The sequence below is a fragment of the Glycine soja genome, chromosome 18 (assembly GCF_004193775.1).
Source record: "Glycine soja cultivar W05 chromosome 18, ASM419377v2, whole genome shotgun sequence".
NCBI lineage: Eukaryota > Viridiplantae > Streptophyta > Magnoliopsida > Fabales > Fabaceae > Glycine > Glycine soja.
The window spans coordinates 35,483,986-35,556,074 of record NC_041019.1 but is presented as its reverse complement, the minus strand read 5'-3'; the positions used below and the strand labels follow the sequence as shown (position 1 = coordinate 35,556,074).

The window sequence follows — 72,089 nt, the reverse complement described above, 5'->3', positions numbered from 1 at the left end:
AGGGTAGGAATTGAGATTGATTGTGATTGCTTGTAAGAATTCTATATGCATAGTGAAAATCTAATTCAGTTTGGATTATATAACTGGATTAACTTCTCTATAGATAGAAAGTGAACTAGGATAAAAATTGGTATATATCTTATCTTGATCTTATCTTTCTTTCTCATTCTAGTCTTGATCAATTTACTAAGGGTTAAAGAAAATATCTTTTTGAGAAAAAAAATTTAACAAAGGATTTAGTGTTAAGGGTGATTGATTAAATGTTGATTTATCAAAATTTTGTGATACGATCCTCGGAAGAGAAGTTTTTTTTTAACTCTGGTTTTGTTTTTTAATTTAATTTAGAAACCAATTCACCCCCTTCTTGGTTTGTGAGTTCCATCATCTTTTTCAGGAAAGTCCTTCTTCACTGCCATATGACATAACAATTTGTATGAGATTTATTTAATAGGTTTAAGTAAACCAAATGTAGCGTGACTGCTTTCTAGAGAGGATGAAAGATGGATTTGGCACAAAAAACATGGGCATGTCAATCTAAAACACATTTCAAAACTATTTACAAAGGATTTAGTGAAAGAACTGCCTACGATTTGTCGGAAAATCCATCTTCTCTGTGAAGCATGTCAACAAGGGAAACCTATCAAAACTTCTTTTATGTTTAAAGATGATGTTTCCACCACTAGACCCTTACAACTGTTGCACATGGATCTATTTGGACCAACTCGAATGTTGGGTTTGGGAGGAAAGAAATATGGCTATGTCATAGTTGATGACTATTCAACATAAACATGAGTCCTTCAAGGTCTTTGAGATATTCTGTAAGTGAGTTCAAAATAAAAATGGTTTTTGTATTTCTTCTATCAAAAGTGATCATGCAACTCAGTTTATGAATGGTGAGTCTTTTATGTGAAAAGAATGGCATTTTCCAACACTTTTCTTCACCGATAACACCTCAATAAATGGGATAGTTGAAAGGAAAAATAGAACTTTGTAAACATGGATAAGACCATGCTTTGCGAAAACTCACTTCCTAAACACTTCTGACAAGAAGCAGTAAACACAACTTACTATGTTTAAAAAAAATATTGATAAGACCATTGATTAAAAAACACCCCTGTCATACCCTAATTTCGTCCGGGGATCATTGTTTGGTGGCATGCAACCTTCACTTGACCGCCTCGAGGTACTTAACACCCATCGTTAGGTAATCCGTGAAGTTCCGCAACATTCTGGAAGTCGAAAGGAAGCATTGTTGGCAATCCGTAAAGTTCTGCAACATTCCAGAAGTCAAAAAGGGCATTGTTGCATAATCCGTAAAGTTTCGCAACATTCCGGAAAGAAAATGGGTGTCGTTACGTAATTCGTAAAGGTTCATAACGTTTCGGAAAGAAATCAGCAAAAAAATACAAAAGAGGGGTGCATTTAGTAAAAAAAGGGTGCAAATAGCAACCAAGCCGGGGTTCTAACAAAAAGTGGTGCCTTCTGGTGGAAGCAACCCAGCTCGCCTAGGCGAGATGGGTGGCAACCACCTCCTTCTTTTCTCCTATAAATAGGGGAAAGAGGGCAGAGCAAAAATGTTCAGCCCTTCTGGTATTTAGGATTCTCTCGAAATTAGTGAAGAAAATTGTTTCCGTGGAAAAAATCTAAGCCGAGGTGCTTTCGTAACGCTTCCGTGAGCGATGTCGTGAAGATTCTTCACCGTTCTTCGTCGTTCTTCGGTCTTCAACTGGTAAGTTCTCGAAATCAAATCTTTCAATTCATTATATGCACCCTTAGTGTTCCCCACTTGTTTCGCGTACTTTTATTTTCATTTTGTTTGTTTTCTTTTCTTCCCTTTTTGACGTGCTTTAACCATTTATTTAAGTCGTTTTCTCACCTAATAAATAATAAAATGAATTTCAACCGATCATTTGAGTTGTAATATTGTTTAATCACTGTTAAAATAAAATCCAACTGATCGTTCACGCAGTAGCCACGTTTAAACCGAAAGAAGGAAAAATAATAATAAAATAATCAAAATATCTTCGAATAAAATAATAAAAAATCAATCGGACGTTTTTTCTTTGAAAGTTTCCTTGAATGAATTGACTAATAACCAAAGTGAAACTAAAGCTAAAATCAACTCACAAATCATGCCTTTTTGTCCGCCAAAATCACTAAAAACCGTTTTAAGGTCCAACGCCTTAAATGATCCTTTTTGCTTTTATCGGTTAACATGGACCGTTCAAAAAGCATAAAATCAATATGTAACTTTACCGCTTTTTGTCAAAAAAATCAAAGAGATTGCTAATGGTCCAACGCCTTAAAATTTCTCTCCTTTCAAAATCAAAAGATCGTTTAATGGTCCAACGCCTTAAATGACCTTTTGTTCGGTTAAAATATATCTCGCGAAAAAGATAAAAACAACTTAACCAAACGTTTTGTTCTCAAAGAACTACGTAGGTCTGATTTTCTCATCGCAATTGAGAAATATGTAGGAGTAAGGGAAACACCCTTGTCGACCACAAAAAAGATAAAAACACAAAAAGCCATAAAAAAAGGGGAAATTAAACATTTTGAAAGTCATATTTGCACACTTGATTGGAGGCTGCCGTCCCTTGTGATGGACGCGTGGGGTGCTAATACCTTCCCCATGCGTAAAACAACTCTCGAACCTTTCACGCTTAAAGTTCGTAGACCACACCTTTTCGGTTTTTCCGACATTTTCCTCGAATAAACGTTGGTGGCGACTCCGCGCATTTTCCTTTCTTGGAAGATGCACCCGTGAGCCCTGCGTCACCCTCTCGCCGAAGGGTAGGTTGCGACAATTAACGACTCCAATGGGGACTGTTTTTAGAGAGTTAGGCCAATCGATCAGTGTGCATCCCTTACCATGACTTCTCCTTTGTTAGTTTCCCTTTATTTTTCTTATGTCCATGTATATAACTCTTTTATGCTTTTAGTATGCTTTTTTTAAAAATGTATATATAAGATAGATGTTCATTCATTTGATGCACACAAACACCAACACCTTTTTGTACACACGGTGAGTTGAAAAAGGGCCCTATACCTGGGTCCGTGGGAACATAAGGAGTATAGGTGAATCTGTGGTCATGCTGGGTCTCTGACTTGCTTGATAACAGTGAACCCTCATCTAGAGTTTTTCTCTTTGATAACATATTGTTGCTGGTAGTCCCTACTGCCACAATATGTTTTTTCGAAGTGGATGATACCTCTAGAAACCATCAAGAGAGATATGGCCACCTTGGGAATTATCACTAAAAGCCTTTTTAGTTCCTCCCGTTTAGGTCCCTAAAATAGGGGCACAAAGCAAACACGCTACGTGCCTTTTAAACACTGCTATGCATATAACCTAAAATGTCATGTATGCCTTTGTTGTGTGATTATTTGAGGATATTGCCATGTTGTGTACATCTCCTTCTTCCTTTCCCTTTTTTTTTTTCACATCTGCATCATGTCATCATGCTTGGGTTGCGTCTTAATCCCCTCACTTTGTCATGAGAAGACGGAAGGTCTGTGTCGCCTTCTTAAATGCATGCATCGGGCACTATGCTGCCCAAATGTTGTATTTACGAAAGAGATGATCTCCCAGGCTCTCGTATCTGTAAAATACATCTGTGCCATACGCATTGCTTCATGCATTCATCCATTTCACCTATGATAGATGTCGGAGTCTTGATTCACACTAGTTTTTATTCCACTTTAGTAAGAACATGGGATTGAGCCAGGCGCCTTTGCTTAAAAAGAGGTTCTATTAAGTCAAGGTCAAGAGCCTAGGAATCGCCAGTCTGAAAGAGTTAGGACAGTTGATGGGTCAGCTCCAGCGACAAGCCTTTCGCAAAGCTTATGGTAAGATCTGCGACCTAACCATGGCCGAGGTCTCCACAGAGGCCATCGCCTCCCTCACCCAATATTATGACCAGCCTTTGAGGTGCTTCACCTTTGGGGACTTCCAGTTAACACCCACGGTGGAAGAGTTTGAAGAGATCCTGGGATGCCCTTTGGAAGGAAGGAAACCATATCTCTTCTCGAGATTCTATCCCTCCTTAGCTAGAATTTCTAAAATAGTCAAAATCTCGGCACAGGAATTGGACCGCAGGAAGCGAGTCGAAAATGGGGTGGTTAGGGTACCAAGGAAATGTTTGGAAGCAAAGGCGAGAGTCTTGGCAAGTCAAGGCGAATGGGCCCCGTTCATTGACATCTTGGCACTTTTGATCTTTGGGGTGGTCCCCTTTCCAAATGTGGATGGGTTGGTGGACCGGGCAGTGATTGATGCTTTTCTCGCCTTTTACGACCGCAAGGAAAGCCCGGTTGTCGCTATCTTAGCCGATCTATATGACACATTCGACCGAAGATGTGAGAAGAACAATGCAAGGATCGTTTGCTGTATGCCGGCTCTCTACGTATGGTTGGTTTCACACTTCTTTCGCCAAGAGATGAGACACATTTGCCTGCTAGAAGGCCACCGCTCATGCACCAAGAAAAAAGAGGCAAACTAGGACCGACTCTTAGCAAGCAAAGAATGAGCGTCGGTCAATTGGTTCCCCCGATGGAAGGAAGGAAGAACCAGGATTCTTATTTCGTGTGGGAAATTTCCAAATGTTCCTTTGGTAGGGACAAGGGGTTGCATCAATTACAATCCCGTCCTCGCTATAAGACAACTTGGTTATCCTATGAGAGGGGCGCCATCAGAGGAAGGCCTCATACCTTTTATTGTACGAGGTTTCAATAGCACCAACACGGGGGTGCTTCAGAGGGTCCACAAGGCATGGTAAATGTCGCAAAGAAAGGACAAGGAACTTAGGGGAAGTAGCAACGGGCCCATCGGCGGTTACAATAGGTGGTTGAAAGCCTACGCATAAGATCTGAATTGGCTCCCGAGTTTGAGGACCCCTAAGGGGATGGAGATTGAAACTCCGGAAGAAGACGAAGAGGTACAGGCCCTCAAGATGGAACTTGAGAAAACCCAAGCAGTCTAAGACGTCAATATAGCCACCACCAAGGCCTTGGAGCAAGAGACCAAGAGGGCCCGTAGGGAAGAACATGGCCGGAACAAATTCCGAGGGGCTCTGTGGGGCAGTAACAGCGAGCTTAAGCTCCGAAGAGAAGAAAGGGACCAATCGCGAGTAGACAGTTTGATCTTGAAGGATGAATTGAAGGTTTGCCTAAGGTCCAAGAGGAGCTTGTCTCAGCGGTTAAGCGAGACCGAAACCAACATGTTAGCCATCATTAGCAAGTACCAAGAAGAATTAAATCTAGCCACGGCCAACGAGCACAAAGTAGCAGACGAATATGCCCGAGTGTACGCGGAAAAGGAGGCTAGAAGAAGGGTGATGGACTCGTTACATCAAGAAGCAACGATGTGGATGGACCGGTTTGCTCTTACTTTGAACGGGAGTTAGGAACTCCCCCGATTGCTGGCAAAGGCCAAAGCTATGGCAGACACCTACTCTGCCCCCGAGGAGATCCATGGGCTCCTCCGCTATTGTCAGCACATGATAGACTTGATGGCCCATATAATTAGGAGCCGTTAAGGAGTTTATATTGTCACTCAGATCTTGACTAAGTTATAACTTTCTGAATAAAATGAGTTTATCCCGTGATTTACTCCAAAAAAACAATGCGAATCAGATCACTCCCACATTCCATCTCTAGCATACATTCATTTTTTCATTACGTACTACTCACATTTGGTCTTTTTAGGTAAGACGCCGTAACTAAGCGCGCCCCAAGGCATCCCTATCGCACCAGACGATGGGTGACCTAGAGGAAGTACAGGAACAGATGAAAGCCGACATGTTGGCTTTGGAAGAACAAATGGCTTTCATGATGGATGCCATGATGGGAATGAAACAACTAATGGAGAGTAACACGGCCACCGCCGCCGTTGTTAGTTCGGCTGCCGAAGCAGACCCGACTCTCCCAACTGCCGCACACCACCCTATTCCAAACATGGTGGGACGAGAGAGAAGTACACCGGGGCACATCAGCAACCCCCATCCGGGGTACAACCGAGGAGCTTACCCCTATGGTTTATCACCTAATTACACACCACCAGTCATACGTGATGACGCGGTCACGTTCCTCCCCTCATCGTTGAAGGGGAGCCTCCTCGACATCCTGACGAGATCCACGAGGATCATCGAGAACTTGCTCAGGGAGACATCAACTCCTACTCCCCGTTTCCTGCCAAGGGACCGGCGCCCAACACACTACCTCAACCCAACATCACGGGAGAACCTCAAAACCACCCAACACAGCCAATGTTTCTGTCCGCGGGAGGGCCACCCCGGGCAGCGGAAGGAAAGGGGAAACTCGATCTCATTGAAGAAAGATTGAGGGCCGTTGAAGGGTTCGGCGATTATCCGTTCGCAGACATGACCGACCTATGCCTGGTACCGGACGCCGTCATCCCTCCGAAGTTCAAAGTACCTGACTTCGATAGGTACAAAGGGACGACTTGTCCTAAGAATCACCTAAAAATGTATTGTCACAAGATGGGTGCGTATTCTAGGGACGAGAAGTTATTGATGCATTTCTTTCAAGATAGCTTGGCCGGGGCAGCGGTCATCTGGTACACTAATCTAGAAGCTTCCCGCATCCGCACCTGGAAGGATCTGATTACCGCCTTCCTTAGGCAGCATCAGTACAACTCTGACATGGCTCCCGACCGGACTCAACTGCGAAACATGATCAAATGGGAAAGCGAGTCCTTTAAAGAATACGCTCAGCGTTGGAGGGACCTAGCAGCACAAGTAGCCCCTCCCATGGTCAAGAGGGAAATGGTTACTATGATGGTGGATACCTTGCCTGTATTTTACTATGAGAAATTAGTGGGCTACATGCCTTCCAGCTTTGCGGACTTGGTCTTTGCCGGAGAAAGGATCGAGGTGGGTTTGAAGAGGGGAAAGTTTGATTATGTCTCCCCGATAGGTGCCAACAGTAGGAGGACCAGAATAGCTGGGGCAAAGAAGAAAGAGGGAGATGCCCATACCGTCACTTCAACACCAATATGTGCAACATCACCCAAGTTTTTTGGCTCGCGCCGAGGTCTCTTCCGATACAGCACTCACCCAACCAAGGGCGCCCACACCCCCACAGGGGGGAGCTCTTTGGGCCTCGGCTCCGACTTGGCCTCACCCGACCAACAATGCTCACTTTGGCGCAAACACGACAAGGAACTTTTCGCCAAGGCAGGCATAGATCTTCGCCCCGATCCCAATGACATATGGGGAACTCTTGCCATCTCTCATCGCCAACCAATTGGCCGTGGTGGTCCCGGGAAAGATCTTCCAGTGCCCATTCCCAAAGTGGTATAACCCTAGCGCGACTTGCGCATACCATGGGGGGACCCTGGGCCACTCGATTGAACAGTGCTTGGCCTTGAAAAGCAAGGTCCAAAGCTTGATAGAGGCCGGGTGGTTGACTTTTCAAGAGGACAGGCCCAACATAAAAACAAACCCGCTTGCCAATTATGGAGGGGGGCGGTTAATGCCATCGAGGTGAGTAGGTCACATGGGCCCAAGCTTTTGGAGGACGTAAAGACCCCCAGAAGGTTTATCTACAAGGCCTTGCAAAAGGTGGGCATGATTCCCTGCGGCGGGCGCAGAGAAGACTCTTGCCTAATGCATCCGGGTGTACTCCATGACATGGAAACATGTTCGGCAGTAAGAGATCTATTACAACGGATGATAGACCAAGGCCGGCTTGAGGTCAGCAGTGAGAGGGAGGAGGAACAACATGTATACATGCAGTCGACAGATGAAGAAGGACCTAAAAAGCCTAAACCCTTGGTAATACACTTCACCAGGAACACGGCTCCCCTAATACCTCAACACCCCTCGGCAGTGTCGGGCGGTAGATCTATTCCATTTCCTTACGAGAACAGCCACGCAGTTCCGTGGAGGTATGCCCCTCTGGGCGGTAGGAAGGAAGAAGCTACCGATATCAGCTCACTATCGACCAAAGTGACCAATATCACCGAGCTGAGCGGCATAACCCGCAGCGGTCACGTGTTCGCACCCCCTAGCCTGCCGATACAGTTCGTAAACATTAAAGGGAAAGAAAGGATGACGGAAGGACAAAATGTCAAAGTGATCCCCGCACCGGACAAGGATGTTCCGACGAAGGATCTTTCTGAGGGAAGAGAGGGTTGTGGCAAGAAAAAGGTATCACTTGAGGAGGCCGGCAAGTTCCTCCGCATTATCCAACAAAGCGAGTTCAAAGTCATTGAACAACTCAACAAAACCCCAGCTAGAGTCTCTCTTCTGGAACTGCTCATGAGCTCTGAGCCTCATCGAGCTTTGCTGGTAAAAGTCTTGAATGAAGCTCACGTAGCCCAAGACATCTCCGTAGAAGGCTTTGGGGGAATCGTCAATAACATCACAGCCAACAACTACATCACCTTCATTGAAGAGGAAATCCCCGTCGAGGGGAGAGGATATAACAGGGCTTTGCATGTGTCAGTCAAATGCATGGAACACATTACGGCCAAAGTACTCATCGACAATGGCTCAAGCCTGAACGTGATTCCCAAAAGCACGTTGGAGAAATTGCCATTTAACGCTTACCATATAAGGCCAAGTTCCATGGTGGTCCGTGCCTTCGACGACAACCGTCGAGAGGTAAGGGGAGAGATCAACCTCCCAGTACAGATAGGGCCTCATACTTGCCACGTTACATTCCAAGTGATGGATATCAACCCGACCTACAGCTGTTTATTGGGGCATCCATGGATCCACTCAGTGGGAGTCGTCCCCTCCACACTCCACCAAAAGTTGAAGTTTGTAGTGGAAGGACATTTGGTCATAGTATCCGGTGAGGAAGACGTCCTGGTAAGTTGCCCTTCCTCTATGCCTTACATGGAAGCCGCAGAGGAGTCATTGGAAACGAACTTCCAAGAGTCATTGGAAACGAACTTCCAATCTTTTGAGGTAGTAAGCATCGCCTCTGTAGATTCCCTCTCTAGGCAGCCTCGCCTATCTGATGCGGCAATGATGGTGGCTCGGGTGATGCTGGGGCACGACCATGAGCCCAAAATGGGTTTGGGCAAGAACAACGGCGACAAGACCAGTCTGGTAAGCACTAGAGGAAACCACGGGAAGTTTGGGTTAGGCTATAAACCTACATAGATTGACATAAGGAAAAATATCTCGGAATGAAAGAACAAAGGCCAGGGCCCGCGGTTGGGACAGCGAGCCAAAGAGGCCTCGCCGTGCCACATCAGTAGGAGCTTCATAAGTGCGGGTTTAAGACGCAAAGGTCGAGTCACCGCGATATGCGATGATGACTCCCCGATGAGATCGGATTTGGTGCGGCCATGCCCTCTCGGTTTCCAACTAGGAAATTGGCGGGTGGAGGAACGCCCAGACGTTTACGCGACAAGCATAATGTAACCTTTTGTAGCTTTAAAACTCTACGGTTGGGACTAGGCTTTAGAGTTTCCTTTTGTTAAGGCATTATGTCTTTTGTTCTTGAAGTTATAATATAAAGATCTTCTTTCATCTGTTCCTGCGCCTCTACCCATTCTCATTCATTTGCATGTTTATTTCCTTGTTACGCTTAAAAGGATACAGATCCGACGATGAGTCACGTGAAGGTACTAATACCGGGGACCCGGCCATTGATTTCGAGCAAGAAGCAAGTCGGACGGAGAATGAAGAGGAAAAGGATGTGGGGCTTCCCCTAGAGCTGGAGAGGATAATTGCTCAGGAGGACCGAGAGATGAGGCCGCATCAAGAAGAGACAAAACTCATAGACTTAGGAACCAGCAGTGGAAAAAAGGAAGTAAAAATAGGCACGGGTATGACCGCACCCGTTCGTAAAGAGTTAATGGCCCTGCTGAAAGACTACCAAGACATCTTTTCCTGATCGTAGCAAGATATGCCCGGTTTGAGTTCTGACATCGTACAATACAGACTACCTCTGAATCCTGAGTGTTCCTCGGTAAAGCAAAAACTGAGGAGGATGAGGCCCGAGACATCCTTGCAAATAAAAGAAGAAATAAAGAAACAATTTGACGCTGGCTTTCTAGCTGTCGCTCGGTACCCGGAATGGGTTGCCAACATTGTACCAGTCCCTAAGAAGGATGGGAAGGTACGAATGCGTGTGGATTATCGGGACCTAAATCGAGCCAGCCCCAAAGACAATTTCCCTCTGCTGCACATCGATGTCCTTGTGGATAATACGACCAATTTTGCTTTGTTTTCCTTCATGGACGATTTCTCCGGTTACAATCAGATAAAGATGGCGCCAGAGGATATGGAAAAGACCACTTTCATCACCCTGTGGGGAACGTTATGCTATAAAGTGATGTCCTTTAGGCTCAAGAACGCTGGGGCAACCTATCAACGGGCTATGGTGGCTTTGTTCCACGACATGATGCACCGAGAAATCGAAGTCTATGTAGACGACATGATCGCCAAGTCTAAAACTGAGGAGGAACACCTTGTCAATCTGCGAAAGTTGTTCGAAAGGCTTAGGAAGTATCGATTGAGGTTGAACCCCGCTAAGTGCACCTTCGGGGTCAAGTCAGGAAAATTACTGGGTTTCATCGTAAGTCAGAAAGGAATAGAGGTGGACCTCGAAAAGGTAAAAGCCATCCTTGAGATGCTAGAACCACGTACTGAGAAGCAAGTTTGAGGTTTCCTAGGGCGTTTCAACTACATTGCCAGATTCATATCATAGCTCACCGCTATCTGTGAGCCGCTGTTCAAGCTCTTATGCAAGAACCAATCCATCCACTGGAACGAGGACTGTCAAGAGGTGTTTGGAAAGATCAAACAGTGCCTCATGAACCCTCCCGTGCTTATGCCGCCGGTGCCCGGGAGACCTCTCATCTTGTACATGACAATTTTGGAAGAGTCAATGGGGTGCATGCTGGGGCAACATGACGAGTCCGGGAAAAGAGAGCGAGTCGTCTACTACTTGAGTAAGAAGTTCACGACCTGTGAGATGAACTACTCCCTACTGGAAAGGATATGTTGTGCTTTAGTCTGGGCGTCCCACCATTTAAGACAATACATGCTGAGCCATACCACCTGGCTGATATCCAAGATAGGCCCGGTCAAGTACATCTTTGAGAAGCCCGCTCTCACGGGGCGGATCGCCCGGTTGCAGGTTTTGCTATCCGAGTTTGATATAGTCTATGTCACCCAAAAGGCGATAAAGGGAAGTGTCTTGGCAGACTATTTGGCTCAGTAGCCTCTCAATGATTATCAACCCATGCATCCCGAGTTCCCAGATGAGGACATCATGGCCTCATTTGAAGAAAAGCTAGACAAGGACAGGGACAAGTGGATCGTGTGGTTCGATGGAGCGTCAAACGTTCTAGGCCATGGCGTTGGGGCAGCATTGGTCTCTCCGGACAATCAATGTATACCTTTCACGGCCAGGCTGGGGTTCGACTGCACCAATAACATGGCTGAATACAAAGCATGCACTCTGGGCATCCAGGCAGCAATTGACTTTAACGTCAAGCTACTCAAGGTGTACGGAGACTCGGCGCTGGTGATTCACCAGCTGGGAGGAGAATGGGAGACTAGGGGCCACAAACTGATACCCTACTAGGCCTATATCAAGGAATTGGCTGAGTTCTTTGATGAGATCTCCTTCCATCACGTACCTCGAGAGGAAAATCAGATGGCGGATGCGCTTGCCACTTTAGCGTCCATGTTCCAGCTGACACCGCACGGAGACCTACTGTACATTGAGTTCAAGTGTCGTGGCAGACCCGCACATTATTGTTTGGTGGAAGAAGAGCGGGATGGTAAGCCTTGATATTTTGATATCAAGTGATACGTTGAAAGCAAAAAGTACCCACCGAAGGCTTCCAACAACGACAAGAGGACATTAAGGAGATTGGCGGCTAGTTTCTTCTTGAGCGGAAGCATACTATACAAGAGAAACCATGACATGGTTTTGCTCCGATGCGTGAACGCTAAAGAAGCTGAGAGCATGCTGGGGGAGGTCCATGAGGGCTCTTTCGGTATGCATGCTAACGGGCATGCCATGGCTAGGAAGATCTTAAGGGCGGGCTACTTTTGGCTCACCATGGAGAGCGATTGTTGTCTTCATGTGAGGAAGTGTCACAAATGCTAGACGTTTGCAGACAATGTCAATGCTCCGCCCTTGCCTCTGAATGTTTTGGCCGCACCATGGCCATTTTCCATGTGGGGAATAGATGTGATCGGGGCCATAGAGCCCAAAGCTGTGAATGGACATCGCTTCATCCTAGTGGCGATTGATTACTTCACCAAGTGGGTCAAAGCCGCTTCATACGCTAGCGTCACGAGGAGTGTGGTAGTCAAGTTCATCAAGAGAGAGATTATCTGCCGGTATGGTTTGTTGAGGAAGATTATCACGGACAACGACACCAACTTGAATAACAAGATGATGGGGGAAATGTGCGAGGAGTTTAAGATCCAACACCATAATTCCACACCCTACAGGCCCAAGATGAACGGAGCAGTGGAGGCAGCCAACAAGAATATCAAAAAGATTATCCAGAAGATGACCGTGTCATACAAGGATTGGCACGAGATGCTCCCGTTCGCGCTACATGGTTACCGAACCTTAGTGTGCACATCAACCGGGGCAACGCCGTTCTCGTTGGTATACGAGATGGAGGCTGTGCTACCGTTTGAGGTGGAAGTCCCGTCATTAAGAATCTTGGCGGAGTCCGGATTAAAGGAGTTGGAATGGGCCCAAGCACGTTTCGATCAGCTTAATCTCATAGAAGGAAAGCGTTTGGCTGCCATGAGCCACAGGAATTTATATTAGAAATGAGTAAAGAGTGCTTTTGACAAGAAGGTATGCTCGCGCAGGTTCATCAAAGGAGACCTAGTACTGAAGAAAGTCTCCTAAGCCCTGAAAGACAATAGGGGAAAGTGGGCCCCGAACTACGAAGGGCCTTTCATCGTAAAAAGGGCTTTCTCCGGAGGGGCCCTTGTGCTTGCCAACATGGATGACGAGGAACTACCTTCACCCGTGAACTCCGACGTTGTCAAGCAATACTACGCTTAAGATCTGGGGCAATTAAGGAAGTCGCTGCATGTTTTTATTTTCTGTGGTTTCCCCTAGGGATTCCTATCCTCTGTAATTTTCTCATCACAGTCTTTTAAAGAACGTAGGATTGGGGTTTCATTGTTCTGATCCTCTCTTTGTGCCTTAAAAGATGCATAGTCTTTAATGACCCGAGCCTTTTCGCTCAATCCATGGGGATGCCCCAAGCGCTTAATTGAAACTGAACCCGACAAGCTTTTGCTAAAGAATTATTGCATTTGAAAACGCTCATGCATACGCATGTACATGCATATTTGTTATCTTGTGACAGGGACATAATCATTTTAAGCAATGGTCAAGTACCGCGCCAAATCCAAGACAGAGATGAATCGAGGTAAGTGGTAACGGGACCACGATTTGCTGCGCAATGTCATTTCCTGCTTTTAGGTACTTGGGGACGGGTACGAATGGACGCTAGGCCCATGATCAATAGATCGCTGTCCCGTGTCCAACTCCGGACAATCCAGAAGCGCTACTGGGAGGCAGCCTAGTATCCTTTAAATTCCTACCTATTATTATTGTTGTTTCTTTAAGATAATGATCGAATGCCTAACTTACCCTAGGGGTTTCGAGTAAGCGAATGCCGACCCATAGAGAGCGCGTACTTTCTTCGCAAAAAAAAAGGGGGGGGGGGGTTAGCTCACCTGGGCTAGCTGAGCTCGCCTAGGCGAGCACCCCTGCACCAGAAAACATAAAAACGAGGGGAGGGTGAGTTTCTCTCCACCCAAAACTCCCTTCCCTCATTCAAAAATGCAGCACCCACGGGATTTGCAATTTTTTTGACCCTAGGCCACCATTTTTGTGCTTTTGCTTCCATTTTTAGTGTCTTTGATCACTCCATACAAGTAAGTACATTATCCTTTGGCCTCTAGTTTTCCATTGATGCCTTTTTTATGCTCTAAATTGTACATGATTTGACCAATTTCGTGAGACAATTTGGGGCAAATTCATGCTTTGATTCATTGAATTGGGGGGGTTGTAGGGGATCACTCCATGCAAGTAAGTACATTATTCTGAAATGATTGGGCAAGCCACATTGCCCCCATTCCTTTCTTATTTTTACCCGAAAGTGCGCCCACCGAGTGTTCGGTGAAATGCCTCAATGGGTTTGTGCATGCATGGTTGCCATTTTTGGATGCGTGGACAGCTTGCGGAGTTTAGGGTAAAAGCCGAAATGTGACTTAGGCCTAGGATCCCAAGCCTTTGGTTTTGAGTGCAAGAAAGCATGAAAATCAGAGCATGTTGGTGAGGATTCCCTTTTTTGGCCAACACTTTGGTTTGGGCTATACCATGATGTTTTCTTTGTACCTAGATGGTGTGAAAGTATTTTGCACCATGTACATGGGTATATAGAATAGGTAGCCAAGTGCTTTGCGAATGTGCATGTATGTTGAATATGGCACGAAAATGCTTCTCAAAATAGGAATATATAACATGAAATTGCCTTTCAAAAAATATGAATTAGTAATACAAAAAGTGCCTTTCCAATGAATGTGTAACATGAATTTGTTTTTTTCCAAATGAATGTAAATATGTGTGAACGTACATAGCATGAAGCTGCTTCTCAGGTGTATGACCATATGTGAGAATAAAATGTGAACATATAGCAAAAATGCCATTCAAATGAAGTAGATAGGTGGAAAAAATGCTTTGCAAGTATGTGTGTATGTTTAGATAAGTAGGCAAGGTGCCTTGCAAAATGTGTATGTTGGATAGTTTTGCATGTAGCATAAGAAAATTCTTTGCAAACGAAAGTAGGTACATCTCATAAAATGTCGTTCACCAAAGGAAAGATGTGTGTAAATGCATGTATGTCCTAGGAAAACCCGCGCGTTAATGCGTAAGTTTTTCTTTTAAAAATTCACGTTGATATTCACATTTTGTTAGAAAGAAGTGTACGCTGATTTTTGCTTGATTTGGCTTTCGTTTTAATTGGTTTTCTTGAACTAACTTCCCAAATGTTTTTTTTTGCAGGAAATGGCTCTGAAGAAACTCTCCATGAAGAGGTCTAGAAAGGAAGCCACTGGAGAAGGCTCTAGTGCCACCTCAGAGTTTGATAGTCACCGTTTCCAGAGTGCCGAGCACCAGCAGCGCTTCGAGGCCATCAGGGGATGGTCATTTCACATGGAGAGGCGTGTCCAACACAGGGAAGATGAGTACTCGGACTTCCAGGAGGAGATAGCTCGTAGGCATTGGACACCTCTAGTGACTCCCATGGCCAAGTTTGACCCTGAGATAGTCCTAGAGTTCAACGCTAATGCCTGGCCCACGGATGAGGGAGTTCGAGACATGCGCTCGTGGGTAAGGGGTCAGTGGATTCCCTTCGATGCAGATGCCCTCAGCGAGTTCTTGGGCGACCCGCTGATTTTGGAGGAAGACCAGCAGTGTGAATTCAGCCAGAGGAGGAGCCAGGCAGACGATTTCGATGAGGAAGCCATCGCCCAGCTGCTGTGCATACCGGGGCACGATTTCACCCGGACCACTGTAGGGAGGCGGGTGCGGATCATGCGCACCAGCATGACTACTTTGACCCAGATATGGATGACACTGCTGCTCAGCAATGTCTTGCCTAGTGACCACAACTCCGACCTCCCTCTGCCTAAGTGCCAATTGGTGTATGCCATCCTGACACGGATGAGCGTTCATATGGCCCAGGTGATTGCTGATGCCATTTATTTGTTTGCAGGAATGACGCCTACTAGGCACCCTCTGGACCCAGAGAAGTTCAACAGGGCCCTGGGGTTTCTAGCTCTGGTTATGGGCCTCTGTCAGTCCTACAGGGTGCCCGTCCCCCCCAGCAAGGTCATGCCATCGTGACATAGGTAAGTATGCACATGGCTTAACTGATTTCTGATGTCATCTACTGTTTGCAGGGATTGCGCCCACAAGACACCCAGTGGACCCGGAGGAGTCCAACAAGGTCCTGGGGTTTTCAGCTCTGATTACGGGCCTCTGTCAGTTCTACGGAGTGCCTTTCGCCCCCAGCAAGGTCATCAGGCCCCCTACTTACCGAGCTTTCATCAAGAAGTACAGCGCCCCCAGGCAGGCACAGGGCGAGACACCACAATAGCCTGGGGATGGCTGGCAGCGGGCAATAGATGCACCGCCGCCACCTCCAGAGCCCCTCAGCTCATCTACAAAGGCTGGAGCGTGGCCTACGACCTGTGGTCGACCAGCAGGCGACCAAGTCCAAAGCCAAAGGTGAGTAAAAGTACTAGGTTTGTGACCACCAAGTCATCATGCGTCCGACTCAAGACGTTAAAGAAGCGCTACTAGGAGGTGACCTAGTACCTTTTAAATCTCTGCTTGTTATTTGATCACCTTTGTTTCTCAAGTCATAGTAGGACACACCTAGTTGCTCATGATCCTAGGAATTTAAATAAAACAAGCACAAGCTCGGAAGGTAGTCATACCCCACAAAATATATGTATGTGTGTTTAGGTAGTGAAGATACCTTAGATATGCATTTATGTAGCAAAAAATACCTCACTATATATATATATATATATATATATATATATGTATATGTATGTATGTATGTATGTATGTTTAGGTAGCAAGATAACTTGGATGCGCATGTATATAGCAAAAATACCTCACAAAAATATACATATGTTTAGGTAGCAAAATACCTCATGAAAAAGAAAACAAAAAAAAACAAAAACAAACAAGAACAAAATATATCTTTTGGCTGAAAAGCCAAAACGCTTTTGAAAAGAAATAACTTCCAGCTTTTCTTTGAAAAAGATTCATTGATCCTAACACCAATTTTTGAAAAAAAATGTGTATGCACCTAAAGGGTGAATGCTGTGAAAATTTTCCCGAACGCCCAAAATGGACTCGGATGAATGCGTGAATTGATAAAGGAGCATATTTTGGAAACACTAGGTTGACTTAAATAGAAAAAATGAATCCTGAACCCTAGTGTCACATCACCATAAAAACTTGATGCTTGAGTGTCCACATGGGTGCATGCATGACCAGTTTTGCATAAAATTTCCTAATCATCATTTTTGCATGTGTATCATGGAAATAATGTGGGACATCCCCTTTATCCCTGAACCGCTGGCCAAATCGACACCCTGACATATATCATGTCCAGCCGTTCTACAAGCCTTGAGCCAAAATCCCAACTCACCATAAACCTTGACCCAGGGTGAAAAATGCCCATCCTTGCCTTTGAAAGCAAAAAGGAAAGAAAAGAAAATTCCCGATCAAAGATTGGAAGAAAGCAAAAAGAAAAAGAAAGAAAATTCCCGATCAAAGATCGGAAGAAAACAAAAGAAATATGTAGAAAGGTCTTTGGACCAGACAATATCTGAACAATACAGAGTTGTCACCACCAAATAAGGAAAGAAAGGAAACCACGACCCGAAGTGGTCCTCTCCCTTTGATTGCCAACCAAAATCCTGTGCACTAGCAACTTTCTCGCCCCGCACTAAACAAAAACAGAAAAGGAAAAGGCCCAAACACTCAGAGCCAAATTCCTCACCAAAACACCATTCCCGAAAAAGTCCTATTGATCTGTGATCATGCACGTAATCTTTGATTTGATAGGAAATAATTTGCAAAATTAAGTCATGACATATCTATGGTTCGAAATTAGGATAAAACACTTACTTGTGTGAGATTGATACACTTTGAGTGATTTTCTTCTATTTTGTTGGACCCAGTGTTTCCTCTAAATGGTCGTTTAGAAATGAAACTCTAACATCCGAAATCTCATTTATGGTTATGAGAAAATTTCATCAGCATACTCTCCTTCCCCAATAGACACATTGTTCTTCATCAAAAATCATATGTTGCTCTGATCGTTTGGAGGTTTTGTTTCTTTACTAAAGCATGTTCGCATTTTAGTGAAAGAACACCGAGACTATTTAGTCTCACAAAAGAAATAACTACGTAGGTCTGAGTTCCTCATCACAAATAGAGGATACGTAGGAGCAAAAGCCCCACTTTTGTCAACCAGCCCACCTTTTGCTATCATGACCCAAGAGTCCGGTAGCATGTGGAGATACACAAGTGATTATCCGCACAAACGATTTCTGTTGATCCTAACCCGAGAAGTTAGGTGGCAGGCGGAGATACCCAAGTGGTTATCCGTATAAAGACACTTTCGCTATCCGTCTGACTAAGAGTTCGGTAGCATGCAGAGACTAATATCGTCTTCTGCACCCTTTGTCAATCGAGGCCAACGAACCTGTTGACACGCAGAGATTTATGTCGTGTTCCGCGCTTTCTATCATCCTGACCCGTGAAGTCAGGTGACGTACGGAGATACCCAAACGGTTTCTATCATCCTAACCCGTGAAGTCAGGTGACGTACGGAGATACCCAAACGGTTTCTATCATCCTAACCCGTGAAGTCAGGTGACGTGCGGAGATGCCCAGGCGATTATTCGTACAAACGGTTTCTGTCATCCTGACCCATGGAGTCAGGTGACATGCAGGGGTACCATATGGTTATCTGCACCATTCATCAACCAGGGGCAAACGAGCCCGTTGACGTGCAGAGACTAACATGTAGATGCAATTGCCTTTGGTGTTTTGATGATGATCATGATGATATGATGCAATTGATGCAAATGGGCTTTTCAAGATTAAATTCAAGACAATACTTCAAGATTACAAGTCACAACATCAAGATGATCACTAGTATATTAGGAAGGGAATTCCTAATTGAATTAGCAAAAGGTTTGGCCAAGTAATTTAAATTAAAAAGTGTTTTTCAAAGGATTTACTCTCTGGTAATCGATTACCAGAGGATGTAATCGATTACCAGTGGCCAAATATGTTTTACAACAGCTACTAAAATTTGAATTTAAATTTTAGACTGTGTAATCGATTACACAATTTTGGTAATCGATTACCAGCAGTTAATAAACGTTTTAATTCAAATTTTAAAAGCTGTAATCGATTACACAATTCCTGTAATCGATTACCAGACAAGATTTTCAGAAAAATCTTTCTAAGAGAGTTTTTCATGACCACCAAAGGTCTATATATATGTGACTTATAACACAAAATTGCTCAGAGAGTTTTTCAGAACAAAAGTGTTTATCCTCTCAAAGAGCAAAATCATTTTATCCTCTTAAGAATTCCTTGGCCAATTCAATTGCAATTCATTAAGGAATTATTTGAGTGCTCAATCTGTAAAATCTATCTCTTTCTAGAGAGATTCATTCTTCTTCTCCTTCTAATTCTCTAAGGGATTAAGATACCGAGGGTCTCTTGTTGTAAAAGAATTCTAAACACAAAGGAAGGATTGTCCTTGTGTGTCTAGAACTTGTAAAAGGAATTTACAAGATAGTGGAACTCTCAAGCGGGTTGCTTGGGGACTGGACATAGGCACAAGGGTGTGGCCGAACCAGTATAAATTTGAGTTTGCACTTTCTCTTCCCTTAAACTCCTTTGTTTATTATTGCTTTATATTCATATTCAAATTGTTTTTATTTGAATTAATATTTAAGAAGTTCATTGTTAAGGGAATTTATAACTTGAATAGAAAGTGAAATAGATTTTTAATTGGGGAAGTAGTTTGGAATATCTTAATTCAACCCCCCCTTCTTAAGATATCTGAGGCCACTTGTCTAACATAACATCATCTTCTGCACCTTTTGTCATCCTGACCTATGGAGTCATGTGACATGCGGGGGTACCGTATGGTTATTCGCACCTTTCGTCAACTAGGGGCAAACGAGCTCATTGACGCGCAGAGACTAACATCGTCTGCTACACCTTTTGTCATCCTGATCCATGGAGTCATGTGACATGCGGGGGTACCGTATGGTTACCCGCACCTTTCGTCAACTAGGGGCAAACGAGCCCATTGACGCGCAGAGACTAACATCGTCTTCTACACCTTTTTGTCATCCTGACCCATGGAATCAGGTGACATGCGGGGGTACCGTATGGTTACCCGCACCTTTCGTCAACCAGGGGCAGACGAGCCCGTTGACGCGCGGAGACTAACATCGTCTTATGCACCTTTTTCCATCCAGGGACAACGAGTCAGGTGGCAGGCGGAGATACCTTATGGTCATCTGCACCTTTCGCCAACTGAGGCGAACGAATTCGACGGTATTAGGATGATGTTGGTCATTCGATTCTGATTATTTTCAAAATTTTTGCAGGTTTCACTCTAGTCGTCCGGAGACATGCAAGCCCAACGACGCACAAGATTCTTCTCTGCTAGGCGGGGACGATCAAGTTCGATGGCGTGGGGAAGTGTCGTGGTTGTCCCACTTTATCGATTTCAAGACACTGAAGTTTTGTTGATGCTTCTAATGCCTTTTCTTTCTTTCTGAATGACAGGTTCCGCTGGTCGGGATATTAACCGGCCGAATGATGTTCCGCTCGAACAAAATTAGTGTCTTATCTTTACTTCGCTTTTATCTCCAATAAAAGATAAGTAAAGAGGGGCAACTGTCATACTCTAATTTCGTTCGGGGACCATTGTTTGGTGGCATGCAACCTTTGCTTGACCGCCTCGAGGTACTTAACTCCCATCATTAGGTAATCTGTGAAGCTCCGCAACATTCCGGAAGTCGAAAGGAAGCATTGTTGCGCAATCCGTAAAGTTTTGCAACATTCCGAAAGTCAAAAAGGGCATTGTTGCGTAATCCGTAAAGTTTCGCAACATTTAGGAAAGAAAATGGGTGTCGTTACGTAATTCATAAAGTTCCGTAACGTTTCAGAAAGAAATCAGCAAAAAAACACAAAAGGGGGGCGTATTTAGTAAAAAGAGGGGTGAAATAGCAACCAGGCCCACTTAGGCCTTCCAGGAGATTCCAATAGAAGGCGGTGCCTTCTGGTGGAAGCAACCCAACTCGCCTGGGCGAGTTGGGCGGCAACCATCTCCCTCTTTTCTCCTATAAATAGGGGAAAGAGGACAGAGCAAAAATGTTCAGCCTTTTTGGTATTTAGGATTCTCTCGAAGCCGAAGCGCTTCCGTAACACTTCTGAGACGTTTCAGTGAGCGATTTCGTGAAGATTCTTCACCGTTCTTCATCGTTCTTCGTTCGTTCTTCATCGTTCTTCGGCCTTCAACCAATAAGTTCTCGAAATCGAATCTTTCAATTCATTCTATGCACCTTTAGTGGTCCCCACTTGTTTCGCATACTTTTATTTTCATTTCGTTTGTTTTCTTTTCTTCCCTTTTTGACGTGCTTTAACCATTTATTTAAGCCGTTTTCTCACCTAATAAATAATAAAATGAATTTCAACCGATCGTTTGAGTTGTAATATTGTTTAATCACTGTTAAAATAAAATCCAACCGATCATTCACGCAGTAGCCACGTTTAAACCGAAAGAAGGCAAAATAATAATAAATTATCAAAATATCTTCGAATAAAATAATAAAAAATAAATCGGACATTTTTTCTTTGAAAGTTTCCTTAAATGAATTGACTAATAACCAAAGTGAAAATAAAGCTAAAATCAACTCACAAATCAAGCCTTTTTGTCCGCAAAAATCACTAAAAACCGTTTTAAGGTCCAACGCCTTAAACGATCCTCTTTGCTTTTATCGGTTAACATGGACCGTTCAAAAAGCATAAAATCAATATGTAACTTTACCGCTTTTTGTCAAAAAAATCAAAGAGATCGCTAATGGTCCAACACCTTAACGTTTCTCTCCTTTCAAAATCAAAAGATCATTTAATGGTCCAACGCCTTAAATGACCTTTTGTTCGGTTAAAATATATCTCACGAAAAAGATAAAAACAACTTAACCAAACGTTTAGTTCTCAAAGAACTACATAGGTCTGATTTCCTCATCGCAATTGAGGAATACGTAGGAGCAAGGGAAACACCCTTGTCGACCACAAAAAAGATAAAAACACAAAAAGACATAAAAAAGGGGAAAATAAAACATTTTGAAAGTCATATTTGCACACTTGATTGAAGGCTACCGTCCCTTGTGACGGATGCCTGGAGTGCTAATACCTTCCCCGTGCGTAAAAACAACTCCCGAACCTTTCACGCTTAAAGTTCGTAGACCACACCTTTCCGGTTGTTCCGACGTTTTCCTCGAATAAACGTTGGTGGCAACTCCGCGCATTTTCCTTTCTTGGAAGACGCACCCATGAGCCTCGCGTCACCCTCTCGCCAAAGGGTAGGTTGCGACAACCCCTTATGAAATATGGAGAGGAAGAAGACTCTACATTTCATACTTCCATCTATTTAGATGTGAGTGTTTTATCCTTAACACCAGAGATCAACTCACTAAGTTTGATTTAAAGGTGGATAAAGGTATCTTTCTAGGATATTTTGACACATCTAAAACTTTCAAAGTGTTTAACTCAATAACTTTAGTCAGGGAAGAATATATCCATGTTAAGTTCAATGAAGGTCTAATAAATAATAGGAAACTATTAGACCTTGAGGATGATTTTGTAGATATGAAGATTGGTCCATCTGTTGCACCCAAGATAGACAAAGTAAAACACTTTGACAAAATTCCTCCTCAATTTGGAGAATCATCAAGTCAACAACCTCGGACTAAGGACTGGAAATTTGTTAACTATCACCCTCAAGATCAGAACATTGGAGACAAGATTGAAGGAGTCAAAACCAGATCATCATTCAAAGATCTTGAATGTTGTGCAATTGTGTCTGAAATCAAACCTAAGACGATAGATGAAAGCTCTAGTAGATGATGGCTAGATCATTGCAATGGAAGAAGAACTCCACCAGTTCACCAAAAATGATATCTAGACACTTCTTCACAAACCCGAAAACAAAATCATTATTGGAGCAAGGTAGGTTTTCATAAATAAACCGGATGAACAAGGTAAGGTGGTAAGAAACAAAGCTTAGTTAGTAACTTAAGGCTATAACCAACAAGAAGGTATAGATTTCACATAAATCTTTGCTCCTGTTGCTAGACTTGAAGCTATAAGAATCATGCTTGCCTTTACTTCTTATCTATAATACTAACATTTGAGGATCTAAAAATTGCTCCAATTGGAAATAAAATACACGTGTCAACCAATGATGCATTTGGAGAAAGAAAGGTAGCCAACTATTTTTCTTCTTTCATTAGTAACTACACATTTACAAAAAAACCACAACCAACTACACCTTGAGAAACAATTGTGGGTTTCAGGAACAGGGTTTCACGCTACAAACAATATGCTAAGGCTTCCGATTGCATGCATATGATAGGTTGGTTGCACTCAAAAAATGATATAAGGAAATGACTACCCTTGGTCAATAAACAGCACACGACAACGAAAAGAGCATATAAAATGTAGCATGCAGATGACACTTTTTGTGTGGCAGAGTAACAACACAAATGATAATTTTTGGGAGTGTAGCTGAATCTTTTTTTGCAACTGGAAGAAGTTTCATTGCAGAAGGAAATGTTGAATACTTCAAACCTTCTCATCTTTGAATTTGAATTTGAAATTAAAATTTGTTTGTGTTCCTACCGAATTCTAAGCATGTCCTTCTATTATATGTTCATGTATAAATAATGCAAAATTGATGTGTGAGTTTTGTTGCATTTGCTGAAATTTTCTGAAAATCGATTTGCATTCTAAATATACTATGTTTTAGTTTGTTACTCTACTTTTTTTTATTTTAGATAATAGCTAACAAATACAACTCAGTAGCTGAGATCAATGTTGAGAAAGAGAGTTGGAGAATCATGGTTAGGGTTGTTCATTTGTGGATGGTATCAGATGTTTCAAATAACAAACAAACATCTAGCAGTAAAATACCATTATCCATGGAGATGGTGCTGGTGGACTCAAAGGTTTGTTCATTTAAAAAATTTACAATTTATTTTGTTTGTGATATTTTATAATATTGTAAAATTTTTACTCGCTATTTTGAATGTAGGGTGATAGAGTCCATGGTTCTGTGAAGCAGACTTTCATTTATAAGTTTGACAAAGCCTTACAAGAAGGAAAATGGTACTCTATTCAATTTTTTGGTGTGGCTGAGAATGGAGGTATATATAGAACCACCCACCACAAGTACAAAATTGTGTTTCAGTACTCCACTAAGGTTGCATTGGTGGACAATGCAAGTATTCCAAACTCTATGTATGATTTTGTACCTATAAGAGACATTGTTTGTGGTGGGTATGACACTGATTATTTAGTTGGTAAGGTTTTCATTGAATGCAAACATTCTGATTGTTATTTTCAGTTGATGTCAATTTAAAAGAATTAAATTAAATTTTTCATTTGCATAGATGTCATTGGTATTTTGACGGGTGTTGGGACTGAAAGAGAAAATGAAAGAAACGAAAGGAGAACAAAGATGAATGTCATCCAAATAGAGAATGATGGATAAATGGTATTTTACTGTTTGTATTTACAATTATATTCTATTTTATTCTATGGTATTTTACTCTTTCTATTAATTAATTAGCATTTTTTGTTTATCATATTTTTTTGAAAACAGGTTTAGCATAGAGTGTTCTTTGTTTGGTGCATTTGTGGAAGAACTTAATGCATTTCTTGCATCTTGATTAGTTTAAAATGTTGTTGTAATAGTTCATCTAGCCAAAGTGAAGTGTTTCCAATGTATTTGAATATTGTCCTCTAATTGTTAAAGAGTTATTGTGACATAAAATATGTAAGCTACTATCATCAATTAAAGATAATATATAATATTTTTGTACTATAGACAAAATACATCTTCAAAATTGTATTTGTGGTACAAAAGTTATGTTCAATGTTGAATGTGAAGAGGTAAAGGAGTTGGCAACAAGGTAATTTTTTCTAAAATACTTTAGTGCAGAGTAATGACAACGTTTTTTATTGCCTGATTTAATTTGTGCATGTTTGTTGTTCATATTTTTTTCAAGAATGCTTGAGTCACCCTCTCAAGGTCTAAGTCAGTTAATTGATTCTACTGAATTAAGAATGTCAGAAGATTTTTTGCATAATACACCTAGGCAAACTATTGGTGCTCTTAAAGATTGTTTTGAGGTATAAATTATTGCAATAAAACTATAAATTGATTTTATTTATGAACAATTTTTTTATACTTATTTATTTATTTTCAAATTACAGGATACTTGTTTTGCAGTTTTTGGTACTGTGAAACATGTTGTAGATGATGAGGAATGGTGGTATACTGCTTGCACATACAACAAGTCAGTGTACCCTGATTCAAATATGTTTTTTTTGTTGTTGTGAAAAATACAACAAACATGTCACAAATGTTGTTTTAAGGTAATATTTGTGCGACTTATTTATAAATTTTACTTTCTCTTCTTATTTGACCCCTTATGTTTTTTTACTATATTTTTAGGTATTGTATCAAGGTTCGTGTTATTGATGAATAAGATTCAGCAACTTTTGTGATTTTTGATCGAGATGCTACCATCCTTTTCAGCAAGTCGTGTGCTAATATGTTTGAAACATATAAGAAGGTTTGTTAAATTTATAGCGACTTTAGTGATTTAGTTAAGAGGTAATGAATATATGTTACATTGTTGTTTCATTTGAAATGTTCATCATTGCAATGCAATTTTCTGTTGTAGAGAGGTCTTGCTGAAACTTTTCCAAGGGAAATCATTAATTTGGTAGATAGGTCTTTCCTTTTTAAAGTTGAGGTTAAAAGTGGATGCAACTCACATTTTGAGAAAACTTTTAGAGTAATTTTTTTTTATTGATTTATCCGTTATCAAGTTGTTAAAAGAAGGTTTGGTTGATGACACATCTTTGATCCAAGATCAGGTGCTTTATGACTAATTTAAATTCTATTAAATACTTATATTCATAGCATGTGTTTTCAAGGAAGCATGTGTTACCTTAACTTGAATTATATACTGACTTGATTTGTTATGTCATGTTGGTTTATAGGATTTGATGCTCAAGTTTTCTGATGTTGTTAAATGATTTGCAATGTGGTGAAAAAGAAACAACTAATTTATCAAAGAATTCTAAAGAGTTAACCCCTACCAAACACAATTACTATTGCAAATCATCTATGGGAGAATTGACTCTGAATGAAAGTGAGTCTACAATGCAAAATAAGGAAAATGATGTTTTGTTCAATAATTATGGAGATTTGATTCTTATTGGAACTATATTTGGAACTCAAATATTGTCGCAGCCTGAAAACATGGAAGTTGCAGATAAACAACTGGAAGGTGGTGAATTTGAAAATGTTAAAACTAATGAAAATTCTAGACTGAAAGGGAAGACAGATGCTGTTGGTATGGATGTTGAACCGGTGTAGAGTCAATCTTCAGAAATGCATTTGCTACTAAAATCTTTGAAGAAAAGGATCAAGGTTGAGAACATTTGAATTCAAATTAGTGGATTATACCTATTGCAAAAATGGAATTATGTAGGGATGACTGTTTTGTTTTGTTTGCGTTTGTCTTTTTTATTTTGATATGAAATATCAAATTGCAGACAATATTTGATGATGGTTAAGACTAATGTACTCTGTTAATGTCAAGTTAGATTTTGATTTATGCTACTTTAAGTAATGTGATTCAAGAGTTAATGTTGTTTGTTTAACAATGTATTTGTTTTTGAACCACCATTTCATAATGGGTGTTTACTTTAGTAAAGAATTTCGAATCCAGTTCTTTATTGTCTAATGTGTATGATTTTTTAAAATTCATTTGAGCAACTGAGTTATTAAATTTGCAATGTTAAACTTATTTTTACCAGTCTTAATAGCAACAACAATGTTAATAACACAGTATTGAAATGGATTATGGTTGTTTGAAAAGTATGAATATAAATTTCAAAAAGTAAATTAAAAAAACAACAATCTAGTTAAAGAGCATGTTGGTGGATTTTCAAATTCATCAGTTGGTAAAAAAATTTGTAATGTCGACGTAAATTTTTTTTGTGGATGCAGCTCATCCAGGATAATGTCATAGGACCGAGTTTAGTGAATATTAGTATTCTGTGAAGATTTGGACAGAGGTTGTAGCATAAGAATATATAATAAAATGACTTACAATGACTCCTACATTACTTGAATTACAGATGAAATACAGATGGAAAGAGTGTAGTATAATTGGAGTTAATTTTAAAAATAGATGTATACAGACAAAGTTTAAAACAAAACACAACAGTTTATATGGAAATGGTATTTGACTCTGCATACAAACATTATATATTTGACTTATCATACTAATTAGGTAGGAACATTAGCAAAGTCACATAACAGTTGTTATTTTAAGCTTTCCAAAAACTAGGTCCATTGTCAACAGACACAAACAATGACACATAAACACACCAAGGAAAACATTCTGCTAATTGATAAAACATTAGGTTTTACAAAACACACGAATACTGTAGCAACTAAAAAATACACACTCATACCCTCTTACCAAATGAACCAGATCAGTAATCCCACTCCATGGAGATGGAGTTAAGCTCAGCTCAAAAAACAAGAATGAGAAGGAAAATACTATGAGTAAAACAGTAATCATATCAACAATTTAAATAGATTCATTAATATTAGTGAATTTTGCAATTGTTTTGCTGATATCAGTTTTCTAGTCTGGTTTTGCAATCAATTTTTTTAAACAATCCATCAAGAGTTGAACATGTACGTGAAGTACACAACAGAAGTTGCAGTAGACCACCATTGTCTACATTGTCTAATGGTAACCTTTTTATTTGTTTTTGTAGTGTCAAAGTAAAAAATTCTTGAGGATACAACTCATAGATAATACTGTCAAAGAATTTTTGTCAATAACAATATTTAACAACGTTTATTGTAATAGGTTTTGAAAACATCCAAAATATTGTGGTTAACACTAACCTCAGACTTATGAAAAAATCGATGTTGTATGAAAACTAGGATAGTGGTTGTAGCACCATAAGTTCAACACAAGATTCCAGTTAGTAAACTAGCCTACTATTGAACAATTGTACTCCTATGCCTTATTTAAAATATATATCCTGTTTAATTATGTCACTCTATGTTACATTAGTGAAGATTATTCTCATCAATCTTCAAACTTGAACACTTCTTTGCATAGAATTAAGCATTGCAAATATATATAACAATTTGCTTATGTACTACAATCTATTGGAAGGACCAGATTGAATTTTGATAGTGCAGAATATGAAAAACAACCTCAACATTTAGGTTAAATTCAGTACTCAATTTTTAAATTATTTTTCTAATGTGTTAGTAGCTGACTTATTATGTTTAACCACAAATTTTTTTAGTGAAGTTAATACAGAAGCAGAATTTGTATCTAATCTATATAATGAGGCTGAAATTCAAGGTATATATAAAATTTATAATGAAAAAATATCATTAATGCATATGTTTGAACCATACCTAGCATATAAAGTTATTTCTTATTTTCAGAATATGTGAAATATGGAACACCATCAACACAATGTGAATTTTGTAAAGCTAAATTGTGATTTCAAGAGAGAGCTGACAAATCAACCACAAACAATGTGTGTTTCTCATTATGTTGTCAAAAGGGAAAAATTCAACTACCATATTTACGGAAGCCTCCAGAGTTATTATAGTCATTGGTACATGGTTCGGAGGCAAGAAGTATTCATTTCAAGGAAAATATAAAAGCATACAATAGTATATTCTCTTTTACTTCAATTGGAGTAAATGTTCACTCTTTAGTCAATGATGGAGTTGGTCCCCTGCAATTTATACTTAGTGGTCAAAATTACTACCGTATTGGGAGTTAATTGCCTGTAGAGGGTTGTAAACCCAAATTTGCAAAACTATATATATATATATATATATATATGATACTCAAAATGAGTTACAAAACAGAGTATCTCACTTTGGGTATGTTTGTTGTAACTAAGTTGTTTTCAGTTTTAAATTTTTCTTGCTCATTGTGTTGGACCTTGTGGCCTCAATAATCTTAAGAGGGATAGGCTTAGAATGCAGAAGAAGCAACAACAATCAATTTAATAATGTTCTATAAACATGCAAGGCAAAATTGATTGCAATAACATAAACAAGATAAGGGAAGAGAGAATGCAAACACAGTTTTATACTGGTTCGGCCACAACCTGTGCCTACGTCCAGTACTTAAGCAACCCACTTGAGATTTCCACTATCTTTGTAAAATCCATTACAAAGTCTGAACCACACAGGGACAAACCATCCCTTGTGTTCAGGAATCCTTTACAACAAGAGACTCACAGTCTCTTAACCAATCTCATTGAATAAGAAGAATGGAAGAAGAATTCTCTCTTCAAGAGATGAATATTACAATGAAGATCATGTAAGAATCCTTATAGATTTTGCAAGTGTTTGATCAAGGATTTCTTGAGAGAGCATTTGACAATGAAGTTCTTTTGGAATCTCTCTCATTGTCTTTTGAGAGGATAAGACATTTTTGCCAAGCAAAACTCTCTGTCTAAAATTCGTGCCCAAGTCACCTATTTATAGGCCTTTGATGACCATTCACAAATCTAATGAAAAGATGTGACTGTTGGCAGATTTTCTGAAAACTTTCCACTGGTAATCGATTACAATGTTTGTGTAATCGATTACACAGTTATAATTTGAAGGGTTATGACTTTTGAATTTGAATTTCCAAAGTTTCGTTGCTGGTAATCGATTACAGACATATGGTAATCGATTACATGTTGAAAATCCAAATTCAAAACCTTTTTCAACAGCTATTTCTCAACCCTGTCTTCTGGTAATCGATTACACTTCCTGGTAATCGATTACCAGAGCCTTGCATGTCTTGAAAGCACTTTGTTTTAAGGCAAGGCTTGGTCTTTAGTGAATCTTGAAACAAGGCTTTGTTTGTTGAAGCAATCTTGAATTATTCTTGAAGCAAATGCTTATCATTTGAAGCAGCCTTGTTAGATTCTTCTTTGACATCATCAAAATCATGTATACATACATTCACACATTGCATATTTTAATTGTTCTTATTACAAATTGGGATATGCCGATTGCAAATCTAAATTGCCCTTATTTGTTTGCAGGGGTGAAAAAGGTTATGAAGTTTTTGATAAAACATTAGTTGAGGATCTTACTAAAATGGTTAATATATCTAACTATCTTGCTAAACATTTTAGGAAGGTTAGAGAATTTTAAAGGTAATGCAAGAAAAAAAATTTGTTTGAGGTTGTACCAAGATCAAAGAAAGGATTCACGTGTTTACAATGTCCTTGATATTGATGAGGTTGTTGCTTTGATAGTAGGGGGGACTTAGACAGTATGGAATTTAGGAGAGACATTGTTGTCAAGAGCATTTATGGTCAACTACAACGACTTCATGAGACACATACTTTTTTCATTCATTACAATATCCATTATTGTTTCCTTATGGCGAAGATGGTTTTCAAGAGGATATTCCAATAAGCCAGTTCATAAATGATAGGGAAAATCGCAAGAGAGTGCATTGTAGAGTTTGGTACCATATTGAATACATGAAGACTATTTTAGCAGTTCTTGGTTGATTCTTATTCTTTGGTTGAGTCCCAATGTTTAACATGGATAAGGTTCAATCAAAAGACGATCAGATCTAATGTTCTAAATGGTTTGCAAGAAGCAATCTCAAGAGGAGAAACAAATCCTTTTTTTATTGGCAAACATGTTATCTTACAATCATCCTTTACCGGTGGAATGAGATGCATGTTTCATAATTGTCAAGATGCAATGGCAATTTGTAAGAAGTTTGGGTATCCAGATTTGTTCATAACAATTACATACAACACAAGTTGTTGAGATACGTGATTTTATGCATAAAAAAGGTCTCATGCCATCTGATAGACCTGATATTGTTTGTAGGGTGTTTAAGATGAAGCTAGATATTTGGAATTGTTAATGCAGGTAATTATTCACCAGCAATTTAACTTCATTTTATTCAGGCATGTACACTGTTGAGTTTTAGAAAAAAGGACTTCCACATGAAAATATATTGCTATGGTTGGATGGTGAAAATTGGCTTCATAATGCAAGCGATATTGATAAAATCATCTCAGCCGAACTACCTAATCCTAATTTATATCCCAAATTGTCCAAAGCAGTTGCAACTTACATGATGCATAGACCATGTGGATTAGCTAACTTGAAGTCTCCTTGCATGAAAGAGAGGAAATGTTCTAAATACTTTCCTAAGAAATTTGAAAACTCCACCATAATTGATGATGATGGATATCCATGCTACCAACGTCGAGACATGGGAATGTCTGTGCAAAAAAATGTTGTAACTTTGGATAATAGGAATGTTGTTCCTTATTGTCCAATGCTACTTATGAGGTATAAAGGTCATATCAATACAAAATATTGCAATAAATTAAACTCAATCAAGTACCTATTCAAATATGTTACCAAGGGACCAAATCGGGCTACAATTGAGATTACGAATTCAAAAGATAATACTGAAAATTGTATCGTGGTTGGTGAGATCAAGAGGTACTATGATTGAATATATCTATCACCGTGTGAAGCCACTTGGAGGATTTTTGCATATGATATTCATGAGAGGTGGCCAACTGTGCAACGATTAAATTTTCATCTTCCCAATGAACAATTGGTTTTTTTCAATGATGATGACCAGATAGATAATGTTGTTTATGCTAATGCAGAAATTAATACCAAGTTTTTAGCTTGGTTTGAGGCCAATAAAACATATGTTGAGAGTAAAGATCTGACTTATGCTGAGTTTCCTACTAGATTTGTATGGTTGAATCGACAAAAGATGTGGCAGCCAAGGAAAAAAGGTTATTCTATTGGGAGACTTTCTTATATTCCTGTTGGTGTAGGCGAGTTGTCATACCCTAATTTCGTCTGGGGATAATTGTTCGTCAACATGTGGATTTTCGCCGATCAAATTGAGCTGCTTAACATCAATCATTGTGCAATCCATAGGGTTTCACGACATTACGGAAAGAAATGAGTAAGATACTCAGAATGGGGGCAATTTTTGTCAACATGGGGTTTTTTTCAAGCCAAGTTGAGCTTCTTAATAGCGATCATTGCGCGATCCATAGGGTTTCACGACATTTCAGAAGGAAATGGGCAAGAAACTCAAGATAGTGGAAAAATGGTCCCTTCTGGAACATTCCGCATCCCCTGGGCCCACTAGATGACTTAGGAGGGAAGAAACCAGCTCGCCTGAGTGAGCAAGTTGCTTCTGGAGTAAGCCACCAGCTCACCTGGGCGAGTTGGGCGGCAAGCTCCTCCCCTTATTTTGCTATAAATAGGCATGGGAGGCTGAGGGGAAGGGGTTCAGCACCCTTGGCAAGCATATTTCACTTAAAATTAGTGAAAAGGAAGGAGAAAGAAGAAGAAAATCAAGGCCGAGGCACTTCTGTAACGCTTCCATAATGTTTCTGTAAGCGATTCCTACATCGTTCATCGTTGTTGGATCGAGTGGCCTCAGATTAATTAAGAAGGGGGGTTGAATTAATTATTCCTAAACCTTTACTAATTAAAAAAAATTACTCTTTTAAGGCTTTTACTAAATTGTTAAGAGAAAGAGGAGTAGAAGAGAAACTTAACAGAAAGTAAAAGCGGAAATTAAATGCACAGCGGAAAGTAAAAGAGTAGGGAAGAAGGAAACAAACACACAAGGATTTTTATACTGGTTCGGCAACAACCCGTGCCTACCTCCAGTCCCCAAGCGACCTGCGGTCCTTGGGATTTCTTTCAACCTTGTAAAAATCCTTTTACAAGCAAAGATCCATAAGGGATGTACCCTCCCTTGTTCTCTTTGAACCTAGTGGATGTACCCTCCACTAGAACTGATCCACAAGAGATGTACCCTCTCTTGTTCTCAGTCAAACCCAAGTAGATGTACCCTCTACTTGTACCACAAAGGATGTACCCTCCAATGTGTTAAGACAAAGATCTCAAGCTGTTACACCTTTGATACTTTGTGAATGGGGATACAAAAGAATTCTCAAGCAGTTAAACCTTTGAACGCTTTTGTATTAGGGAATGGGAAGAATCAAAAGAATTCTCAGACTATGTCGTTTTGAATTCTTTGACAAGGAAGAAGGGAGACACAAAAGAATTCAGGCGGTTAGTCATTGGCGAATTCTTTTTGGCAAAGAGAGAAGAGAATAAAAAGGATGAATAACACAAGTTTTCAAGGTTTAGAAAACCAGAAAACTTCAGAAAGCGTTTGGTACAAAGAAGAAGAAGAAGTTTCAAAGAGATTCAAAGAGATTCAAGGATTGTATGAGATTGTTAGAAAGACTTGATTTTTAAAAATTCAAAACAAAGCCTTGCTTTTATAGACTCTTCATGTCTGGTCAAGAAGGCCATTCAGAAGAGTTATAACTTTTAGAAAAACTTAAAACCCATTTGAAAGAGTCAAAACCTTTTTGAAGAGTTACATCTTTAGATTTTTCAGAAACAAACACTGGTAATCGATTACCAAATATGTGTAATCGATTACACAAAGCTTTTGAGTGAAACAATGTGACTCTTCACTTTTAAATTTGAATTTCAATGTTCAAGGACACTGGTAATCGATTACCAAAACATTGTAATCGATTACAACCTTTTGAAAATATTTGAAACGTTGTAAATTCAGTTTAAAAACATTTTCAAACTCATTTTGCTACTGGTAATCGATTACAACAATATGGTAATCGATTACCAGAGAGTAAAAACTCTTTGGTAAAGGTTTTGTCAAAAACTCATGTGCTATTCAAAGTTTTGAAAAACTTTTTAATACTTATCTTGATTGAGTCCTTTCTTTATTCTTGAATCTTGAGTCTTGAATCTTGATCTTGATTCTTAAGATCTTGAATCTTGAATCTTGATTCTTGTTTGTAGGCTTTCTTCTTGAGTCTTGAATTCTTCTTGATTCTTGAACTCTTGACTTGTTCTTGATTCACTTGAGATGTTCTTTGATCTTTTGAGCTTTTTGTTCATCACTTTTGTCATCATCTTTTGTTGTCATCATTGTTATCATCAAAACACCTTTGAATCATTGTTGATTCATCATGAAGCTTTGCTTCCACAATCGTTTGTTCTTCGGTCGTTCTTCATCGTTCATCGTTCTTCATCCGGTTAGTGCCTGCTTTTAAGGATTTGAATTTGATTTATGGACCCTTAGGAGTCTCGCATCGCCCTCCCGCGCGTTTTCCACTAGCCCAACAATGTCATTACTCAGCCAATATCAGCCCTTCTCATTACCCATCACCCAATCAACCACGAAGGCCACCCCTAAATCAGCCACAAAGCCCGCCCGCTGCACATCCAATGCCAAACACCACCCTTAACACAAACCAAAACACCAACCAGGGAGGGAGTTTTCCAGCGAAAAAGCCTATAGAATTCACCCCAATTCTGGTGACCTATGCTAACTTGCTCCCATATCTACTCGATAATTCAATGGTAGCCATAACCCAAGCCAAGGTTCCTCAACCTCCATTTTTCCAAGGATACAACTCAAATGCAACATGTGCTTACCATGGAGGAGTTCTAGGGCATTCCATTGAGCATTGTAGGACCTTGAAACATAAGGTGCAAGGTCTAATTGATGCGGGCTGGCTGAAGTTTAAAGAGAATCGCTTGTGAATTCTGACGTTGGCAAGCGACACTATACATGGGGCGATTTTGAAGATTGTTGTTAGATGTCTCCAATGGCTCATTAGGATTTTCAAGTTTATGCCATTACTGTAAACAACAGTTGCAATGCTAATAACATGGATAAATTTGACATCCTTGTCTCTCATCCTCTCATAATTACATCTTTGCTTATTTAACTTCCACTGGAATGTGAGTGTAAGCCGTTGGTTTGTTTGCTCAAAGCGACTTGCGCTCCTGAGTTTTGACTTCCAAGACTATTCAATCAGAAATTTCTCGTTTGGTGAGGGTGTTGTAAAATGACGAGTAAAGTTCAAGACAAAAAGTAAAAACAAAAAAAAAACAAAAACAAAAACAAAGAAGTACAAAGAAAAAGGGACGTTTGATTGACTGTGTTTCAAATAAAAAGTATAGACATTCATGTGACCTCATTTTATCATTCCTAAGAGTTTGTCTTTTTGAGAGAAAGGTGAGTTATCAAGAACAAGAGTCATTTGCTCCCTTTGTCATAGACTCAATGTCTATCGATTGAGTCTACTGAAGTCTCCCTTTGCTATCCAGAGACACTCAAGTCCGGTGGCACGCAGAGACCAATATGGTCATCTACTCCCTTTGTCGAAGACTCAATGTTTGTCGATTGAGGCTACTGAAGTCTCCCCTGCTATCCTGAGACAACTGAGTCTGGTGGCATGCGGAGACCGTCACGGTCATCCACTTTTATCGCTTTCCAAGCACCAAGGCTTTTGCTGATACACCTGATGTCTCTTATGCTCTTTCTTTTGACAGGTTTCCCTGATTGGGCTAGTGGTCGGTCAGGTGGAAAGTCAGCTCAAACGAAATTAGTGTCTTATCTTTACTTTCCTTTTACCTCCAATAAAAGATAAATAAAGAGGGGCAATTGTCATACCCTAATTTTGTCCGGGAACAATTTTTCATCAAAATGCGGATTTTCGCCAATCAAATTGAGCTACTTAACATCAATCACTCCACAATCCGTAGGGTTTCACGACGTTACGGAAATAAATGAGTAAGATACTCATAATGGGGGCAATTTTTGTCAACGTGGGGTTTTTTTCCAGCCGAGTTGAGCTGCTTAACAGCGATCACTGCGTGATCCGTAGGGTTTCATGATGTTTCAGAAGGAAGTGGGCAAGAAACTCAAGATAAGGGCAAAATGGTCCATTATGGAACATTCCTTAGCCCCTGGGCCCACTAGATAACTTAGGAGGGAAGAAACCAGCTCGCCGAGGCGAGCAAGTAGCTTCTGGAATAAGCCACCAGCTCGCCTGGGCGAGTTGGGCGGCAAGCTCCTCCCCCTATTTTACGATAAATAGGCGTGGGAGGCTGAGGGGAAGGGGTTCAGCACCCTTGGCAAGCATATTTCACTTAAAATTAGTGAAAAAGAAGGAGAAAGAAGAAGAAAATCAAGGTCGAGGCGCTTTCGTAACGTTTCCATGAGCGATTCCTACACCGTTCGTTGTTCTTTCTTCGGTCGTTCTTCGTTCGTTCTTCGTTCTTCATCCGATTAGTGCTTGCTTTTAAGGATTTGAATTTGATTTATGGACTCTTAGGGGTCCCCTTTATTGTTTTGTGCATCTTTATCTCCTTCTTTGATCATCGGTGATCTTTTTCTTTGTTTAAAGCGAGTTTCGACTGATCGTTTGTGTTGTAATCTCACTTAATCACTGTTTAAATAAGTTTCGACCGATCGTTTGTATAGTAAACTCTTTTCATCAATGTAAAATAAGTTTTAATCGGTCATTAGCGTCGCAAGTTATCTCTAAAAAAGGATTGAAGATTAATCAGCCAAAACCAAATAAAACCAACTCATAAACTTCTTCATTTCGTCCAAAAAAAATCGAGAGATCGTTCAAAGGCCCAACGCCTTAACGTTTCTCTCCCTTCAAAAATCAAGAGATCATTCAAAGGCCCAACGCCTTGACGATTCTCTCTTTTCAAAAATCAAAAGATCGTTTCAAAGGTCCAATGCCTTAAACGACTTTTGTCCATAATTAAAATCAATATTTCAAAAAGATAAAATCAATGTTACAAACAAACCTTCAGTTCTTAAAGAACTACGTAGGTCTTATTTCCTCATCGCACCGGAGGATATGTAGGAGCAAGGGCAATACCCTTGTCGACCCCCAAAAAAAATAAAATAAAAAATAAAATATATATATATATATATAAGAGGAAATACATAAAAAAAGCATAAAAAGGGAAAATACATAATTTTGAAGTCATGTTTTGCACACTTGATTAGAGGCTACCATCCCTTATGACGGGCGCGTGGGGTGCTAATACCTTCCCCGTGAGTAAATGACTCCCGAACCCTCATTTTCAAAACACGCAGGCCATCATCTTTTTTGTTTTTCTAGTGTTTTCCTCAAATAAACGTTGGTGGCGAATTTGCGTGTTTTCCTTCCTTGGAAGACGCATCCATGAGTCTCGCGTCGCCCTCCCGCCGAAGGGCAGGTTGCGACACGAGTTATACTACATGAGAATACTTTTCATGAATCAGCAGGGTTGTGTTGATTACAACAGTATCAAAACTGTCAATGGAAAAATCTATGGCAGTTTTCAAGATGCATTTTATGTTTTGGGGTTGCTAATGAATGATAGAGAGTATATTGATGGAATTAAAGAAGCCAATGAGACAAGTTCCGGAAACCAACTAAAGTGACTTTTTGTTACAATGTTATTCATGAATACAATGACAAAACCAGATGTGGTATGGACTGCCAGATGGAATTGTCTACCAAAAGAGAAGACAACTAAATATTCTAAGTAAAGTTCATGTCACTTTTAGATTCATATGTCTAAATCTACAAACTGCTTATGTGGAGTTTTAATGTAGACTTTATTTTAAGCTTTACAAATTTAGTGTTTTTCCAAAATAATATTAAAATGTTTCTTTCTGCATTATATCTTATATATTAAAATGTACTTATGTTTGCAACACATACTTTTGTAAAGCATTTTTATTTGTTACAGGTCTTCACATTGAAGATAGTGAGTTGAAGGAGCTTTGTCTTATAGAAATTGAGAAGCTACTCAATTCGAATGGAATATCTTTAAAAGATTATACTTCTCTACCATGTCCAGATAGTTCTAACTTTGATTTCTATGAAAACAAATTCATTGTAGAACAACTCAATTATGACACAAATAAGTTAATTGAGCTCCATTCTACTCTATTGAAATTGTTGGCAGAAGAGTAGTTAGATGTCTACAATCAGATCATTGAAGCTGTGTTTTCTAATCCTTGCCAGATTTTCTTCCTTTATGGTTATGGTGGAATTGGGAAGACTTTCCTTTGAAATATATTGTTAGCTACTACTAGAGCCCAAAAGAAGATTGTATTGAATGTTGCATCCAGTGGTATTGCCAGTTTGCTTCTCCTTGGTGGAAGAACAACTCATTCCACTTTTTCAATTCCATTATTAATGACTGAGGAATCAACATGTATTATAGCTCAAGGTAGTCTTCGTGCAAAGCTTCTTATTGAAACTAAATTAATTATTTGGGATGAAGTGCCAATGATGAATAAATATCGTTTTGAGGTTTTGGACCGCAGTTTGTAGGATTTGATGCGTTGTAAGTGTAAAGAAAACAAATACAAACCGTTTGGTGGAAAAGTTATTATTTTAGGAGTTGATTTTAGACAAATTCTACCAATTGTTAGAAAGGGATCAAAATAAGATATCCTTAATGCATCAATTAACTCATCAAAATTATGGAATCATTGCAAAGTGTTGAAATTGAAACAAAACATGAGACTGACCACTGCCAACACAAATCACATAGCTAATGAGATTAAAAAAAAATTGCTAATTGGATTCTTCAAATTGGTAATGGTGACATAGATTCAGATGACAAAGGTGAAAGTGACATTGGAATACCAATTGATCTTTTGGTTTAAGACAATGATAAACCACTGCTTTCATTGGTTGTTTTTGTGTATTCAAACATATTGGAAAATTTGAATCTTCCAAATTTCTTTGAAGACAGAGCAAGCCTCATTCCAACTTTAGAAACTATTGAAGAAGTAAATTATTTTATGTTGTCTTTAATTCCAGGGGATGAAAAACAATATTTAAGTTCAAACTCTCCTTGCCATTCTGATGAAGATTATGAAATACAAGGTGATTGATTTGCACTAGAATTTCTGAATGAGATCAAGTGTTCATTAAATCTTTTGTAAAGCACATTATGCTCAAAGAATTCTTGGACAGCTTCTACAACATCCTTTTCAATGATGTCCAAACTTGCCTTGAAGAATTTTCCTCCATACCCATCAATATCAGGGCTCTTTAGATCACCAATCCCTTTAATAGCATTCTTTATTTCAACAACAGTTACAGGGGTAATTAGGTCAGCTCTCTGCACCATAGTCAACTGGGGTCCCTCCCTCATAGCATTAATATCAATCATGCTCACACTTTGTTCTCGAGTTCCATACAACTTACCATAAAATTCACAAACCTCCTTCTCTATATCAGCAGGATTCTGAATATAAGTCCCATTCTCCTTTTGAAGTTGACTAATGTGGGTAGCTACATTTCTAGAATTGAGGTAGGCATAGAAAAAAGCTGAATTTGTATCACCTTCTCTAAGCCAATCCAGTTTCATCCTCTGTCTCTGCATATTATCATTAAGTTCCTGCAGGTAGATCACTTCATCAATATACTTCTTCACCTTCTCAATATTCCCTCTATTCATTCTGTCCATAGTTAGCTCCTCCTGTGCTTTTAGTAACTCAGTCCTAGCTTGAACAATGGACATATGAAGATGAGAGAACTGTTTGCTCAATTTGATAAGAGGAGCCTGCAACCTCATAAGTTTGTACCAAAGTCTAACCATAGGTCTGCCAACATAAGCTTTATTCCAACTCTGCCTAACAATATCCTAATAACCAGCCACCTTTACCACACTATTAGTAAACTTGAATTTAGTGTGTAAAGTTCTATTATTCTTCTGGTCAGACAAACAAAGTAAACAGTGATCAAATATACTAGGAGGGAGAATCTCTAGTTTCACATCTGTATTATCCTGCAGCCAATCAATATTACCAAGAACATGATCAATTTTTTACTAGATAGTACCTATAGAATGTTTATTTGTCCAAGTAAAATATTCCCCTGTACTATCCTTCTCAAAAAGCCCAGCATGATCCATCAAATTCCTGAGATCTACATACTCTCTCTCAGTCACCAAGTTTCCCCCAACCCTATCCATGGACTTTGTCAAGTTGTTAAAATCACCCATAAGGAACCATGGCCCTTGTTGGCTATTATGAATGTGCTCCAAGTCCTCCCACAACTTCCTTCTTTGGTCCAGCTGATTCATAGCATAGATGGCTGTCATCCAGTTTTGGAAATTACCATTAACATCATAGACTCCACAGTGTATCATCTGAGATGTACACTTCACCAGTCTGATGTCCTTATAACTGTCATCCCAAAAAATCCAGATCCTGCCATTATAATGAGCTTGATAGTTGTCAAGGTACTTACCTCTGAGGTTAAGATAGTCTCTAACTTTCTTAGCTTTATCACACTTTACTCTAGTTTCTAACAGAATTGCAATTTTGGGGTGAAGGTTAAGGAGACGGGAGCTAGTCTCCCTTAACTTCCCCATTTTATTCAGCCCCCTAAGATTCCAAGAAATAATCATTGACCAGTGTTTTGAAACTCTATGAGATCCTTCAAAATCTCTAGAGCATCAAACCCATTATCACATAAGACTGAACCTGTAGAACTATCATTAACTTTCTTTTTTCCTCTTTCTCTACCACTTCTAATTACCTCAATCCATTTTTCCACAACTGCTTCAACATCCTTGTTTCTGATATCCTCAGCCACTGGAGAAGGAGTCTCAGCAGAAGTACTTGCAATATCCATACTGGTCTTTACTTTAACATTATTATCATTTCCCACTGCATTAGACCATCTATCATCAACCTCTTCCTTCTTAAATTCCACATTAGCCACAGATTGTTTCACTTGCTTTGGTTTCCATTGTTTCCTCACCTTAGGCTTATCACAGCTATGACCTACCTTTTGACACTTATTGCAAAATAGAGGTCTCCATTCATACTCAATTGCTTGTTGAATCTTTTCTCCTTCATTATCAGCAATGGTAATTGTTTGAGGAAGCTCATTTGTAATATCCATTTCAACAAGGATACGCGCATAGGACACTCGCAGTCTATTTGCAGTACACTCATCTGTCATAATGGGATTACCCAGGGCACTCCCAATCTTATTCAAGCTCGTATCACCCCACAATATGATCGGGAGTTGGGGAAGTTTCACCCAAATAGGTAGGGTTCGCAGTAGTTCATCCTTGATCTTAAACCCTGGCCTCCATTCTCGAATCAACAAAGGAATGTTTCTAATCATATACAGACCTCTCAGCAAACTTCATCATGATCTCTGAACGATTTAAAGCGTAGAATAAAATACCCTTCATCATTGAAATACATGTCCGGCAATTGAACAAAGTTCCAAGATCTAGTCATAAAATTCTTAACAGCATTCATACTTAAATCAGCTCCCATTGCATACAGAATCAAAGAAGATTCCCAGAACTTAACTTCAGATCTGATATCATCGTCTTCAATTAAAACTTCTATTTTCCCATCCACGACTTGGGGGGCTATGAACTTCATTGCTCGTCCCTTCGCCAGATTCCTGTTATCCTTTAACACATCAACCCAGAGTTTTCGACCTTCGTCCTGAGATTCAGCTTGATTAGGTTTTTCAGGTTCGAATTCCTTAGGAACCTCATCAACTATTTCTTCATCCCGAGCTTCTGGATCTTCATCAAGTGTTTCAATTTCCACAATTTCTTCATTAATCAATCTAGTATTGCTGACATTGTGGCTTCGCGAATCCGAATGATCTACCGGAGAAGAAACCACCAGAGATTTTGGTGTCGGAGGCACCGATTTTTTTTTTGGGCGGCCGCCCTCGTCCCATCATAAAATAGTTGATGAGTAATAATTGAATATAGTTCAATAATAAAATAGAATTTATTTACATAATAGAATAATATTAATTTGAATTAATAATTTAATTCAATAATATCATTTAATATTTCTAGAAAAAAATGAATATAAGATCTTCACGTGTCATTATTTATAGAATCAACTTTCTTTTATAAAAACATACATTGTAGATTAAAAAAGGGTCATGTCAAAAGTCTAAATTTATGTTAGAAAAGTTACTTTTGTTCCTCAATATATAATTCGTTAACAAATATATCCCTGAAAGATCAAAATACAAAATTTAGTTCTTGAAAGTATAAAAAGTGCGACAAATATATCCTGCCATTAACTTCCATCTGTCACCGTTTATAAAGTCGCCTACGTGGCACATAAAGACATATTTGTCACGAAAATGATTGCAACGTGAATTGCCAGCATAGGGGCATATTTGTTATAATATTTTTTTGACTTTTCGTCTTTCGACTCCGCTGACAAATGTGCCCTTAAAAGATGAAAATACAAAATTTAGTCTCTAAAAGTATAAGAAGTATGACAAATATATCTGGACGTTAATAATAGATTGTAATTTATTATTATTATTATTATTATTATTATTATTATTATTATTTACTACTATTCGTTTAGTACTTATACAATATATTTTTGAATTGTCTTTCAATATATATATTATTATTATTTTGATTTCCTCATCAAACCTTAACATTTACTATTAAAGAAACTTTATCTTATATTTTATAATTTTATCAAATTTCTATTAAATTTCTCACTTTTAATCTGTAAAATTATTCTATGTCCCAATTCTAACTTAAGTACTCTAATATTTATATTGAAATTAATATGTCAAGTGTTTCGAGTAGAAAAAACACAACGAGCTGCATGACCAAATTTATTTATTTATTTATTTTTAAAAAATAATATAATCAACTATTTTTTTTAAAAAAAAGTCTCAGAAAATTTTAACTAGATAGAACTAAAGTGAAATTATAAGTTTTTTTCCTTAATCAATAAAATGTATATATATACCTCAAATGTGAAAGAATTTCGTGGATAAACCTTATGTGTTTGCATTCAAGACAAAACTTTTTATACATAATATGAATGAAATAAAAAATAGTTACTGACAAATAAAGAACCCAAATAAATTTAAATAAAAAATACAATAATGCTCAAACTAATACAGAGGTTAACTTCAAAAAAATTAAAACTAGTACAGAGGTTTATTATTTGCGGAACGTAGAATTGTATCTCTCGCTGATTTAGAGGCTGTTACGACCTTGCATTCCATTTGACATATTATGGAAGAGCCAATAATAAAGATTAATAATTAATTGAAGAAACAAAAAATTTCAAGAAATATAAGACTTTTATTCTTTTTTAAATGATAACTCAATTGATTAAATTTTGTGAGACTTTTTTTTTAATTCCACTTTAGTTTTATCTACTTTAAATTTTGTGATTTTTTTTTTAAAAAATAGTTGATTCAATTTTTTTTCCAAAATAAATAAATTTAGTCTCGCAGCCGATTGTGTTTTTTTTACTCAAAACTCTCGACATATTATTTTCAATCTAAATATAAGGTTACTTAAGTTGAAATTGGGATATGGAATAATTTTAAAGATTAAAAATGAAAAATTTAGTAAAAATTTGATAAAATTATAAGATATAAGAGAAAGTCTTTTTTAACTGTAAAGATTAAGGTTTGACAAGAAAATCAAAATAATAAAAAAATATATATTAAAAGCCAATTTAAAAAATATATTACATAAGTACTAAACAAATATGAGCATTAAATTATAAACAAATAATAATAATAATAATCATCATCATCATCATCATCATCATCATTAGTCACAATCTATTATTAACATTCAGATATATTTGTCGTACTTTTATACTTTCGGGAACTAAATTTTATATTGTCATCTTTCAGGGATACATCTGTCAACGGAGTGAAAAGAAGAAAAATAAAAAAAAATATTATGACAAATATGTCCTTATGCTGGTAATCCACGTTAGTCATCATTTCAGTGACAAATTTGTCCTTCTGTGCCACATAGGTGACTTTATTAATGGTGACAGACGAAAGTTAACGGCATGATATATTTGTCACACATTTTACACTTTCAGGGACTAAATTTTGTATTTTCATCTTTCAGGGTGCATTTGTCAGTAAATTACACATTGAGGGACAAAAGTGGCTATTTACCATTCTTTTTATGTTTCCTTGTTTTACCTGTCTCTCAAAATTACTTGGTCATTGTTGACTAAAGACTTGTATCAAGACTTTGAAGACTCGTTGATAGTTGATCTAACTGTATTTAAATTTTATAGGCAAAAATAATTAGCTAGCTTTTTTGTGAATTAAAATTACACATTTCTTATTCCTTCTAATAATGAAAAGTTGAAACATTATACACAAAGATTATAAATTTTCTTTGAAAACACAGTAAAAATCTAATAAATTGGAACTCAACAGCCTTAAAATTAAAGTTTGGATATCCTAATTTATGTTCACATTTTTTTTTTGGTCGTTTGGCATAACGTCTCAACATCAGTTTTGTCCATTAGGGACGAAAGGAAGATTCAGATTGGAAGGACTTGGCTACCTATAAATTGAATGTAGAAAAAACAAGTAGACTTTGTGACCCATAATTAGTGTCCGTATAATGTATAACATTTGTTCAACACGTCAACATCTATGGCATCTTCCTCACTTCTACCACGAAAGACTAACTGAATGGTCCTCGTACATGATACCCCTATAGGACACATCAATTCAGTTTGACATTCACTAAGGAAGGAGAAGGGAGGATAAACTATTGTCTTGTATGGGGTTCGTTTCTCTGTCCAAATATTCCAATTTGGAGGGAGTCAAGATATGACTTAAACCGTCTTTGTTTTGAAGGATGAAAATAATATATAAGAGAATTTATATATTTTTTAATGTAGAATTTACATTTTTTTATATTGTACTTTAATTTAAAAAAAATTCTTCTATTTTCATCCTCTAAATAAAACACACTCTTAAAGAGGGATTTGAAAGACTTAAAGAAAATTTTCCAACCCCTTCAACCATTTTTTATTATAAAAGAAAACTTGCAAATAAGAGAATTCATACCTCATAAGCCTCCCCCTCTTCCGTCCAAAAATCTTCAAAACAAACCTTAAGAGTATATTTGGATGGAAAAATTTAAAATTCTGAAAAATTTTAAATTTTAAGAATTTCAAATACTTCAATTGAAATTCTTTTATTTTCAAAATTTTGTGTTTGGATAATAAAAATTAAAATTATGAGATGAAAAAAATGAATGAAAAAAAAGAGAATATATGATTGGTGTGCTAGTTATACGTGTTCCTCTATGCTCACACCCGATCGATGTTTTAAGAGTTCAGACGGTGTTTCTTGAAGAAGAAAGTAAGAAGAGAATTTCAATTTCTCACCTTTTAGAAGGAAATTGAAATTCCAGATTTTTAGTTGTTTAAAATTCTGTTTTAAAATTTTAAATTTTTAAAATTTTAAATTCTTCATAAAAAACATCCAAACAATGAATTCTAAATTACAGAAATTCAAATTCTTTGATAAATTACGTTCCTCCATTAAAATTCTCTATCCAAACGCACTCTAAAAGTATTATTGATTTGATTTAAGTATTTTCTTACTTATAGTTAACCACTAATCAACCAATTATATATATAGAGAAAGGTTATATTTGGTAAGGCATTTCAGTTAATTTCTTCTTTTTTTATTAGCTTAAATCTTATTTGGTTATTCGGTAAAAAAGTTTTTAGTACCTTCTAACGTTTTTTGAAATGTTATTTGAAGTAGTATTTTTTAGAAAAATAGCTTCTAATTTTTAATTTTTTTTTATATTTTCTCATTTTTATATTCTATACATTTATTCAATTTTCTTATTATCTTTTTTTAAATAAATTATAATTTTATTATTTTTATGTGATTTTATACTTTTCAGTTACTTTAAGAGCTGGATTTAATAAACACTTGTAATTTAATAAGTTATTTTTTTTTAGTTTTCAACTATCAGTTTTTAGTTTTCCAATTTTTAATTAGTGTTACATAATCATATTTTCCAAGGTGACAGTAAGGGTTCTTTTTATTTTTTTAAAAACAAATAAAATTTTAAAATGATTTTTGAAATGATAGTAATTATTGCCTATTTCAAATTAATTATGTAATTTATGGTATATATAACATATAAGGCATAGTTGTATTTGGTTAGTTTAATTTTATATGCGATATGCATTAAATCATTAATGTTCCTGAATATTTGTGCTTTTATCCCATTTGTAGCTTATCCTTGGAATTCCACCATGTTAGTAGATAAAATTTGGACGAAGTCAGCTAGAACGAAATTGTGATCCGAATGATAAACTTGACAATTGGTGTAGAATTTATAACCTTGCTTGACACGATGAAGGTCCGTGATCCTCAGAATTTCTGCCTTCTCTTTAGGACTCAAGATAAATATTTATTTTGAATATTTCATTTTTATCTTTAACTTACGAGCGATTTGTCATTTGCTCCCTCTCTAGCCGGGTTCTTTCAAGGGGATTATTAAGCAGATTGGTGTTATCGGTTCAAAAGATTGTTAGTTTCTGTCAAAAAAAATAAAAATTGTTAGTTAATGTAAATGTATATGTGACAAAATTTTGGATTTAATGTTTCAATATTTGTTTTACGATTTTGGACTTTATAAATTGAATAAATAATCTCTGTAATGAAAATGTAAAGTTCTTTAGTCGTGCTGTGTATAATTTGTTGATTTTTATTCTTTTGTAGCTTATCCTTGGAATTATATTTGAGTAGTCGTAGAATTTGGACCAAGTCAGCTAGAAGAAAACATGGATCACAAATCGTCGTTCTAGCTAAAATTGTTGAAGATGTGAATATTAGATATCAGACTTAGACTTTTATGTTACTTTTAGGAAAAATAAAAGTCAAAGTTGACTGAAAGGATAAAATTATTTTAATCTTATTTTTTAGGTATGATCTCTTAATGATTTTATCTTTTTGTTAACTATTTTAGTTATTATGTTTATAAATACGTTGATTCATATATGAATAAAAATAAATATTTGCCATCTCAATTTTCTCCATGTTTCTTTTCATTGTTCAACACTAGTTATTATTAACAAAAATTAAAACAACATATTACTATCAAAACTCTTATCTTTGAGGGATATGTGAGTTGAGAGAAATCATAATAGAGGGAGAAACATCATACACAACAGGTCCACTGCCACTTTTGATGGTGGTGAGAAGTATGAATTATATCCCTGAACTACCTTTAAATCCAACGATGACTCAAATGAAGAATCACAGAGAGAACAAAAAAGGCTAAGGCGAAAAATTTCATTTTTCTCTACTGTGTCAAAAATCATTTTTACAAGAATTATGAACTTTAAGTCTACTAAACAAATTTGGGATTATCTTAAATTAGAATATCAAGGTTGTGGAAGAACCAAAGGCATGCAAGTACTCAACTTGGACAGAGAATTCGAGATGCAAAGCATGAAAGAGACCGAAACAATTAAAGGCTACACTGACCGATTGTTAGGCATAACAAATAGTGTGAGTGAGAACCCGACTTTGTGTGATTTAGTGGAGAAATAATGCACATGTAGAGAGAGTGTGAGAAGAAAAATTGTGAAACAAAGTCACCTTGTTGAGAGAAAAATGTCTTTGTGTGAGAGTGTTATCATTTCTTATAACCATTGAGTGGGGTACTTGGATTTGTAGAGTGATACACTATTCGGGGAGGGTTATAATCTTGTAATCATTTTTGTGATTGGAAAATACTTTTTGAGACGATTCCCTGGACGTAGGCAAGAGGTGTCGAACCACGTTAAATTATTATGTTTATTTAATATTTTTTCTACAATGTAATATTTGTATGTTCTCAAGATCCTTTTTGAGTTATCAAGATCCTTTGTTGAAAATTTTATTTGTGAAAGTATTAATTACCCAAATAAAAATAAGTCTTTGCAATCTCAATTTCATCTATGTTCTCTTTCATTCTTTAACACTTTATATATATCTGTTGTTATTAACCAAAAAAACAACAAAAATTAATATAAAAACGTCATAATCAAAATTTGAGTTACATACATATGTAAGTCAATAATAAGACATAAGTTATATGAATATTCAATAAAAAAAATATTGAATTCACGCTAGTGCATGCAAACAATATAAATATTAGAGCCGCTTTGCTTAGAGAACCAACAACTCCTTAGAAAACTTGTTTCCTATATGCATACTGTGATCATGGATACTGTCACTTTGATGATGCTTTTGTTGCATCTTTGTTGCCTTACTTCACTGATGTTTAAATTTGGCATTTGCACAGGACCCTCAGACTCAGAGACTTTCTGTGTTCCTAGTGAACGTGAAGCGCTTTTGAGGTTCAAGCATCATCTCAAAGATCCTTCAAACAGGCTCTGGTCTTGGAATGCTTCCAATACCAATTGTTGTGATTGGACTGGAGTTGTTTGCAGTAATGTAACAGCTCACGTCCTTGAGCTTCACCTCAACACTTCACCACCTCCACTGCCTTATTCCAATAACTCTGATATTGAATATGAAGAAGCTCTTGATGCTTATCATAGCTCAAAGTTTGGTGGTGAGATAAAACCTTCCTTGCTTGAGTTGAAGCATTTGAGTCACTTGGACTTAAGCGGAAATTCTTTTGGGTTTGTGCAAATTCCTAGTTTCCTTTGGGAAATGACCTCCTTGACTTACCTTAACCTCTCTTGTGGGGGATTCAATGGGAAGATTCCTCATCAGATTGGGAATCTTTCTAATTTGGTCTATCTTGACCTGAGCTATGCAGCCAGTGGGGAAGTTCCATATCAAATTGGGAATCTCACAAAATTGCTTTGTCTTGGTCTTCAAGGTTTAGACTTTCTATTTGCTGAAAATCTTCACTGGCTTTCAGGTCTTTCCCAGCTTCAGTATCTTGAATTGGGAAGGGTAAACCTTTCAAAATCATTTGATTGGCTACAGACTTTGCAAGCTCTTCCTTCTTTGATGGAGTTACGCTTGTCACAATGTATGATCCATCGTTATAATCATCCATCCTCAATTAACTTTTCTTCTTTAGCCACTCTTCAACTTTCCTTTATTTCTTCACCAGAGACTTCTTTTGTCCCCAAGTGGATATTTGGACTCAGAAAACTAGTTTCTCTTCAATTAAATGGTAACTTCCAAGGCTTCATTCTTGATGGCATTCAAAGCCTTACACTTCTTGAAAATCTTGACTTGTCTCAGAATTCATTCTCATCTTCTATACCCGATTCGTTATACGGTCTTCATCGTCTCAAGTTCTTGAACCTACGATCCAGCAACTTGTGTGGCACTATTTCTGGTGTCCTGAGCAATTTGACTTCTTTGGTCGAACTTGATTTGTCATATAATCAGCTTGAAGGAATGATTCCAACTTATTTGGGAAATTTGACTTCTTTAGTTAGGCTTGATTTGTCACGTAATCAACTTCAAGGAAGAATTCCAACTACTTTGGGAAATTTGACTTCCCTGGTTAAACTTAATTTTTCACAAAATCAACTTGAAGGACCAATTCCAACTACTTTGGGTAATCTCTGCAACTTAAGGGAGATTGATTTCTCGTATCTCAAACTCAACCAACAAGTTAATGAAATTCTAGAAATTCTCACTCCTTGTGTTTCGCATGTTGTCACAAGACTCATAATTTCGAGTTCTCAACTTTCTGGCTATCTGACAGATCAAATTGGGTTGTTTAAAAATATTGTCAGAATGGATTTTTCTAACAACTCAATTCATGGTGCACTTCCTAGATCATTGGGAAAACTTTCATCATTACGCATTCTTGATCTTTCCCAAAATCAATTCTATGGAAATCCATTTCAGGTTCTTAGATCACTTCATGAATTGTCATATCTTTCAATTGATGACAATCTGTTTCAAGGAATTGTCAAAGAAGATGATCTTGCAAATCTTACAAGTTTAAAAGCTTTTTTGGCATCAGGGAACAATCTCACTTTAGCAGTGGGTCCCAATTGGCTCCCTAGCTTTCAGCTATTTGAATTGGGCATGAACTCGTGGCAATTGGGTCCTAATTTTCCATCATGGATTCACTCACAAGAGGCTCTTCTATCATTGGAAATTTCTAACACAGGGATATCAGATTCTATCCCTGCTTGGTTTTGGGAAACATGTCATGATGTTTCTTATTTGAACCTCTCTAATAATAATATCCATGGCGAGCTTCCAAATACATTAATGATTAAATCTGGTGTTGATCTAAGCTCAAATCAATTACATGGGAAATTACCCCATCTAAATGATTACATCCATTGGTTAGATCTTTCGAACAATTCATTCTCTGGATCCCTGAATGATTTCCTATGTAAAAAGCAAGAGTCGTTCTTACAATTTCTCAATCTTGCATCGAATAATTTATCAGGGGAAATACCTGATTGTTGGATGACGTGGCCATATCTGGTTGATGTAAATTTACAAAGCAATAACTTTGATGGGAACTTACCCCCATCCATGGGTTCATTAACTCAGCTACAAACTTTGCACCTTCGTAGTAACTCCCTCTCAGGAATATTTCCTACCTTTTTGAAGAAAACAAATATGTTGATTTGCTTAGACCTTGGGGAAAATAGCCTTACAGGAACTATTCCAGGATGGATTGGAGAAAAGCTCTTAAACTTGAAGATTCTTCGCCTTCCATCAAATAGATTTACCGGTCATATTCCTAAAGAAATATGTGATATGATTTTTCTTCGGGATTTGGACCTTGCAAAAAACAATTTGTTTGGAAACATACCAAATTGTTTAAACAACTTGAATGCCATGTTGATTAGGAGTAGAAGTGCAGATTCATTTATCTATGTCAAGGCATCCAGCTTGAGATGTGGGACTAATATAGTTAGTTCACTCATATGGGTGAAAGGAAGAGGTGTAGAGTACAGAAATATTCTTGGCTTGGTGACAAATGTTGATCTTTCTGGTAATAATTTATCTGGTGAAATTCCAAGAGAACTTACAGATCTAGATGGACTTATTTTTCTAAACTTGTCCATCAATCAGTTGAGTGGCCAAATCCCACTAAGTATAGGGAATATGAGATCATTGGAATCCATTGATTTCTCATTCAATAAACTTTCAGGAGATATTCCTTCAACCATATCAAACTTGAGCTTTCTCAGCAAGCTTGACTTGTCTTATAATCATTTAGAAGGGGAAATTCCAACAGGCACTCAAATTCAAACCTTTGAAGCATCAAACTTTGTTGGAAACAGTTTGTGTGGCCCACCACTACCTATCAATTGCAGTTCTCATTGGCAAATATCTAAGGATGATCACGATGAAAAAGAGAGTGATGGGCATGGAGTGAATTGGCTCTTTGTGAGTATGGCATTTGGATTTTTTGCGGGATTTTTGGTAGTGGTTGCTCCTTTGTTCATTTTTAAATCATGGAGGTATGCCTATTATCGTTTCCTTGATGATATGTGGCTCAAAATGGAGTCTTGTTGGTGAATGTACATTTTTAATATATCACTAGAAGAGTATTCATGCGATTGCCAGTTTTTATTGATTCTCACGCATGTTTTAAAACTACTACTAATATATACTAATAGTAATAAGTTTTTTTTGGATGCATGTATATACTAATAAGTTGATATATACTAATAAGTTTTTTTTAATACATGTTTATAGAAAATGTTGAGTATGTGTGATTTGTTAAAATATAATTGATATTGAAATTAATTACATGAAAATTTAATTCAAGTAATTAATTAAATTATTGATTATAGGCATGTTATTTTGTGTGACAAGTTTAGTAAAAATTTGAGTTTAAAATCTAATTCTTCCACGTACAATGTAAAATTACATTGTGTAAGATTAGACAATATAAATTCATCTTGTGTAAATTAAAATTGAGCGTGATTAATTTAAATTACATATTTATCTGGATAATTAACCCTATCACTTATATTAGTTACCTCAAGATTAACTAATTTTTGGTAAAAACAAAATTAATTTTTTATATCTAAATTCTACTTTAATCATTTATGGGCAAAATTTGAAAAACTAAACCACTCATTTATGCCCCTACCTGTTCGGCCAGCACCACCAGCGCACATCCATCACCTTTCTTGTTTCAAATCACATATCATGTCCAAAAAAACCGCATTAACCATTGAATAATCCACCTCCCTCAAGTACTACTTGAACAAGCAGTAAGTTTCTTTTAACACTCCAAGACCACTTATAAACCAATAACAAAATATGTTGCTCATTATCCTACTCTGGCCGTGACATTTAAAGAGAGAAGGGAGAACAAGTTTAACTTTGAAGTGGAGTTCTTCCCTTGTGCTAAGTTTTCGTAGCCTTCAAGTGTTGAAATTCACTCATTTTCTTCATTTTTCTAGTGCACCAACTAAGGTATGGAGGGATTGCTCATTCTTCTCTAGCCTTACTTGTTCTATATATGAAGTTTTCTTCGTGAATATGTGAGCTATGAGGACAGTTAGGGAACTGATTCTAAGGTGCACAAGTTAAACCAAATATGTTATTAGAAAAGGAAGGAGAGAAATAAGATTGGAAAAAAATATTGTACTTTTTTTTGAACTTATGACTTTTATATTCTATTTTAATTCAAAAAAATTTCTTCTATTTGTATTTTTTTTTTCTTCTAAACCAAACACAACTATGAAAGTTAAAAGCTCCAATCACCCATTCACATTCACACTTACACCATTATTGGTTTATATCGAGACTGTTACAAGCTTATACAAATAGAAAAGAGAAAGAAAGTAATTGCATTATTAGGCTAAAATAAAATCTAGAGAAATCAACACTAATTTCTAAAGCCATTTGAATATTAATTTAGCAATAGTTTCTAATTATATTTGAATACTGATTAAGCCACAGTTTCCGGTTACATATGAGCATAATTGTATACACCAATTGAAGAAAATTAAAATAGGTCTCTCAATTCGGCAATTAGTTGTCGTCGTTAGAGTGAAGAGAGGAGAATGTGAACCATGGAGGCCTCAACCTCTTAAATAGAAGACTTGTGGCCACAACATGGTTGGTTGGCAAGAAAGACAGAATGTGAGAGAAGTGTGAGCTAATGCTCTTCACTTTTGTAAATGATTCCTATCAGCAACCAATTTGTTAAGGAGATTGACTCCTTCACATCTTCATAGCTGCAACAACTTGTTTAATTAATCAAGGAAATCACAATAGTTGAAGATCGTTATTGACAATGTTTACAAATGGTGGAACAAAGCATCAGAGGGGCCGAAGAAATACAAGACATGGTTAACGACTTCCATCTGACTACATGTTACGAACAGAACATAATGCAGGAATTAAAGAGCTGGTTTCGAGGCACCAGAACCTTCAAAGGAAGAAGAAGAGCAGAGAGGAGAGTAATTTGCTAATTTCATTCATATCATGCTGCTTATTACATGCTATTGTATTTATACTGATTTCTACATAATAGATTTTGTCCTTTTGTGCTAGAGGAAATCAGAAATCGTTATTCTTGTCTTCCTTGCTGGCAGCACAGATCATTCAGCATCATTCCTCAGGATCACACGTAGTTCTTAAGGTAAGCAGGCTTGACATCTTTCTTTTGGTATTGACTGCTGCTTGCACCTCCTTTTCTGATTAATTTGCACCCTTCTTTGCTGTAGACACCCCTGTAGTTGCTATGTCTTGATTCGCATTTATTTCTTCTGAATACACCGTGTCTGCTATGCTATCACGCTTCCCTATCACTGCATCTACAAGATGGTACGTGCTCAAGGATCTAGCAGAAACAAGACCGCAACAATCTTAGAAACAAGAAAAGATGCCAACAAGGCAAAAGCAATTAGCAGTATGAGTAGAAAGAAACTAAAATAGATGCATTACTTCTTCTTTCAAGTGTATGTTTTGTGGGTGTGTTCTTGTGGTTCTTTTGATGGAGAGTATTGTGCTTTGTGGTTATAACCATGACCACTGAAGAAACAGAGAAAAAAACAGAGAGGAAGGGGAATTGAGTCTACTACGTTGTCTAATTTTTTAGTGTTGGAGCAAAAGGCCACAACTATTGACTTATAAATGCCAGTCCTCATCAGGAACAATCCCACCATTACAATGTTTTATAAAATAGTTTTGTAAACATAATTTTAATGTATGAGGATGTTTATTATATATATATATATATAAGTGAGAAGATAATCCGAAGCTCTTCAGATTTCCATTTTCATACTTTGTGTTGCCTGTGTAACAGTATGGCTCTTTTTTCACGTCATTCCTTTTTAAAATCAATTATTTAGATTTCCCAACGTTTGCAATGAAAGGTGCGTGTGATTGCATGATTATAAGGTAATTAAGCTCAACTACCCTTTCTTTTTTTATTTTCCTCTTACATGCTTCTTTCTTTTGATCCTTGTTTGTTTTCTTTTCTACCTTGTCTTTTGTGATATTTTATTTAATTCATTGATTTAAATAAAGAAATGATTAAGAAAAATAATGAATTTAAATACATTTTAGTGAATGCATTCTTATATATATATAAATTTTTCAATTACTCGGTGTTCTTAAATCTTCCTAATCAGTTCTTCTGATCTCCTTGACAATATAACAAAGCAATAATTTTACTAATGCACGTAAAAGAAATAAATAGAGTTGAGTTAAAATTCAACGTTACCTTAGCATTAGCCATCAAGCCTGAGGGCTCATTTTAAGTATCTATAAAAAGTGTTAAATTTTTATTAAAAAAAAAGGAAAGTTAAAAAAATTGCTTCCCTCACATGTGTCACACTATAGTTATTCCCACCGCTTTATCACTGCCATACTTTAAAATAAAATTTCTAATTTTCAATCTAATGCTAATTTATTTGCAGATGACAATATTATTTTTTCTCGAGCAACTGAGGAAGCAATGAAGATTTCCACTATCCTGAAATCCTATGAAGCTTATGGTCAAAAGATCAACCAGCAGAAGACTGAACTCTCATGCAGTCGAAATGTGCCTACCACCAAAATCAATGCGCTTGAGATGCTTCTTGGAGTAAAGGCAGAAAGGGAGACATTGATAAAATCTGTGGTACAAGCTATTCCCACATATGTGATGAGTTGTTTTGAGCTTCCTATGGGCTTATGCCAAGATATCGAGTGCATGATTGCTTGCTTCTTTTGGGTAGGTGGTTTGAAATCCAAGAAGATACATTGGATGAGCTGGGGCAAAATGATAAGGAAACGAGTCTTGGCTTTAGAGTTGGACGACTCTTTCACAGGACAATGCTAGCTAAACAGTGGTCGAGGATAATTCAGAATGAGGGATCTTATGGCCAAAGTGATGAAGGCTAAATGTTTTCGAAATTGTGAACTAAAATAAATTAAAAATAATTTTATTTAAAAATAAATAGAATTTTAGAAAAATAATTAGATTTTTTAATTAAATAAATAAAAATAAATAGTTTTATTAATTAAAATAATGATTTTAAGATAAATAAAATAAATATATATTCTTAGAAAATAAAAATAAAATATTTTATTTATTTATTTCATAGGGAGTAAAATAGAATTTCTTTTTATAAAATAGTAAAATAAAAAATAGAATAAATAATAGGTTCTCCCTTCCTCTCAAATCCGTTTTGTCTTTTGTCTTTCAAAACCTTCTCTTTTTCTAACATACACTCAAACCTGTCCTAGTAAAACTATGATCTTGGACTTATTAATCGTTGGATTATTGTGAGATTTTAACACCAGGCTTGAAACTCATTTTTGCACATCCCCACCATTGGGAATTGCAAAATAATACTTGCAGTGATAGAAATATCCCTCGCACGTAACTCTTATTTTTCTCATATACACTCAAATTTGTCCTAGTAAAACTACAATCTCAAACCCGTTAACCATTAGATCATCTTGAAATTTAAACACCAGGTTCAAAATTTATTTTCGCACACCCCCACTGTTTGATTTGTGAAATGATATCTCTTGTGAGATAAATGTTCCTCGCACAGAGACAATGAAATGGAAGCTCCAATTCGTTCTCCTTCTCCTTCTCTCTAGGATTTTCAGGTTTATGCTATTATTGTAAACAACAATCACAATGTTAATAATATGGATGAATTTGATGTTGTTGTCTCTTATTCTCTCATAATTACATCTTTGCTTATTTAACTTTCACTGGAATGTGAATGTACGTCATTGGTTTGTTTGCTCAAGTGACTTGCCCTCCCAATTAGAAATTGCATGTTCTACATGTTTGGTGGGGGTGTCATAAGTGGCGAGTAAAGTTGAATAAACATTTGATTGATTGTGTTTCCAAATCAAAAATAAGAAGTATAGACATTCATGTGACCTCATCTTATCTTTCTTAAAAGTCGTCTTTCTTAAAAAAAAGATTTGTGAAGAGCAAGAATCATTTGACTTAATCTCTCAATTGAAAATCCTTTAAATTTTTCTTGTCCTTGAAAATTCTTTTTCGAGAACCTGCACAGTTTCTTTCATTTCTTCTTTCCTTCCATTTCTTCTTGCTACAAGGTTGTGACAAACGATAGTAGCAGATATGTCTGAACCCTACACTGGGGCAATGACACCACCTTGCATAAGCTTCAAGCAAACTAGGGGGCAAATAAGAAGTTCTCACCCGGTAGGTCGAAAACCCGAAAGGGGAGCCTAGGCAAAAGTTAGGGAAATAAAAAAGGAAAAAAAATCAGGGGCGTGTTATCAAAGGTTTTGTCCCAAAATCCAGACTGTAAAAGTCTCAAGTCAAGATTTGAAATGACACATGGTCGTGTTTCATCATCCCAAACACTAATTTATCCCTTGTTACCCCTTTCGAGCCCAATCATATTTGTTTTCTTTAAATAAATAAAAAACAAAAACCCTAAGTAGGAACCACTGTCGAACTGGCAGAAAGAGCAATGCAAACAACACATGCATGAGGTTTACCAAGCTATAGGTTGGGCAATAATGATGTTAAGAAAAAAAAAGCAGAAAGCAAATCCACCAAAGGCGAGCAAAGCAAAAAGAGACAAAAGATCTCCAAATTTTACAAGGAAGGCACAAAAGTGCAATAAGGATTAATATATAAGACAAAAGGAGTAGAGCCCAACCCAAAAAAGTTGAAATGAATAAAAGTACAAGCAAAACTCTCAAGGTTCTTACTCAATATAACCCTTAAACACTCTTTGAACCTCTATGATCCTTTCCTTCATAGCCCTCTTACCCCTGACCATGTTAGAAGCCCAATAAAGCCCATGTGGATCAAGGAATGACTAATTTTTCTTTTAAATTTGGATTTTGGAATGGAACTCGCACATGTGACACCCTCTACCCCTCACTTATATACTAATAAAGGAATAAAAATTCAAATATTAATTAAAAGTATTTTTAAAACATTTTTAAATACAAGTCTTTCAAAGGGGTAAAAGGCTCACATTCACTTTCTTCTACATCATATTCAAACTTGTCCAAATAAATAATAAAGTCATCTCGGCTCAAACAAGGTCGTCTAAGCTTCATACAATTAATACATAACTTATATTCTAATGTCACATCCTATCAGAGTGTTGTGTTCCCCCTCTAGCATGAGGTTCTTCATAGTCATCCACCTATTCATCTGTTCCCCCGAACACAAAGTTCAAGATCATCACAGGATCCAAACACAAACAGCAAACCGAGAGTGAGTTATCACATTCCTAACTACTAGAGAGAAACAAGACAACATATAGTAGCCAAATACAATTTACTTAGCATATCTCACATTATTTCATCACACGTCTCATTCGTTTTCACAACATTCGCATACTTAATAGTCAAAACACAATATCATCAAATCAATCACTATAGAACAATACACAAGCATTATGCAGTAGATACACTAAGACTCAAGCCTATATGCAATGTGGTACCATGTCAGTGAAAAACCTCGTCGGACGCCTAGGAGTACATGACAAGACAAATCACACACTAGCAAGTCAAGCCACTCTCACTAGGTAATATCATAGGGAGACCAGTCAGGGTCACAGTGTTTTGCAAGAATGCTCCAACCATATGAGATCAACATAGGCTTAAAGGAGCATTCAAACCGTGTGACCCCCAAGGCCTACACTCCGAAGAGTCCGTCAGGGCTTCTCCCTCCTGATTCAAGTCCAACCCAGAAAATATTTTAGCACATAGACTCTATCTATGAACTGTACAAAACACACGACTCCTCAATTGTTCTCAAAATAGTTTTAACTCGTCGCCCTAAAAGGGACTTAACATTAACTCGTCGCCCTTAAAGGGACTTAACATTAACTCATCACTCTTAAAGGGACTTAACATTAACTCGTCGCCCAAAAATAGACTTAGCATTAACTTGTCGCCCTTAAAGGGACTTATAGTCGTGTGATTGTACAATTCATAGTTCATACTTAATACAAACATCTCATCTCAATACACATGTATTTCATCATCCGTCACATGTTCAATTTATCACATAATCACAGTTTGAATCATCATTTCATAACCTCAACATAACAATTTATAAAAAAGATTTTATCACAACATGGGGTGTAAAACCCCTGAAATAGTTTCTCACAATTATATCAAAATCAATTAATCAAATTCATGGGTTAAACACAAAGACATCAAGAGCACTCAAGTTTATCAATCAATTCTCATCAGTACATCAATTGGTACATAGAACACAATAATATTGTATTTATAATCATAAAGAGAAAATTATAATTCAATAAACATCCCAAAATAAACCCAAATTTAGTTCTCTAAGGATCCCTACACATGTTCATTTTAACCCTCAATTGCGATAAACTCATTTCTTACCTCTAAGTGGACTCACGTGTCTTCTGACAGCGATAGAGACATCTCTAACAAGTTCCTAAGATTCCTCTGGTTGCTCTGATAGGGTTCTCAAACGTTAGAGAGAATGAGAAGGGATTGAAGCCTCCATTTGTACTATCTTCATGCGATTCCTTTTTCTCCCTCCGCGAATATTATCTCGCAAATCCCAACGGTTAAAGTGTGTGCAATTGAATTTCGAACAACATATCCAAATTTGACTACAATCCAACGATTAACGAATCTGGGATCGTATTTTTACCAAGACAGTTTTGGGTTTCTGCGAGAAAATAAAAGGCTATAATGCGAAAGGTTTTTCTCTAAGCTCAGACATGATTTTTAAATTCCCAACGGTGGCAATGCTCGGAATTGGGTTGCAGATGTGGTACTCAAATTTCACGATGATCCAACAGTGAATGAGTCCGAGATCATCATTTTTCTGAGACAGGTTTTGTGGGCTGCGGGAAAAAGAAAGAGTTTTGGGGAGGAGGAGAGGAAAAACGATAATGAGGGAAAGAAGAGACATCGTCAGTCTAAAAACTGACCTAACATCGCTATTTATACCTAGGTTACACACAAATTATTATTAATCTATTTATTTATTTTTATTATTTTATAAAAAAAAAAGAAATTCTATTTTATTCTCCATCAAATGAATAATAAAATACCCTTTTTATTTTCTCTCAAACCATTAGTTTAATTAATAAAGTTAATTTCCCTTATTTATTTAATTATAAAACCTCATCATTTTTCTGAAACTCTATTTATTTATAAATAACAATTCTTCTTTTTTTTTAAATTAACTTACGAAAAATAGGATGTTACAGCACACGCTTGTGGTTGTTGAATATATATATATAAGAATCCTTGAGGTTTTGCACTTGAACATTTGAAAAGAAAACTCATTCGACCAGGAGCTCGTGGAAAATGCCCAAAGACAATTGTGATAGTAGGGTACATCTGATGTTAGCCGCTTATGCAGACTCCTTAGGATTCCTTTTGAATCCAAGGGTGGCCTTTTTCATATAAATTATTTCGGGATTAGCCCATGTCATCAAGTTTCAACAGGATCAACGGACCCTTGGCATCACTCTATGATCTTAAATCAGGAAAGTTTCACTTGGTCATATACCAGGTGTAACAATCCATTGTCATCCTTCAATGGTGCATGTGATTGATCCCAAAGCCTTATATTTTCTTGTTGTGCAGAATAATCGAAGTTTTTAAACAAAAAGGGACGAACCATAGGACCAATATTTCAGTTGATTGATTAAATGTCAAATGGCTCCACTACTGTCACCCAAAAATTGTCAAGTGATTAAATCAAAACATACACTCTGAGGGAGTCCCCGAAGAGATTTTCAAAAAGATAGGATGAGGTTGCATGAGTTATCACGTCTTTCAAAAAGAGACAGTTAATCTGTGTTTTCCAAAAAAATGTATCAAAATCACACAAAAAAAAGGAAAGAATGTCATGAGCATTGCACAATTTTCATGATTCAAAAACATTTTGCATTGCTAGATACAAAGCCTACATTTACTGCATTTCAAGATGAAGGTAGCATGCCTCTGCATTCCAAAACTCATGTTCATATCAGGCTATAAGTGCATAGATTTCTCTTTATATACCAATTTCCAAAATCCAATGTCCTATCTTTTGAGTTTAGAATGAGAAGCTCTCTCAAAGAGTCAACCTCTTGCTTTCTTATAAGGTTAAGCCCTTGGGGACTAGTACCTATTGGCATGTTTCATAGGACTCAAAGTCCTTGCCTTTATCTTTCATAGGACTCAAAGTCCTCGCCTTTATCTTTCATAGGACTCAAAGTCCTCGCCTTTATCTTTCATAGGACTCAAAGTCCTCGCCTTTATCTTTCATAGGACTCAATGTCCTCGCCTTTATCTTTCATAGGACTCAAAGTCCTTGCCTTTATGTTTCCATAGGACTCAAAGTCCTCGCCTTTATCTTTCATAGGACTCAACGTCCTTGCCTTTATGATTCCATAGGACTCAAAGTCCTCACCTTTATCTTTCATAGGACTCAACGTCCTCGCCTTTATGTTTCCATAGGACTCAAAGTCCTTGCCTTTATCTTTCATAGGACTCAATGTCCTCTGTCTTTATGTTTTTCATAGGACTCAACGTCCTCTAGTTTTATGTTTCCTTGGACTCAACATCCTCTTTCTTTATGTTTTTCATAGGACTCAACGTCCTCTGTCTTTATGTTTCCATAGGACTCAACGTCCTTTGTCTTTATGTTTTCATAGGACTCAACATCCTCTGCCTTTATGTTTCCTTGGACTCAACATCCTCTATCTTTATGTTTTCATAGGACTCAACATCCTCTATCTTTATGTTTCACAAGACTTCAATGTCTTCTACTTTATGATTTCAAAGACTTCAATGTCTTATGTCTTTTACGCTTTCAAAGACTTCAATGCCTTCTGCTTTATGATTTATAAGACTTCAGTATCTTCTGTCTTTTACGCTTTCAAAGACTTCAATGCCTTCTGCTTTATGATTTATAAGACTTCAGTATCTTCTGTCTTTTACGCTTTCAAAGACTTCAATGTCTTTTGTCTTTATGATTTATAAGACTTCAACGTCTTCTGTCTTTTACGCTTTCAAAGACTTCAATGTCATCTGTCTTTATGATTTATAAGACTTCAATGTCTTCTGTCTTTGATATTTTCAAAGACTTCAATGTCTTCTACTTTATGATTTATAAGACTCCAATGTCTTTTGTTTTACGATTTTTCAAAGACTTCAACATCTTCTGCTTTATCTTTCATAGGACTCAATGTCCTCATCTTTATTTTTTCATAGGACTCAATGTCCTTGTCTTTGTGTTTCTTAGGACTCAACATCCTCTGTTTTTATGCTTTCAAGGACTTCAAGTGTCTTATGCTCTTATGCTATAGGACTACAATGTCCTCCATTTTATGTTTTGTAGGACTTCAAGGTCCTTTGTTTGGTATTACAAGACTTCAATGTCCTTTTGCTTTTTCGGTTTCTTTTTTTTTTTTCTCTGGCATCCAGTTTTGAATAGCCAGATCGCTTAAATGAAATTAGTGTCATTATCTTTACTTATATTTTATTTTCAATAAAAGATAAGTAAAAAGGGGTAATTGTCAGACCCTAATTTCATTCGGGTATAATGTTTTGATCATTGCTAATTGAATTACAGTGTTTGGCACCGGTTGTAGTGCAAGGCCCAGGGGTCGCTCAGGGTTGATGATTGATTGTCAGATTCGAAAACAAAAGCCACAAGGAAAGTGGCAAAATGGTTATTTTCTGGAAATTTCTAGACCTAAACTCACCCAGGCCAACATTTGGCTCACCTGGGCCATGGGAAAGCTTCAGCCTTAAGCAACCAGCTCACCTGGGCGAGCTTCCCCTGCACCAAGTCGCCTTTTCCTATAAATAACCATGCAGGGGAAGGGTTTAAGGGGGCTGGAACTGAAGAAAGAAAGGAAAAACGCAGAAAGGAGAAAGAGAAGAAGAAAAAAAAAAGCTAAGGTGCTGCCGAATTGAACCGTGGATCGTTTCCTACATCATTTCTCTTGCAAGCCTTGTACCCTGTGCAATAGTCGGTTAGTTTTTCTTAAGATTTTGATGTAATCTTTGTACCCTTATGTATCCTTCTTGATATTATATATGTAATCTTTTCTACTCAAATATCACTTGAGATCGTTTCAAGGTCCAACGCCTTAACGACTCTTTGTTTGCAATTCAAATAAATCTTTTGAAAAAACAAAATCAATTCAACACACAAACATTGAGACTTAAAGAACTACGTAGGTCTGATTTCCTCATTGCACTTGAGGATACGTAGGAGCAAGGGCAACACCCTTGTCGATTCAAAAAAAATAATATTAAATAAATAAAAATAATATTGTAAAAGAAAAGAAATTCACCGTTCATGGAAAAATAATTAATTTTGTAGTCACGTTATTTTTATTCCACACTCGATTAAAGGTTGTCGTTCTTCGTGATGAGCGTGTGGGGTGCTAATACCTTCTGATCGAGGTCGTACCCGAATCAAATAAACATGAAAATGCAGTAACTAGGAAGTGATCCTAGGTCGTTTCCCAACGAGCAGTGACAAACCAAATGTTCATAATATACTTGCAGTAACAGTAACGATTGAGGGGGGTTTGTTTGTTTTGTGATTAAAGAGCAGAACAAGTAAACTGGAATACGAAACTACTAATATTAAAAACGGGTTGTTTCCTCTGATTCAGAAGTCATTCTCTTATCCTGGGTTATGGAGAATTCGTCCCTAACAGTCAACCACTTAATCCAACCCTATTTCAATTTACTAAGCGAAAATCAACTTAGGGTTTTCAATACGTGATTAGGCACCACATACACCAGTTAGCCCTTCGTCCATCAAGCATGAACGCAAGTTAGGCTCAGAGGCAATTAATCGAACACGAAGCGTGCACTGATTAATATTCACGAATTTGGGATAACTGGTGAAGGGAAAACTGCCAGGAAACCACATTACAAGCGAAACCTCAAAGAGAGTTGGGCTTCGTCCTCAAAAGGAAACAACACCAGAAAATCTAGTCTTCCATGGATTCAAACAGAAAACGCAAATGAAACATGAAGCAGAAACGTAAATGAACAGAAACGTAAATGAACAGAAATGTAAATGAAACAGAAACGTAAATGAGAGTAGAAGAAGAAGCAAGAACAAAATTGTAATTAGAAGCAGAAAACGTAAAATTGCATTACGTGAACAGTAGCATCAAAGCAGAAAACGTAAAACCCTAAAGCAAAAGCTCTAAATAATGAATAGCATAACAGAATAGCCTTGCACGAATCCCAAGGCTGCTATTTAAAAAGAGTCACTCAAAGTCACTGGGCCATATTACAATACTCTGGCCCAAAACGAAATAAACACTGAACAACATAAAATAAAATTGCGAAATTTCCTAATTAGAAATTAACTAAGGTAAGCGCTGCTTTATTTGCCCTCTTCAAGTCCATAACCAAAATCCGGATTAAGCCCAATGTTTCATTAATTCCTGAAATTAGATTAAAAACATCAAATTAGCTAAATGAGCCCAAATAATAAAACTGTCTGATTAATTGACAATTAAGACCAATCAGTAATTAAAATGGTGCAAAAAGGGTTTAGAAAATAGAAGAAAATGATGGCACATCAAAACCCCCCATACTTAGCCTTTTGCACTCCTGGGCAAAATGAAACAAAGAACAAAATCCAAGGATATCAAAGAGAGACAAACAAAAACATTCACATATTTCTCAATGAACATCAAAGAATGAAAGGAATGGGTAACATCTAACATAAGGAGATCCAAAAAGTCAAGACATTCATGAAAATCATCCAAGCAACCCAATCATGGCAAAATAGTTAATCAGCTCAAGAATGAAAAGTGATAAAGCCTCACAAGATATACACTCTATCTCTCAAGTGTCTAGGCTACTATTTACCCTCAAAGCACCCATGAAAGCAAACACCACATAAACTTGGCAAGATTCTAAAATTGACAATCAACCCACAAACACAAGCACATGAGGATCAAAAGGTCTTTTAAGGTTGTAATGGGGCCAAGGACAAGGTATGGAGAAATATGGAATAAGTGGCTAAATCCCAAAGGAATAGAGGAGCAATGGGGAATAAGTGCATATTAAGAAAAAAATAAGAAAATAAAAAGAAGTAAAGATAAAAATTAAACATAAAGAGTAGAACCAAGAGTTTCATCATTCTTGTGCAATTTAAGATCTTATTCACTCAACTTTATTGCTTTTCCTTTTTCTTTTTTTCGAATTTTTTTTCTTTTTTTTCGATTTTTTTTTTTTACTCTATAGCCTTTGAGAAACAACATTTCATTCCGCATGTCCAACATTTAATCAATATACAATGTACATCAAGTATGGCCCAAAATACATCATGAAGCATAGCCAACAAAACAAGTTATCCAATGAAACAAAAACCCCCCACACTTATTCCCAAAACAATTCCAAAGCTCCAAAATTCCTTAAGGATATGGTGATATCATGGTTTTTCATTTAAGGCTTGTAGTGAGCTTCAAAACAAGGAAAGGGAAACAAGGCTCAAAAGGGTTATCAAAGGAATTAATTCAAGGTAAGTCCATTTGGCTAGAAGCTTATAAGAACAAAATTGCCTCAATCATTTCCAAATATGCATGTGAATTAGGAAGCATCAACAAGAATCAAGCCAAGGCTATTGTGCAAGCAATCAACGGGGCAAAACACACCAAATGATTATGATGATGGATGGCTCAAATTCTCACAAAGGTAAACTCATCACTTTCAAATTGAGCTTTCAAAACTATCATGACATGTAGAGGAGAATCAAGGATTTCAAGTCACAAAATGTCAAGAACTTTTATTTTCAAAACAATTACCCATTTCTTGAACATATCCTATAATTCAAAGAAAAACATGCAAAGTCATACATGCACACAAAATTGACCCAAAATATTAAACTAAAAATCCGACGAAACTAACAACATTAACAAATTAACACAACTAACAAATTAACAAAACCAACAAAACTAGCAAAACCAAAGAACACTCCCCCCCCCCCATACTTAAACAACACATTGTCCTCAATGTAGCACAATTAAAAGATTAAAAACAATTAAATCATCAAAGAGAATCGGACAAATGTAATAAAAGCAAAGAAGGAGATAGGAAAAGAAAAACTCCCTAAGTCATGGTGGAGGAAGAGTAGGGTGGAGTAAGGAAGTCTCTTCCACCACTACGTCCACTAAAGAAGGGTTCGTGAGGAATGGCTTAAGTCGATGTCCGTTGACCTTGAAGCTCTTGTTTGTGGAGTCGCTTTTGATCTCAACTGTACCATAAGGAAAAACATTAGTAACAACAAAAGGACCAATCCACTTAGACCGCAACTTACCACTTATGAGTCCAAGCCTAGAATTATACAATAACACTTTTTGTCCAACCATGAATTCCTTTTTAACTATCATGCTATCATGGAACTTCTTGGTCTTTTCTTTGTAGAACTTGGCATTCTCGTAGGCTTCTAGGCGGATTTCATCTAACTCACTCAGTTGCAACTTTCTTTCCTCACCAGCTTGATCCATAGAGAAGTTGCAAGTCTTCACTGCCCAGTAAGCTTTGTGCTCAATTTCCACTGGAAGATGACATGCATTTCCAAAGACAACCCGATAAGGAGACATTCCTATGGGTGCTTTGTAGGCAGTCCGATGTGCCCAGAGAGCATCATCAAGCCTGGTACTCCAATCTTTCCTGCTTGGCTGCACAATCTTCTCTAAAATTCGCTTGATTTCTCGGTTAGAAATTTCTGCCTGTCCATTGGTCTGGGGGTGGTATGGTGTGGATACCCTGTGTACCACCCCGTACTTTTTAAGCAGGGCATGCATTGTCCTGTTGCAAAAATGGGTTCCTTGATCACTAACAATTGCTTTAGGTACTCCAAACCTGCAAAATAGATTAGACCTGAAAAAGTCTGCAACAACTTTAGCATCATTAGTTCTAGTGGGCTTGGCTTCCACCCATTTTGAAACATAGTCAACTGCAAGGAGAATGTAAACATAATCAAAAGAGACAGGAAAAGGACCCATGAAATCTATACCCCAGACATCAAACACCTCACAGAATAGCATAGGTTGCTGAGGCATTTGTTGTCGCCATGTAAGTGTATTTCCTGCTCTCTGACACTGCTCACAAGTGCTGCAGATCTTCCACGCATCTTTAAAGATGGTGGGCCAATAAAAACCACAACCAAGCACCTTGCGAGCTGTCCTTTAGACACCCAGATGACCTCCCGGTGCGGAAGAATGACAGAACTGCAGGACTGAGTCAGTCTCATGATCTGGAATGCACCGTCTAATGACCTGATCACTGCACAATTTCCACAAGTAGGGGTCATCCCAAATAAAATGCTTAGCATCACTTTTAATTTTATCTTTTTGGGCCTTAGATGCTAAGGGAGGAAAAACAAAAGCAACTAAATAATTGACAATATTAGCAAACTAGGGAGTAGAAAGAGAGTCAGAAATACTATACAGTATATACAAATGATCATTCGGGAAATCATCCCGAATAGGTGAATCTGCATCAGATACACGTTCGATCCGACTCAAATGATCAGCAACTAGATTTTGTGCTCCGCTCCTATCACGGATCTCCAAGTCAAACTCTTGGAGCCAGAACATCCATCGGATCAACCTAGGCTTAGAATCAGCCTTCTTCAACAAGTACTTTAGAGCTGCATGGTCAGTATAAACAATAATGCGGGTACCAAGCAAATAAGATCGAAATTTTTCAAGAGCAAAAACTATGGCCAGAAGCTCTTTCTTAGTAGTAGTATAATTCGCTTGGGCAGCATCTAAAGTCCTAGAAGCATAATATATCACCCTGGGCAATTTATCAATTTTCTAAGCAAGGACAGCCCCCAATGCATAATTTGATGCATCACACATAAGCTCAAAAGGGGTTGTCCAATCGGGTGCCTGGATGATGGGGGTGGTAGTCAGCGCTCTTTTGAGGCAATCAAAAGCCTCTTTGCATCTGTCATTAAAGTCAAACTCCACCTCCTTTTGCAACAAGTTGGACAGTGGAAGGGCTACTTTGCTAAAATCCCTTATAAAGCGCCTGTAGAATCCTGCATGACCAAGAAAAGATCGCACCTCTCGCACACAAGAGGGGTAAGGCAATTGTGAAATAACAGAAATTTTTGCAGGATCTACTTCAATACCCTTATTGGAAATAATGTGGCCTAAAACTATACCTTGCTCAACCATAAAATGACATTTTTCAAAATTTAGAACAAGGTTAGTTTCAATGCATCTATTCAAAACTTTTTCCAAACTATTCAAACAACCATCAAAAGAGGATCCATATACAGTGAAATCATCCATAAACACCTCTATGCAATTTTCTAAAAAATCACTGAAAATACTAATCATGTACCGCTAGAAGGTACCAGGGGCATTGCACAGGCCGAAAGGCATCCTCCTATAAGCAAAAGTGTCGAAGGGGCAGGTGAATGTGGTCTTTTCCTGATCCTCAGGAGCAATAGTAATTTGCATATAACCAGAAAAACCATCAAGGAAACAGTAGTGGGATTTACCTGCCAGGCGTTCAAGCATGTGGTCAATGAATGGCAGGGGAAAATGGTCCTTTTTGGTAACCTGGTTCAGTCTCCTATAGTCAATGCAGACTCTCCAACTGTTCTGCACCCGAGTAGGAATCAGCTCCTCCTTCTCATTTTTTATCACTGTGAGGCCGGTCTTCTTCGGGACTACCTGGACGGGACTCACCCATTGGCTGTTGGAGATAGGATAAATGATTCCAGCTTGCAAAAGCTTGGTTATCTCCTTCTTCACTACATCAAGAATCACCGGGTTGAGTCTTCTATGTGGCTGTCTTACTGGTTTAGCTCCATCCTCTAAATTTATTCGATGCATACATGTGGATGGGCTAATACCAGGAATGTCCGCCAGGGTCCAGCCTATAGCCTTCTTATGCTTCTTAAGAACTGACAACAACTTCTCCTCTTTCTCATCAGCAAGGGAGGCAGATATAATCACTGGAAAACTCTTGCTATCATCCAAGTAAGCGTATTTTAAATTTGACGGTAGAGGCTTCAATTCTGGTGTGGTCGGCTGGACAGTGGTAGAAGGAGATGGTTTCTCAGCCTTTACCTCATAAAGAAAGTCAGAGGTATGTGTACTTCTTGAAACATGGTTAGTCCTATCTGACTCTATAAAATCAATCTCGAGAGGTAAAACACCACCACCAGACATGCAATCAATATCACTCTCAGATTCACTCTCAACATCAAATTCAGACATATGATCAAGTACAATTTCAGACTCAATGCATGAAGAGTGAGAGGCATGCAGATTAGAATAAAGATCATTCATGTATTCATCAAGAACATGGTCAATTATTTCAGCACGAAATACAGAAAGATCTTCAGATGGGTATTTCATAGCATCCAGAATATTAAAATGAACAGTTATATCACCAAACTCCATGGATAGTGTGCCTGCATATACATCTATCTTAGTTATAGCAGTTTTCATAAAGGGTCTGCCTAGAATGATGGGAACTGATCCTTGAGAGAATCCATCCTCCATATTCAGAATATAAAAATTAACAGGGAAAATCAGTTCACCAACTCTAACTAAGACATCTTCTATGAAACCAACAGGATAGGCAACACTTCTATTAGCTAAATGAATTACCACATCAGTTGACTGCAAGGGACCTAGAGATAGAGAATTAAAAATAGACAGAGGCATAACACTAACAGAGGCTCCTAAATCTAGCATGGCATTGTCAAACTTACTATTCCCTATAATACAAGGTATGCTGAATGTACCTGGATCTTTGCATTTTTCAGGAATTTGAGGAACAGATTTACCAATCAATGCGGAGACATTTCTGCCCATGCTAATTCGTTCACTTCCTTTAAGCTTCCGCTTATTAGTGCACAGCTCCTTCAAGAATTTAGCATATCTTGGAATTTGCTTTATTGCATCCAACAGAGGTATGTTTACCTCTACTTTTCTAAACGTTTCCAAGATCTCTTTCTCTGCCTCTTCCATTTTTTTGTTCGAAACTGCTCTTGGAGGGAATGGAAGAGGGGGAGTGTGCTGCTTCTGCAAATCAGAATTACCTGTGGAAGAAGATTCACCTGCACAGAAATTGTTAGGTAAATTTTTGTCATCACCTTTTTCTGGAGTAGAGTGAAGTTTGGCAGGTTCATTTGCAGATGAGGAAGGTGCTACGTGTTGAGGTCCTTGACACTGCTTTCCCGACCTCAATGAAATGGCACTGACATTTTTGGGATTTTGGATAGCTTGAGAAGGTAGCTTGTCAGAATTCAAGGACTATTGTTGATTCAATTGTGTAGCTAATTGTCCCATCTGATTAGTCAAGATCTGAATGGAGGCTCTGGTCTCTTGTTGAAACTGCATGTTCTGCAACGTCATTTGCCTCACGAGTTCTTCGAGGGAAGGTTGTGGAGGAGCCTCAACTGTTGGCTGTTTCTGGGGTTGTTGTTGTTGTTGGATTAGTGGAGGAATGTATGGTCTGCTTGGGCCAGCAACATTTTGGAAGGAAGGAGCAAGCTGCTGTTGTTGTTGTTGAGGGCTAGACCATCTAAGATTAGGGTGATTCCTCCATCCAGGGTTGTATCTGTTGTTGGAGAGGTCATAATTGTTCTGCTGTGGTTGATTTTGCTGCTGAGGTTGAGGAGGTCTATTGTAAATGTTTGCAGCATAAGCTTCAGGCTGCTCAATTGCTCCAGGTTGCTGCATGGAAGGGCAAAGGTCTGTATGGTGGTCAGCAGAGGAGCACAAACCACAAACCCTTGCGACAGGTACAGATTTCTGATTCAAGGCCAGCTGGGTTACCAAGTTAACCAATGCATCCAGTTTGCCTTCAAGCTTCTTAATTTCAGATGATGCATATGGGTTTGTAGCTACCTCATGCACTCCTCTAATGACTATGGCATCATTTCTGGCGCTAAACTGCTGGGAGTTGGAAGCCATCTTCTCAATTAAATTTCTGGCTTCAACAGGAGTCATGTCTCCAAGGGCTCCACCACTGGCAGCATCTATCATACTTCTCTCCATATTACTGAGTCCTTCATAAAAATATTGGAGAAGAAGCTGCTCTAAAATCTAATGGTGGGGGCAACTGGCACATAGTTTTTTAAATCTCTCCCAGTACTCATACAGGCTCTCTCCACTGAGTTGTCTAATACCTGAGATATCCTTCCTGATGGTTGTGGTCCTGGAAGCAGGGAAAAAATTTTCTAAGAATAATCTCTTAAGGTCATCCCAGCTCGTGATGGACCTTGGAGCAAGGTAATACAGCCAGTCCTTTGCCACTCCCTCTAAAGAATGAGGAAAAGCCTTCAGAAATATGTGATCCTCTTGGACATCTGGGGGTTTCATGGTGGAGCAGACAATGTGAAATTCTTTCAAATGTTTGTGCGGGTCTTCACCTGCAAGGCCATGAAACTTTGGAAGCAAAAGAATCAGTCCAGTTTTAAGAACATATGGGACATCCTCATCAGGGTATTTGATGCACAAGCTTTCATAGGTGAAATCAGGTGCAGCCATTTCCCTTAGAGTCCTCTCACGGGGTGGAGGTTGTGCCATGTTCTCAGAATGTGCAAAATCAGAATGCTCAGAATCAGAATGCTAAAAATTATAATGCTCAAGATCAGGATGTTCAAAATCACCAATAACAGAATGCACAGATTCACCAGTAATGGAATGCTCAGAATGATCAAAAGGTATAAAATGATGCCTAACTAATCTGTGAAATGTCCTATCTATCTCAGGATCAAAGGGTTGTAAGTCAGATGGATTGCCTCTAGTCATACACTACATTCAGCATGCACACAACTAGTTGCCTTGTCATGTAAATAAAGGTGTAGGTTTGAACTACAGCTACCCTCAAATGATATCCAAATGACTTGAAATTTTGTGAGCAACCTTATAAAATGATGAGAAGATAGCACAAAAAATTTCAGACAAAAATTCAAAGTCTAACTATGAAAGCTAAAAATGGTAGGTTAAGAAAAATAAGTGAATAAAACTTGAAAAATAAAAAAACTTTTGACAGAATCGCTTTTTTTGAACGATGGAGACCTCAACCAGCCTACAGCAGGCTACCATAGTGTAGGAAATTTTTTTCTACCCCAAATGCATATATAATAATTGCGATTCTGATAACCGGAGCAAAAGTTATGGCCGTTTGAAGTTTTGACAAACACAAAATTTGCTAGTTTTTTGGAACTTTCAAATCTGACCAAACTAAAGGCTCTAGCTATTTTTCCCACAAAATATGGATTAAAAGAAGTTACCACAAAAAAATTCAGCCAAAAATAACAACCCTAGCTACTAAAACAAAAAATCACAAATGATTCAGCATGGGTGGTCGCTAAAATCCGTCGCTAAGGGATTTCTACTACTACTCTGGTTTGCCGCAAGCAGAAATGGTCGCTAAGTCCGTCGCAAAACACTATTCACAGCAAAACACCCAAAACTGAAACAGGGGAAGCGCTCAATAGGAAAACTGAAACAGAACACACACTAAACAAAATATCAAGATACTAAACGACACTAACACACATACTAACACAATACTAACAATTAAACATAAAACACGGAAGAATTTAACACACAACGCTAGCTATTATGAACCTTTGGACACTGCTCCCCGGCAACGGCGCCAAATTTGATCGAGGTCGTACCCGAATCAAATAAACATGAAAATGCAGTAACTAGGAAGTGATCCTAGGTCGTTTCCCAACGAGCATTGACAAACCAAATGTTCATAATATACTTGCAGTAACAGTAACGATTGAGGGGGGTTTGTTTGTTTTGTGATTAAAGAGCAGAACAAGTAAACTGGAATACGAAACTACTAATATTAAAAACGGGTTGTTTCCTCTGATTCAGAAGTCATTCTCTTATCCTGGGTTATGGAGAATTCGTCCCTAACAGTCAACCACTTAATCCAACCCTATTTCAATTTACTAAGCGAAAATCAACTTAGGGTTTTCAATACGTGATTAGGCACCACATACACCAGTTAGCCCTTCGTCCATTAAGCATGAACGCAAGTTAGGCTCAGAGGCAATTAATCGAACACGA

The 72,089-nt window shown here is 37.7% G+C and overlaps 2 protein-coding genes, 1 long non-coding RNA gene and 1 other non-coding gene across 4 annotated transcripts; 2 read left to right on the top strand and 2 right to left on the bottom strand.

Moving 5' to 3' along the window:
* Positions 1-40,224: 40,224 nt before the first annotated feature.
* On the bottom strand, positions 40,225-40,956 carry LOC114397185. Its single transcript, XM_028359290.1, has one exon. The coding sequence runs from the start codon at positions 40,954-40,956 to the stop codon at positions 40,225-40,227; it is 732 nt and encodes a 243-aa protein (XP_028215091.1).
* A 6,894-nt stretch (positions 40,957-47,850) lies between these two features.
* Positions 47,851-51,111, top strand: LOC114397184 (receptor-like protein EIX2). The gene has a single exon (XM_028359289.1). It carries the CDS (start codon positions 47,851-47,853, stop codon positions 51,109-51,111), a length of 3,261 nt encoding a protein of 1,086 aa, XP_028215090.1.
* A 1,898-nt stretch (positions 51,112-53,009) lies between these two features.
* Positions 53,010-53,740, bottom strand: LOC114394747. The gene is made up of 2 exons (XR_003662827.1): positions 53,500-53,740; positions 53,010-53,395 (listed from the first exon to the last, which is right to left on the bottom strand). It is a non-coding gene; the product is annotated as an uncharacterized LOC114394747 (long non-coding RNA).
* Positions 53,741-70,101: 16,361 nt separating this feature from the next.
* LOC114397843 lies at positions 70,102-70,208 on the top strand. Its single transcript, XR_003663460.1, has one exon. It is a non-coding gene; the product is annotated as a small nucleolar RNA R71 (small nucleolar RNA).
* Positions 70,209-72,089: the final 1,881 nt, after the last annotated feature.

Excerpts from the sequence above, each read along its gene's own strand:
- LOC114397185 (XM_028359290.1), bottom strand. The coding sequence starts at position 40,956 with ATGATTAGAAACATTCCTTTGTTGATTCGAGAATGGAGGCCAGGGTTT.
- LOC114397184 (XM_028359289.1), top strand. The coding sequence starts at position 47,851 with ATGGATACTGTCACTTTGATGATGCTTTTGTTGCATCTTTGTTGCCTT.